Below are 72,089 nucleotides of genomic sequence, written 5' to 3' on the forward strand. Positions count from 1 at the left end.
AGCCCTGCAAGCAATTACATACATGGTTAACTTTAAGCACTTCAGCATTAATAGGACTACTCACATGCTTAAGTTAAGCACATGTGTTTGTGAACTGGAGCTTGAAGACCACATCCTGTGAGGTGTTGAGGATGTGTTTAATATAGAAGACAACAGGATTGCCCTGTTGCAGTAGAAGCTGTGGATATTGTGCACCAGGCTTCAGGACAGGGTAGCACAGGCTAATTGGGAAAAGGTTGCTCACAGGGGTTTCATGTTAAGTGTTCTAGGTAAATACTGGAGATCATTTCTTTTCAGAAACATTTTGAATCAAGCCTTCATTGATAAGCATTTACTTTTAATAAGCTCCCCAAGACTGATACCAAAATTAAGAACATTTTCTACTCTATTATCCAGCAATATAGAGTAAAAAAAAAAGCTGAATGGGATCCATTCCACTGGGGTGGGTTGGTATGAAGTATGGTGCCTGCAAAAAGCAGGTTGTGACAAAGTGAAGGTTTACTTCTCAAGCTTCATTTTAAGCAGCAGCATAAAGTGAGCTACCTCATTCACTCACCTGGGCCCTTGTCAAGGTCAGTCCAGCCCTACATAACCAAAACCTTGTGCCCAAAGGATATATAGGAAGCAAGTCTACATTTGATCCATTGTTCCCTGGATTAATGTCAGTTCCCCTTGTCTCTCCTGTAGTGATGATCTATTTTTTCAGAAAAGACACGAAATCATTGATACAATAAGATTTTTTCAGTTCACCAGATTAAATTTTAGAAGCAGAAGTATGTGTAACTTAAGCAAAGGAATCAAATGTAATTTGGTCACATCTTCTGATGCAACCAAATGATGATCTTAACTGCCCATGCCAGCTGGGAAAATATTTCTTGCACTATGTTTGGTTTGCTCTTTCCAAGAAGAAGAAATAGCTGTGAATATCTTTTCTTGCATTGGATTTTTTTTCTTCTCCTGGTGTGCCAAAAGAAAAGGGCTTGTTTGGCATCACACTCTGTGTCGTTTATGGTCTTCCTGTATCATTTCCAGAGAAAGAAATAGTTGTTGACACTGATTTGGAAATTAGAATTAAACTGTCAGCATCATAACTGCCAACCAGTTGAGCAGAGAGTAAAATGAGGAAAAGTGAGAACACAGCCTTATCTTAGGCAGAGTATAGCTCAGTGTCCTATAGTTTCCTTAGTTGTAATCCATTAAAATGTGTGATTTTTATATATTTGTTTGTTTTTCAGTTCAAAGGAGATGATATTTTTTAAACTAGTGCTGTAAAAACTTTAGTTACTGGTATTTTCTCAACTGCTGCCTTCACAAGTGAGACTCCATTAGTAGTGGCAATTGTTCACATTCAAAGGCAAGAAAAGGAAGGCATGGAGGAGAGGAGGAAAGGATTGATTAGGCATCAGAGAAAATGTCCTATGACATTTAACTTCATTCTCATGATTTGACTGTGAGGCAGTCTGAAGAGAGACTCAGAGGACTTACAGGGATGGTGCTTTCCTTCTCTTCTCCTGGTTGTTGTTCCACTTTGGGGTGCAAATTCTGGAGCAAACAAAGTGGGAGATTTTACATGCCAGTAGCAATATATGCCTGCTTGGCCTTAAATTCCTGCTCACTACAAAGATCTGACATTTCACAGAAGCACCATTCTCCTCACTATTATCAAGTTCTCTATACTCTGCAGGAGTAAATAGCTTCACCCTAAGAACTCCTCCTAAGAAGGTGGTGAAGTTGTCCTGCCCTCCTCCTCAGCTCTCACATTAGCCAGATAATGCTGGAAAATATTTCTCTTCTGCATTTTTTGAGAGAGAGTGCCCATTAGCAAGTCAGATTCTCCCCACTATGTTCTGTTGCCTCACTTAACATGCTCCCACATACATTTTGAAAATAAACAGGTTTTCTCAAAAGGTAAAAATCATATTTAACATTTTCAGCAGTACCTTTTATGCACTGGTAAGTCTTACACTGCTAGTGTGGATGGCCCTGTTAATATGAGAAGGGCCAGGTGACATCCCTCTTTCCTGCAGCCGTTTTGTCACGGCTCTTCTGCTACTGCTAGCATCATATCAACGTACTGCTTTTTGGCAACTTTCAGTTATGTTTGAATGCGTACTGCCACAGGTCTTGGTGCTGCAAACAGGAGAGGATTGTTTCCCTAGCCTGTGCAGAGGGCTGGCAGCACACCTATCCCTCTGTGTACCCATACTGCACACCTTTCCCTCAGCACTCACCCTTACCCTTGGCTCCCAACGGCATGGCCTGACACGCGGGCTGTGCACAGGGTTCGGCAGGAATATCCCAGAGCTGGTTTCTGTGTACCTGAGAGGCCACTGCTGGTTCCTTCACCTTTATGGTTCCCTTCATTTGGACCCCTCAGAGTGGGTGTCTCCTGGGAGCCATGAGCAGCTGCAGGGTGATGAATGCCAGGCTCACCTGGCCAGGCCTCTGCCAGAGCAACCTGCCAGCAGCGGCTCTGGCCTCTGGAGCAGAGAGGAAAACTTGGCCTTTGCTCTGCCCTGGAGCTGCCTCTTAGAATTTCCAATGACAGTATCTTCTAAAGGCCCTAATTCTTCTTAAACCTTGTGTAATCCAACATCAAAGATCATATCCAGCTGTGCTCACTATTGCTTTTTTCTCTCTTCAGATCCAAATCTGTCGCTAACTGCATTTTCAACTTTTTCAAGTTCCTGTGTCTTTTGAAGTGTCACTATGCCTGTGTTCCCCACAGCCTATTCCCCAACCTGCTTTGCACTGTTATCAAGGACTGAATGATCCTTTGTCCCAAATCCTCAAAGGAATATTTCAGTTCTTTCTTTTTCCGTTTCTGAGACAGCTCTGTCCCTTGGCCTGTGCACTTCTTAATTTACTCTTAACATTCAATGCATTTTTCTATGGGCACTTAAAATTCACTCTTAACTTTCCTCATTTCAATCAACATTCACAAGGGACACTTACATGTGTCTTGAATTGTCATTTTATTAAAACCCTTTGCTCCTTTACCATTTCAATTACCATTCTGTATAATATCATTTGCATTTGCATGGTACCTTCACCCATAAAAGACAAAAGTTTTTATTCTCCCTTAACAGATGAGTAAAATGGAATCAGAGAGATTAGAAAGATGTCTTTGCTGCTCAGTACAACTATATGGTCTCCAATTCGAGAGCTTAATTACATTAGAGGAAAATACTGTAAGCACAATGGATTGACATGTAAATCAAAGTGATATAAATTACAGATCCAAATCATGGAATCTTGATTTGAATAACTGCTTTTAATCTTGGTTTGCATTTGCACTTTCCCTTGTTATTCTAAAAGTTTTTGCTTTTAGTGAAGTGCATAATCATTCAAAATTGCAACTGCACATAGCCTTTACTCCAGGTGGAGATTTCATACTATATACTGTTCATACATGTTTATTTAAGCAGAAAATTTAACATGTATTTATTCAAATTCTATTGTAGAAGCCTTAAATTACATTAGTTCACTATGTCTTCAATTTTAGTAGACAAGCTGTTTTTTAATTTGTATCAAAATGAATGTACAATTAGAGCACACAAAATGTACAAACTGAGATTTTGAAAACATGATGTTACTAGCCCCTTTTTTTCTGTAAGTATCAATAGCAACATTTATTAAAATAGTTATTAGCATTACATTTGTATTGACTGCACTTAGTGAATGGGAAGCTTGTTTCTTGTCGCTCTAAGCAACATATTAGGACTCCAAATCTGCAGCAGAGGTGTAATGAGATTTTCAAAACTGCACTGACAATCAAGTTCCTGCTTCCAAAGGAATCGATGGATACAAGGTGACCTGTAGGTAGTCTTGAAAATTCCCAGAGGCATCTGTTTGCAAATGTTCTCGAAAATCTGTGCTGGGGACCTTCAGTTTTCTGAAATTAGTTGAGTTCATCCTCACTTGCTGTGTCTATTCATGGATTTTGAAATAACAAAATAGGCTGTTCTTTTCAACTCAAAATTGATCTCATTACTGTGTGTGACTTATTTGGAAAAGAAGCACATGTTCACTCCTGCAGAACTGCAGCACAAAGTCATTTGGCCAAAAGCTTTTCTGCAGTCCTGAAAATACTTACACCTACAAAAGTAAACAGAGCCTATCATCTGTGCTGTTACAAAGATAAATATAGAAGATATCAGTAGCACATTATGTATGTTGTTAATAAAGTGGTTAAGTAAAAATAAAATAGTGTTTTGGTGATAATGCATATAATTTGAAAAGCAACATTCTTCAACTAATTTTTGAGTTGAATCCTTATTAATGAAACAGGATTTTGTTTAGCAGTAAATTATATGAAGTCCAAGTCTTAACACTTGCTTGGTGGACACATAATTTCACATTAAATTTTAAGTACTTTTGAAATTATTTCATACATATTTATTTTTTTATATTATTTCAGTGAATAAATATTTTTGTCATTTGTTCTTCCCTTGAACTAGCAGTGGACTTCAGGGAACTTTTCAGATTTTCTCAGCCCTAAACCCTGGTCATCAAAACCCTCTTGAAGTCCATGAGAATGCAATCTTGCTGTGTGACTTCTCATCCCTTTTCCTGTGCAGGAGGTCTGCTATTGCTTATCTTCTGAGTGGCTTTTATTAGAAAATGATTGGCAAGTTTTTCAGAGTATTAGACCCTTCCCATTTTTCAGGGTATTAAATCTTTCCCCAACTAACACAATGAGAAGAAACAATCAGAAAGAAAAAAAAACCCAAACAACAAAACAAAGAGTAATTTTCTATGCAATCTGCATGCACAAAATGTGTCACAAGAGATGTGAGAGGAGACAGAAATGGCAAAGGGATGCCTGAAGGAGATGGGATGGGCTAGCCCGGGCACAAGGAGAAGATGGGTCTGTGGCATTAGAGAATCTGACCCCTTCACACCTCTGTGGCTGCCCATCCAGGAGCTTCAGTGCTGCAAAACTGGTGTGTGCCTTGGACTGGCTGTGCCGTGAGCAGGGCATCCCTGGGGCTGGCTGTGCCCTGAGCAGGGCATCCCTGGGACAGGCTGTGCCCTGAGCAGGGCATCCCTGGGGCTGGCTGTGCCCTGAGCAGGGCATCCCTGGGGCTGGCTGTGCCCTGAGTGAGTGGGACATCCCTGGGACAGGCTGTGCCCTGGGTGAGAGGGACATCCCTGGGACAGGCTGTGCCGTGAGCAGGGCATCCCTGGGACAGGCTGTGCCCTGAGTGAGTGGGACATCCCTGGGACAGGCTGTGCCCTGGGTGAGAGGGACATCCCTGGGGCTGGCTGTGCCCTGAGTGAGAGGGACATCCCTGGGACAGGCTGTGCCCTGAGTGAGTGGGATATCCCTGGGACAGGCTGTACCCTGAGTGAGTGGGATATCCCTGGGACAGGCTGTGTCCTGAGTAGGACACCCCTGGGACAATCAGCAGAGCAAGTGCAGCTGCCCCTGAAACCCCTCCGAACCGAGGGAGCACTCCCCCAACAGCCATGTGCTAAAAGCTCCACCTGACCAGCCCTAGCGCAGACACCACAAAACATTCCTCACCAAAAGACGTTTTTTACAATGTGACAATTGTCATGCTGTGTACAAAGAAAAGTATGTTTCAGTTTGACATACTGAGAATTACTATTTCATTTCTAACTGGTAATTTTAAATAATTTTGATTTTATTCTAAAGAATTACATTCTAAGAGCTTTAAGAAAGAAATGTTTCATATTTTAATCAAAGGAAATGTTTCATTATGTTTGGGGTTGTTTTTTTAATTTCTCCCTGCTTTCCTTTTCCTTGCAGCTTGCTGCAAATTTGAGCTCTCTTTAGTTTTATTTCAGGTTAATCCCATACAATTTTCATTTTGACAGATCTTTAGGCAAATCACAGTATCTGTTATTTATACAGCTCTGTTAAAGCAGTGATATTCACTGCTCATCACTTTCAGGACAAATTGAGGCCCTAATCCTGTAAAGACCTACCTATTTTTATGGGCAGAACTGCTTACTGAGCATAAAGTTAATCACATTAAGCTTGTAAAGCACTAGAGACCCTAGAATGGAAAACATTAAAGATGTGCAAAGTAGTATTTTGACTTTCAAACACTTCTCCCTTTCTCTGCCTTCTTCTGCAGAAGGATGGAGGACTCATTCAAATGGACTAAAAAAATTAGTTAAAATTTCAGTTTTGCATGTTTTAATTCATTTTTTGCAAAGAATATATTATTTATGCTAGTTATATGTCAGTTTAAAACAATGTCTGTCTACTCAATTCAACTTCAAATATTTTATTTCCATCATCAAAATTACCCTGTAAGCAGTGTGAATAAGAGATGTGCAGACATGTAGAAAATTATTGCTCACCTTAGTTGAGAAGGTGCTCTCAGTAAATCTTTATACAGCTGGGATAATGCCCTGTTTGCTCTCCTTTCTCTCCCCCCTGTTCTCTGCAGAACTCAGATCCCAGAGCTACTGACGAACCAAAAGACTTTGCACTCTTTGCTGAACCTTCTTTGCCTTCTCTCCCACCCAGAGAGCCTGGGAGCCTGCTCTGTGTGGACTTCCCCCAGTGTCACAGGTGACACTTGTCACTGTCCTTTTTTTAGTATGTGGGGGAAAACAATCCTCCGTCAGTCCGAGAATGCTTTACATTCAAACAGGTGAGACAAAATGAGGAATGGGCTTCATCTCAGGTTTTTACCTCAACCAGAATTTGAAGCAGAGTTTTCTTAGAATTCTCAAAATACATTCTAAAAGAGTATAGGAGATGTTGATTTTGGCGTTCCCTGGGCCATACTCCTCCTAATTTCTTTCTTTTGCTCTAATTATCATCCTCTTTCCTGTAACTTGGCTGCACTTTCTCATCACTCAAACAGAGACAGCCTCTGAGACCTACACACATGGTACCCAGTAGATAGAGGCTGGAAACAAAAGGTACTGCTCCCATGCTGGGCAAGACAGAAATAGAAGAGATAAAGCTTTTGCTGGGGCTGGGAAGTCTGAGAGCCACGGAAAGGCACACAGGTGTAAATCCACGAATTCACACCGTGAGAACGGCTGGACTTGGCGTGGGTGGCACCAGGCAGCTCCGCAGTGCTGACATGGCAGGGGAGCTGTGACAAACCTCAGGCCAGAATGCAGGTTTTATCCTCGAGGTTTGAGTGCAGGTTTAAACACACACGGAGCTGCTGGCGGTTGTTTGTCATGCTGGGGTTCAGAGGTTACCTGGGGCTCTGGCAGCACACACACCTGGCTCTGGGGGCTGCCCTTTCCCCAGCACTGCCAGGGCAGCCCTGCTGCCACGGCTCCAGCACACACTCAAACACACCGACAAGAGGGAATTTTTTGGCTGGTGGAGCTGCACCAGGTGCCTGACTGCCATAAGTGAAGATGGCACATTTTTGCTGACAAAGCTGAGCACACAGAAGAGGTCTGCCAGTGTAGCTGCAAGAACTAGAATCGTGAACTAATTTTTTAATTTAAAAAATAATTATCTGTCATGATTGTTCCAGAAATCTTAAAAATATGAGACCAAAAGACCCTAGAACTATTAAAATTATTTAAATCAAATATTATAATTTAATTTTTTTTAATTTAATCTCATTATTTGCAGTGATGGGGAAGCACAGGTCATGATTTATTTTTTTCTTACAACAAGAAACATTTGACAACATCTTTGACTCATGAGAGGCTTTCCCTTGTGCCCTGAAACCATTTCAGCCAGTGGAGTCATATGTTGACACAAGTCTCCATTACTTGGGCAGAGTCAGGGTGCAAACAGCGCATAACATTTGCTTAAGGGTTTAAACTTCTTTTTTTTTTTAGTCTTCCTGGTACTTTTCAGGAAATATGTGAGTATTGGTACCTCATTTCTTAAGTACCCTAAGTACTTAAGAACAAAGCAACAAAGATTTTTTTTTCATTAAAACCTGAATTTTCATAAAAATTGATATAGGAAATAGCCTGTCGTTGGTTGGAAAACATGGAAAAAAAAATCTACATGTAAATACTCATAACATGTCATTAGCAACAATCCTAATAAAAGTTATCTCAAGCCAGAAGATTAAGGGATTTTTAACATGTAAATACAGATGCAAAGAAGAAATCTAGACATTCAGGTCAGGCTTCCATATGAGTAAATATATTCTTTAATTTATTAATGAAGTTCAGAATCTTGTTAAATTGTTTATTAAACAGAGCTTCAGTATCTTTTATGTCTGTAGCTGAATGTATTTTAAAGAGTTAGAAAGTCAATACATGAAAGATTAAAATTGTGTGATTCACTAGTCTCTCACAGCAGGGTAGCCAAGTCTGCTCCCATTAAAGCTGTCATTGCCATGGTACCTAAAATAACAACATTCACAGACTGAGTGAAATGTACACACGGAGGTTTTTAACATTATCGACCAATGAATATAAAAGTAACAATTAATAGACAATCTTGCACATCAATGTTCTGCTGCAAACGCCCATCTTCTAATTTTGTGCACATTCCATACTTACTATTCTAGGATTTGAAGGAATTTGTATCAGTCAGGCTTGCCACTGATGCAAATACAAGGCACCTTCAAAAAAATTGTCACTGTAATTGTGTTGTGTGCCCACTTCTCTCGAATCCCAAAGTTCTTCTGCACAGCTTGAACAGCACACTCTCTTGCTGATAAGGCACTGAAAGACAACTATAGGTTAGAATACATGAAACTTTTTTAATACCAGCATTGTTCTCTTAGAATAGCAACTTTCTGGCTGAAGTTTTGCTAGGTTGTTTTTCCCTTTTTCTTTTGCATATTGTGTTTTGACGACAAGCATTTCAATCATTTTAAATCAGAAAGATTGAAATGTCATTTCTTTCAGAATAGATGATACAAAACATAAACAATTACAGCATTGAAGTGTAATTATACATAATTGGCACTCCAGCAGCTCAGCTTCTCTGATATAGTTTCATAACTTTATCTTACATCTCTTATAAAGAAACTGTGCAGATGGAAGACACTTTACAAGGAAGGCGTTGACATGACAGTGATTCCTTTATGGTACTTCATTTTAAGTAACAATGTCTGTGAGGGAGGTGTCAGGTGAATTCAGAGTTATTTAATAACTTTTATCTGTTTATTCTAGTTGGTAAATACGTGTGAGTGTGCATGCTTCCACACAATGTACCTATGTGATACACGGTGTATTTTAATACCTACGTATCAAATTACTACACCTTATGGGAGTGGAGTGTAGCAAATTTTGGCATTTAACCACATTAGGGTAAGTTTTAAGCAAGCAAGAAAAAAATGCTGTCAGCAAGTGTGTTGTAGCACAAGAGACCAAACCAATTAACGCTGAAGTTAAATGATGTGCTAAGGCCTTAGACACAATAGGGGAAATATCTACAGCCATACTTTTCAACAGAATAACCACCGTTTTTCAGATTTTTCACTGGCCACTGTGCCTCCATATCATCAATCTTTATAAGTACATAAGAGCAGTAAATAAATGAACACGTTTAAGCAATTCACACATAAATTTATGAACATGCTGCAGTTTGTGTTTTTGTACTTAGAGCGTCATCTAGTGGGAAGTTGGGCTTATGGAACATCCCCTTTCTTCAGCACCAAGTAGACTGGTTTGTAAAAAGAAAAATAATACAGCAAAGATAGGTATGAAGTGAAAAAGCTTTCTTTATAATTAAATTTTACATTGCTATAAAAATAAAGGGGAAACTAGAGTATTGGAGTAAAATTAAATTCTTGTAGACTTCTGAGAATTTATTATCAGATATCAATATATCATACAGGCAAGCTTGCATATCTCATAACAATTCTTTATGCATATGGTTTAAAATTATTTTATTCATATTACAATAGCCATAAAGTGGAAGAACAGTTGCTCCTCAAATTAAAATCAAAGCTTTATTCTTGAAATAATAACTCAAAAGTTAGGATGTAACAAATCTATTTTTAATATTTACAGGAAGAACATAGTTTTGCATGAGGAAACCTTCAAACAAAGAAATTGTTGAGAATTTCCTACAAAATCATGCCTGGACACTATTCTTTCTCTGACAGAGGGACTCAGGCAGGTCAGCTTCTTCCAAAGTCAGCTTTGCTTTAAGCCTTAGAAATAAATAGCTACCTGAAAGGAATAATGTTCCGTTTAAACAGTTAGAAAACAGCAGAGTTACAGAAATTCATCAGCCAGTACAGATTTCTGCTGTTTTCAGCTGTGATGGTACTTTGGATGTCTTGAAGCATAATTCATTGTGTCATTAATTTATAAGGGATACAATTGCTGAGTCTAAATAAAAATCTCTATGGGGTGCTACTTTATTATTTTTTTCATACTGAAAAGAAAATTGGAAGCCACCTGGACTATTGACTAAACTTTAAAAGGATTAAAATACCTGCACCAAAATTTTGAATTGATCCGAGTCTTGGTGGAGGGGTTTTTTTATGTTTTTACAAATTTCTTAACTGATTCTTTGAGAGATAATTATCAAAGTGCTATAAAAAAGGCAATCTTAGAGGAAGATTTGACCAGATGGAAATGGATTGGAGTTTGTGTGTGTGAGATAGCTGACCTAAAAATATGTTTTTTCAAGTTTGCATGTTGTTTGCAGATGCAAGTTCTGTGCAAACATCTTTCTTCTTTACCAAAGACCTCAAGGCTTTTTAAGACTGGAGATGGACTTTTTAATAGCAGGGCCTGTAGCAATTGACAAGTGGTAATGATTCTAGGCTGAGAGAAGTTAGATTTAGCCTGGACATAAGGAAGAAATCTTTTATGATGAGGGTGGTGGAACACTGGAACAGGCTGTCCAGAGAGGTGGCAGATTCCCCATCCCTGGAAACCCCATCAAGGCCAGGTTGAACAGGGCTCTAAGCAGCCTGATCTGCTTGGAGACATCCTTGCCCACAGTGGCTGGATGACAGGATCTGTAAAGGTCCCTTCCAAACCAAACCATTCTATGACTGTGATTCTGTGATTTGTCACCATTTTCTTAATGGGGATGGGAGAAGGTTCAGTTGAATTTGAGGCTGGACTGAAAGATCCAGGACTGCCTGTACAGCTTGGGACTAGAAATTGATGATTTCTCTCTCTGGAGGACCATCTTTAAAGGGAAGCTGTCTTACTGTAATGAAGAAGAGATACAGAAAGACATCAGCAAGAGAGAGAGGTAGAAAGAGAAACAGAAACATAAAGGAAAAGTCTGATAAATATAAAATGTCATGAAAATTAATAGACAGCAGGAGAAGAAAAGGAGACTGTACAATGGGAGAAAACAGGGACTGGGAAAAGTTCAAAGAAAATACTAGCTTAACCTCAGTAACCTGCTCATACTGTAAGGGCAGAGAATCTCATTTAACATTTCTTAGGTTTCAGAATTCATTCTACGCTGAAAGAATACTTGATAAATTATTTAGACAGTTTCAACCGAGATTGGAAAAATCCCAGCCTGTCAGAAGCTAGGTTAAAAAAGGTTGATGCTGTATAAATAATTTACTTCTTTGGGGAGGAAAAATAACATACAAATGCTGTGTCTAGAGTAGAGAAGTGCTAAACCTGCTGAAGCTCAGTAGCCATACAGCGAGTTTAAGCCAGCACTACAAACTGAGTGCTCCCATTTAAAAGCAGAGGCTATGCCAAAGCTAAGTTATCAAAAGAAGGTCAACATTAAAGATTCCACAATTCAGTTCTTTCATACATGCACACTTTTAGCACCATGACAATAGTCCAATTAAAAAAAAAATATATAAAAGCCTCTTTTTTCAGTGATTTGTTGTGGCAACTAATTTAAGTAATGTAAACTTATCAGAGTTGGGTTTTCTTCATTTATTCGTTTCATTTCTATAAAACAGACACCCTCCAGCTTCACCATAACAACCCATTGTCCTTAGCAGGTAGTTCCTATTCTAGTCAGAACTGCTTAACATTTCAAGGGAACCAGGTCATAGGGTTTGTTTTTTTTACCAAGAAGTAATTATTACTTAATTTTTTTATTATAGTATATTTTAAGACAAATCACCATGGTAACAGAGGAAAGAAATTTTTACATATGTATTCTATTATGGTTTTTATTTCAGTAAACAGAGGTACAGAATTTGACAGCAATGACCTTCTATTGCAACATACCAGCACTGTGCAATACTTGGAGTAAAGTAATTTCAGTAATATCAGATGCACAGTGAGCACACAAGCTGTCCCTACTGCCAGCTTAGCTTTGCTGGCTGTCACAAGTCAACAGTTCCCAGAGATACCATTCCACAAGGAGCTTTTTCCCCTGATCCTCACAGAGAAACTGAAGAGACTCAGCAGCCCAGGAAGGATAAGGTCCTAAATTCTGTCCTTAGTTCTGACCACTGCAATGCCCCTCACATAAATAAAAATCAGCCTATGACTTAATTGTGTGTATGGTCAATGCAGTCAGTGTATTGAATGACATCAAAAAATGGAAATACTGTTCTGGCTCACATGTATCAGGACCATCTCAGATTTGTGGCTAGCAATAGAAAATAAATACTATAGATCTGGAAGGTGATTGATGGATTAAAACTCTGCAAAGAGGAGTTAACTAAAACAAAATACCTCAAAACTCCTTCATGTGTGCCCATACATAAAACTGGAATTCCACTTGTCTGCCTCCTACACAGCCCTGCCAGCTCCCCAGGCTCAGCCAGGATATCTGCACGTCAAAGCTGCTGTGCAGAGTCTGCCTTGAGACTTTTCAGTAGAATTATTATGTGTTCCTCTCCCATGCTGAAGGAGATTCACTTAGATTTTCAAAGTATTGCCTGTGAGAGCACACCAGAGCAGCACACCCCATAGTCTGGCTGACCTGTAGGGGAGGCTGGGGGAAGCAAAGTCATGACTTTATTAATTCCTGAGAAACTTAAAAGCGTATGTCCTCCAGCATGACAACATCTACTGCAGGCATGGCCACGACCCAGCCACGTGCACCCTGTAAATAGAAATACACTTTCTGTCTCTCTTCAGTGTCCTCAGAATGCTTTTTTAACTAATTCATGTAATTTCCTTCTGCAATACTGATGTGAAGAAGATTCCTTTGTTTTGATCTATAAGCCTTGATCACCTTTCAGCTCTGAGAGGCTTTAACACCTTGTGTCTGGGGCTTTAGCCAAGGAGAGTGGCAAATCCCTGCCCTCCTCAACATTTGCCCAGGGGCTCCTGTGGATGTTTCATAGACTTTGGGATGGATCAGAGGCAATCATTACACCCTGATTCTTGTCAGCTCTGAGGTCTGTGTTCAGTAAAGATACATAACTATCATCACAATAGGATTTGCCTGAAACACAGGCTTTAATTTGGTATCTTGTTTTCCATATTAATTTTTTTTTTCCCACAAGAGCTTAATAAAGAGATAATAAGAGTTGGAAGCTTTCTCTTTTGCATTTACAATGGATATTTTTACACAGCCAGTGCTCAAAGCAGAGATACATGTTCCAGGTTGTCTAAAAGTGCTGTGGATGAAGAAAATGACCACCCTCAGGTTTAGTAGCAGAGTATTTATCTGTAGGTATGGCAACAGCTCATAAAGTCATATGGGCTTTGCAGTAGGGAGTAAAGTGGGGAGCAAGAGAGTTTCCCTTTTAGAGCTATTTTTCAAAATAAAGTGCCAAATCTGCTGTGTACAATGGAATTCTCCCATTTTCTAAGACTAAGCTCAGTTAGTTCATACTTACTGCAAAATCGAGTTAAAATTTTGTATTCCTGAATATTTTTTTTAAAAATTAACTTCAGAAAAGTAATTCCTTACTATTTAACCTTTTCAAATAAGGCTTTATCCCTTGCTTGTCATAGATCAAGGGGTTTATCAAGGTTTTTATTTATTTTTTTACTATTTTCCCCAGACTTGTCAATTTGAGCATAACAAATGGATAAAGGTAAACAGCACTAAATAACAATAATAAAAACTGAAAAAAAATAAATGGAAAATTAATGTCCTTGTTAAATTTGATATCATCCTTTGCTTCCAGAATTAGCTGCCTATTCCATATTTATTTTCTTCACATTTATTTACATGTGCTACCAGAGGGGGAACAAATCACTAGTGGGTAAATATGAGACAGGATTAAAGAAGTCTGTTGCAGTGTTATTTTTTCTTATATAGACCTCTTGTCACTATATGAGAAATACTGGCATGGCAAAAGAAACAAAACTCTTAATCCCCTCTGCCTTTTATTAATGACAATTCGAGCTGGAGAGCAGGCTGCCTTGGGAAGGGGTTTCAAGAGTGCAGATCCCTACCCCAAAACATCCCACTGTACTACTGGGGTTCCTCTGGGAGAACAACTGAGACTCAGCCGCTGATGGGAGGTATGTTCCGATTTGTTTATATTCTCTGTGAAGAAAAAAAAAAAAAGTAATAATCAGGTGGGAAGCGTAATTTTTAAACTGATACGATATATTAGTTGTTGTAAGATGTAAGACACAGGAAGGAGGTGGAAAGAGACTTTGTAGTGTGTGTGTGTGTGTGTGTGTGTGTGTGTGAGTGTGTGTGTGTTTGTGTGTGTGTGTGTTGTGTTTGTGTGTGTGTGTGTTTGAGTGTGTTTGCAGCCTGTCCCTACAGGGTGGCTCTCACAGGGAGGGTGTCAGGAAGCATCATTTTGTCTAAAGTGATGTAGCCCATCACTGACCTGGCACAGCGCCGCCTTCCAGGCATCCCCTTGGGCTCTGCTTCAGTGCCAGTGCCCGCAGATGCCAGGGACCGAAATGTTAATACAGACACCACAGCTACCACTGCTGTCATTGGAAGCATAATCGCGGGGGCTGGCTTGGGGGAGGAGTATTTAAGCCGCATTTTGTTTCAGTTCTTGCATGGCTGCATAACAATTAGGCGCTCGCATGGAGCCTGTCCCCGCTGCCCGCCGGCCGTGTCGCTCCCCGGGCCGGGCCGGCCGGGCACGCCCCGCTTTGTTCCGCTCCCGGCCTGCACGAGCCCGCCGTGCCCGCCAGCGCTCCCTCTGCCCCGCCGCTCCATTTGCATCTCAATGCCACAACTGCGCCGGGGAGCCGGGCTCCATCTCACTCACACCACAGCAATAATTGATTTCAGGCCTGAGTAAGTCTATTGAGCTCAGCCGAGTTTCTCCGGATTTACACCGAAGTAAGCAAGATCAGTTTGTGACCTCTCTGTAAGATGGAACACTATTACAAAGTATTTGTCCCTGTGCATTCATGAAGAGCCAAGGACGCACTGCTGTGTCATATGCTAATAAGACAAGGGAGCAAAAGCAAACATAGAAGGAAGAAATAGTTTTGAACGTAAATCTTCTATGGTTCTGAGGCAAAGTTAAGCGCTATTTAGGTAGAGCTGGGTCTCACAAACATAGTATATACAGATCAAAGCTTGCTTTCTTCTGATTTCAAAATGTTTCTTTTCCAAAAAGTATAAAAAAGAAAAAAAGTTATCCAAATACTCGCTTTTCTCTTTCTTTCATTGAACTCTGTGCTTTCATGCTTTCATGTGAATGTTCTTATCTTATTTCACAGTAATGCTTTGCTTTTTCATTCTAAAAAATAATTATTTGAATATTGTATTATAACCTTGACAATTAAATACAGTGCTTTGGTAATTATTCATTCAGCTGTAGTTATATTTCCCATTGAAAAAAAAAAACAACAAAAAAACAAAAAAAACAAACCAACTTAAATTTCCTGTAGTTTGGATAAACCCAAAACACTGTAGTTCCTGCATGAAAGGAGGATGTGGTCCCATCTGCTGACACAGGTATATCATTTCTGTGGCAATAGCTAGGTCCATCCTGTCCAGAATTTTTCCTGTGTTGCACTGCCTTCAACCACAATGGCACAAAGATTCCTGAGTCTTCCTGAGAATGGTACAGCACATCCCCCTGAAACTCCACAGCTTGCTAGGTTAGTACTTGCCTACATAGAAACAGAATAATATCAAGAATATCAGAAAACCTATTTGTTTTGGAAAGACTGACTGTAGTAGTCCAGTTGAGCACCAATAAAAGTAAGCTTCAATGCCTTTAGCCTTCCACCAGGGAAAAGAGGCAGTCCTGCATCAGATCATTGAATCCCAGCTGTTGAGAAAGCCTGAAACAGGAGATGGGTGGATGAAGCATGTGGAATTGCGCCTTGTCTGCTGGCCAACACAGGCTGCCCTCCCCTTTGCAGGTTGTCAGCTTTTCTCCTTTCTGTTTCCATCCTAGCATGAGTCACTTCTGTGACCTCTTCTACAGATACTGGCAAATGACAAACATGGCAAGGAAATACAATGGCAAATACTTATACATTATATATGCATAGCTGCATGAAGAAGAAAACAAATTTCTTGGCAGAGTGGAATTAAAGAAACACCCACAAAGTTAAAGCCAGTTCTACAAAGTTCTGTCTTTCTGCTGCCTTTCACTCACTTTCTTCCTGTATTATTTTACTATTTTACTTCCTCATAGAGCAGTAAGGTCAAGATAGTGAGCCCAGCTGCTGGCAACTAGCTGAGATGGAGCTTTTGAGGTGGAGAGTGGGATCTGACATTATTGTATCTTTCACTGGAGACTTTTTAAGGTAACAAGTTGGTTTTTTTACCTAGAAAATAAAAAGAGATGATTCATGCTTTTCAAGGATGGATATTTTCCACACTCACAGAGGTTCTTGCAAGCTGACTAAAGTATAATTCAGATGGCACTCGAGAAGAATTGTTTTCCTAAAGTCCTCACCATCCCTGCAGAGGTGCTTTGGTCCAATTTTAAATAGATATTTTGTTCCCTGTTTTTGTTCAGCTTTTAGATGCTACTCATTTCAGTACATCTTCCTTTGCAAATCCCAGAATAAAGAGAAATGTTGCAACTGCACAAGTCAAAGCTGTTTGAAGAGAATGTATTGTAAAATTATCTCTGCGTTCCTTTTATACTATAAAAGTGCTGACAGCACTTTGATGTGGAAAGGATGAGATACAGTAATCTGAGGGGCTGCTATGAAAGGAAAGACATGCTTTAAGCTGGAATTGTACAGAGAAACACACAGTAATGACAGCTTCTCACAACACCTAATTTGATTCCTCCTTTGCAGCACAGTGAATCTTTAAACCACATCCACCTGCTAATGAGCAGGGAGGCTTCTGAGCAGAGGTCACCTTTCTCCCACTTTTGTAAAATTCACTCCACCCCACTTATAAAACCGTCCATTATCACCTTCTCTTCCACAACATTTTGTCTTTGGTGAGTTTGCTGCCACATAGAAATCAAATCAAGAAAGGGAAAAATTAGTGCCTCTTTTTATAACTGAAATTACTTCTAATTTTTAAGCAAGAATTACTTCTATAGATAGGGAAATTATTTACAAATATTCATTAAAAAAAGGGGACCTCTTCCTCTCTGCCCTCTGCCCCAAACCCACATAGTTAACAAATGCAAAGCTGCCTGGAGTTTCAAGCAGGAGTAATATTACATACATGTTTGCAGATAATTGCAGAACCAGCAATGACTTTGAACACGTTTTGGTGTTGCCAGCTCAGGTTGGGAAAGGTTGACTAAAATTGGTGAGAGCAAGAAATTTCAAGGGCAGAATTCTTTTCTGTACAGAGAAATGTCATACTCATTCATACACCTATTCAATGTTCATATTTGTCTGGCTTAAAGTTAAAAAGAAAAAACTTCCAGATTTAAGGCAAACGTTGAATTCTGAATGCTAGAAAATAAATGCCTCAAGTTATTTTTATATTTAAAAGTATTAGATAGTGAAATATTCCTAAAGCTCAGAAATTTATCTGATTATTAACCAGAACAAAATAAATCCACTGCATTGCAAATAATGCCCTGAATGCCTAGTGAAAGGCCATGCTGATTAGCTGTACCACAACTTCCCTGTGTTTATATTAAGCACCAAACACAAGGGACTCACCCCAAAGTGTCTGAAACTACAACAAGGCACCTAAAAACTATTTTTTCTAATTTTCTCAGAGGGTGGTTTATTCTCCCACCCGTAAAGTACATGCTGTGATGCTAACAGACTGGAAATACCAGATACATTGTGTCAAAGCTATGAAGATCCATAAAAAAGTTATTAAGAGAGTAGATCTTTATCTATATTTATTTGAGAGGCCAGTATAGCCTTTGAAATATTAGTACATGGATGCATTTGACAGATAAATTACAGTACATTTATTTTGTTCTTAGTAATTAGTTCCTTATTAGTTGTAATTCTCATATAAGGAGGAATAATTAAGTTTCTTAACTCAGTGAGCTAAAGAATGGACACACTCTGTGACCCAAAAGGAGCTTATAATTTCCATTATAAAAATATTTAGTGAATATGTAATGAAGCTGTGGAAAGCTCCAGGATCTGGGCATCTCCTATGGAGAGAACAAAGCCTCGTGTCCCAGAGTTAAAGTTCATTCTGGTCCTCTCTGACAACCGAGAGCACACTTTTATTCTTTGGAACTTGGGAGTACCCAGGAATGCTATGATTTATTTCTTCTGTGTGTGTTTTATAGCACTTCCTTTTCCTCATACTCATCTTCATTCAGGCAAATCTGTGCACCTCAGAAGTAACTACATTTGAGCAGCTGCACGCTTGATCTGAACATCACCTTGTAACTGCTCTGGTACAGATCTTAACACAAGGCTCTCAGACTCTCCTACCAGTCTGACAAGCTCTGCATATTGTCCAGGTAGCGTTTAAAGTGATTACTTCCACCCCCAAATCTCTCAGGGGCCTAAGGCCTGGCTGAAAAGGGCCTGTAGAGACCCACCTGAGAAAATGAGATCTCTCTGCTAAAGAGAGATATTAGCAGGCTGTTTGGGGAGACCATGCCTACCATTTAAACTTCTGTTGTAGATGAAGTCCTGAGGTGTTCCTGTGACAGGTTACTGAAAGTTATTTAAAGCAATTATTTGCTCATACATGGGGTATTTACTTCATTTATGAGTTTCAACTTTTGGCAAACCCTTGCAGTGGGATGGAGAGAAAGGCAACAATATACCCAAAATTCTCTTTGTAGTAGGTGTTTTTCAGGGTCAGAAAAAAGTAGTGATGACTCATGACAAATGTTTAAAAATTTTATCACTTCAGGTTGTCATAAAGATCTGTCTCTCTGCGTTTTAGAGGCTATTCATGATTATTTTTGCATATATTTCATGTATTTTAGCAAAATTCCTAATAGGCTTGTTGTTTGCATTTTTATGACTCTGCTGTAACAAAAGCTGTTCCGTGTTTATTTTCTCTTTGTTTTTGTGCACTTCATGCTATCTTTCTTCTCTGTTTAACCATGCACACAAACAAACAAACACAAACAGTGCTTCCTGCTGCCTCCTGGAACACTGCCAGCTGTCCTGATGTAAACCAGCAAAGACCAAAAGCAGCCCTGCCATAAAGACCTTTGCTGAGAAGTGATCTCTGCAGCCTCCTCCTTTTCTTTGCAGTGCCAGCAAAGATAGCACAGCTCTCCAAACTGGAACCATTAGAGGAATTCATTCATTTAATTAACATTCTATTATTGAGCATAAAATAAGAGAACCCAAATAAACTCTCTTTCAACCATTCTTCAAACCAACACCTCCAGCTGCAATGCTGGGCAGAATTTTTAGTTTCAGGATTAATATACTGAGGAATGGTTGACTGAATTTTCTTAAATTGTCCCTTCCTGAAAAAAAAAGCTCTTGGGGGCACTGTTTCATTACAAAAAGGAGGGAAAAAAACCAGGAGAAGAGTAATATGCTTCTTTTCTCAGAGCTGAATTTCCCACAATGATACACAGTGATACTACTGAGAATGGCACATAAGTGACAGAACAACTGTTGGTAAATTTTAGTACTATGAAAATGCATCAATGTCAAAATTAATCAAGGTATCAAAATAAATCAAGACAATCAATAACTGGAGCAGAGAAGCAGCATAACAATATATTAGGGAACTTACAAAAGGACTTTCAAAAGTAGCAGTTCATTAAAGCTATAGGTAGGAGGAAGGTAAAAAATCTATATTGTTGCTAAAATCTCATATGGTGGAAAACAACAAAAGCTATTGGATTACGTAGGGAAAAAAATTAGGAAACATTTTAATTCCTAGAGAATCTGGGTCTGAAAGAAGAAATTCTAAAAATAATTAGCAAAACACTATTTTTCCTAATAATTCTCATACAGGCAACTTACCTATGGTCCTATGCTTGAAAAAAAACCACAACAAAATCCCAAACCCTCTAGTCCTTACTAAAATATACTGGCAGGAATACACACAGAGAAAAAAAAAAAAAAAATCAGGTTTTCAGGCAGCATTCATATGCAAAAAAAAAAAATCAGATAACCAGATTATTTTCAAAGATTAAGATAATATCAAATGAGATTTCTTAATTTGCTTCTATAGAGTAAACCCAGTTTAAAGCTAAATCATCCAAGTACCAGTTAGGGAACATCTTCTGTAAGTTTCAATCACTTGATGCTTCTTGACCTGTGGTCATTTTTGGACTACTGAGTCTTAAATGTACTGGATCAGGTGGGTATTTATGCTTATTTTCAGCTCAGTCGATTGAGGAGGCTGCCTGTCCTTGCTTTAACCTACTTTCCCTGCTCAAGTCATTTTGCCTCATAAGCCCCATGGAGATTTGAGAGGCAAAGCCAGTTTATTCCTACAGGGGTCCCACTTTGTTCAGAAATATTGCCAAAGGCTCATTTGGAAACCCCTCTCACAGGAAATAGAACATTTGGTACTTTGTAAAAACCATAAGGACTCAGCTCAAAATAGAAAGGTACAGTTAGCAACCACATGAGGAGCGTACTGCTTCTCTTCTCTTCAAATACAACAACTGAGGAGAAAGCCCATTAAAAACAAACAAACATATATTAATTATTCATCACATATTCAAATATCAGGTGATTCTAAGCATTAGCTATTGGCTAATTGTTCGACAGGTATTATTTCTAATATAACATATTCTATTTCTGATGTGGAGTTTACCACATATTCTGTAGCAGAGTTAAAGAGAAATAAAGTTTTGTGTGCACTTTGCACATTGAACTTTATGTCTTAAAATGTAGAAGTCTTTTCATTATGATGAAAAAGGATGGAACAGTCCCAATTACATGTTTTGGGGGAAAAAAAAATCTGCTTTTTTTTTTTTTAATTGGTAAAAACTCCAAGTGTGTGTTGCTATGCCAGAATACCTCCTGTGCAGCAGGACACAGAGGTGACAGATGGAGAGTGCCACCTGTATCCAGACAGGGTTTTTATGAGCATTCCTCACAATCACTTTGTACCTTCACAAGGGAACACTGTCATTGTTTTATGTGATCCCCCGCAGTGAAAGTAAAACCTCTTAGTCCAGAAGGACTCCTGAGAAGAAGACCATTTTTTGACAGTATTCAACTGCACTCATGGTGTCCCTAGAAGTTTTGAGAAGTAAATACTCCACCACAATTAGGAGAACAAAGACATAACCATTCCAGGCTGAATTTTCTACCCTGGGAATCTGAGAGGAACCATGCATGGCCATGGTGGTGCAGGGAGGAAATAGTGCTTGGGATTTACCCTTAAAATAAAAATAAGAAATCACTTCCTTGAGTGCAGTCTTCAGCTCTCCCATCATACAGTCTGTTTCTATTTAGATCATACAGCAAATCTGTTCTAGTATTTATATTAATAGTTTATTTATTTCTTTATATAGAAGTTCTTCATCAAAACAATAGTGCAATCAATTTGTCTTTGCTCCATTAATTGTGCTTTGGTGTTTGCAGATCTTCTGATTTGCAGACCATAATGATAACTAAATCATCAAATAACAACTTGCTCCTCAAGTTGCAGTGTCCTAGCCCTTTGGAGAAATACAGCCAAATGCCATAAGAAAAACAGTGCCCATTTTTTGCACAAACAACACCAAGATACAAATCACATCACAGGCAGACAGAGTTAATTAAGTCAGGCACCTACTGTTTGTCTATAGTTTGCAATGGCTGTTAATTTGAAGGTCTGCTGCAGTGCTAAGATGAGATAATTAACTAATGCATTGTGTGACATGATGAACACATTCCTTGTTATGGTGACTTTTTTGGGATAACACAGTAAAATTTTAGATAATATACCACAGCAGTTGAAAGGGGGAAAAGATGCAAATAGGTCTCCCTTAGACAAAGTGAAAAAGGTCAAGAGCTCTTACCACTGATTATACAGTGCACAGAGCCCCACAGCTGCTAAAACTATCAAAGGAGCATCAACACTTTAACATCTATTTTTGTTAGTTTGAACCAGTAATTTTGGCAATTGCTGTGAATTTTTTTTTTATTTGTAGTATAAAGGTACTCAGGAAGTCTATATTTTGTTTACAATTATATTGAATTGCATACATGGTGTCACTATCACTCCAAAGGAATTGCTTTTGTCTATTTCATGCACCTGTCTTATTGACTGAAATATCTTCTTTTCTTGATTGACCTGCTCACTCTTCCATTTTGCACCAATAGAAGACTCTTCAGGTTAAAAAAAAAAAAAAAAAAAAAAAAAAAAAAAAAAAAAGAGAGAGACATTCTGGGTAGGCTAAATAGGCTAAAGAATAATTCCTATGATATGAAATAGGATTGAAAAGATTAAAATGAGACAGAGACAGCCTGCTCTGCCAGGATTTAGACCAACTACATTTACAAATCAGGTAAGATCCTTCAATCACTTTCACCTTGAACACAAGCTGACCTTACACAGTGAAGAGCTGCTCTTTAATAGAATTAAAATGCATCACTTCCAAGAAAATAAAAGTGGCACCAGGTTTTGCACAATACCTAAGGTTACTGCAACACTAGTTGGCTTTCACAGAAGAATGATGTATTTTACCATAAATATGCTTCAGTTTATAACTTGTTACTTTTCTTGTTACTATACTCTCTTGCTTTTATTGTTTCAAATATGTTACTGTTCTGTATATAGTAAAGATCCCTGTTAAATACTCCAGGAGGTCTTTACAGTGTTGTTATTCTGTTTCAATGCTGAAAATTGTTTTCCACCAACCTTCTGCATTTTTAAATCTGTTGCAATTAACTCACTAAGTGGACATGCTGCAAGATCCAGGAACTCCAAAGGGTGCTTAATATCCTGCCAACATCAAGATATTCTGTCATGACATCAGGACCATAAGAATTATCAAGAAACCAAACAAATCCAGAAGAATTAATGAATCCACTGCTTTTGTCCTTTCCATGCATTATGACATATCATCTACCCACTGTGTGCTGGTGCTTTAATCTCACCTGAAATTCATTGGGAGCAGCCAACAGCTCTGGTCAGAGAGCACCTTTCCCTCTGCATTGTTGAAGAGATGAAAGATGAGCACAACATCCAAATGTCAGTTCAGCAGTGAGAAGTGAGCTAAACTAACCTGTCCTTCAGTTCAAGGCATGAGTGGCTGCTTTCTGCTCAATGATATCTGCATAAAAATGCAGGAGGAAGCTGACAGAAGAAACAGAACACTGTATTTTTTTCCCTTTTACCTACTGTATAACGCACTATTGTGATACAATCACCAGGTTAGTGCAGGAAGGAAAAGTGCATTCATTAGCCTGGTTTCTGGTCACAAACAACCTTCTAGCACTCAGCATCATGACCCCACCATGGGGTTCTACTGTCCTAGCTCTGTAGAGCAGCAGAGATATTTTTTTCTTTAAAGGTCAGGAGCTATAAAAATACTTCAGAGAGGATAAAAAAAAATCAGCGCAAAGGAGCAAAAACAAAATTGAAAGGGGTTTAGTTGCTAAAAAAAGGATTTTAGTTGCTAAAAAAGGATTTTAGCTGCTAAATAAGCTACAGCTGCCAAATGATGACACAGCTCAATTTATGGTATAACCCTGAAATTTTAGGCAGATATTCTAACTTCAGGGTGCTGGCTGTAGAGTGGCACCTTGGTTTGATGAACTCTTGCAACTGTGGAAAAGAACCAACATTCTTCTGCAGTGTTTAATGACAAAGTGAAACTAAGGGCATGAAAACACCAGTTCTCAGCCCAGAGTGACCTGAACCTGCAGCACTATGTCTGGTTCCGCTCCATACCACTAAGCAGGAAAGACTTCAAACAAATAACTATTAATAACATTAACAAGCAAAAACTCACTATAAAAAAAAAAAAAAAAAATTACTTTTTTATGCCAATCTGCATTCACTATGTTTTCCTCTTGCAAATGATTGCTTAGACTGTATAAAAATTTAACGTTAGAAGATGCCTGAAGGGACAAGAATTGTTTTCAGTCCCAGAAGCTGGCTGGAGAAGAGCATTGCCACAAAACTGAAAGAAGGGAGATTTTAGCATACAGACTAGGAAGTGCTTTAAACAGTAGCTGGGTTGGTCTTTTTACTACTATGAGAAGCAGCTGAAAGACTATCATTAAAAATAATATCAAACATATGTGATGTGTTCTCACAAAGAGGAAATTGTGTGGAAGTTCCACATATGATCATCCCTGCCACTCAGCTTCCTGCCACTCAGCTTCACTTTGACAAGGTTTCAAAACACACTAGGAGTCTGCTGGTGTTTCCCTGGGAAAAACAAATTTTGTGATGGAATGTGATGAGTGTCATGCATTCAAGCTATGAAAAAAAAGATGTATTTCTTAGTATTGTAAACCCATGATCTTTCAGCAGTTACTAAATTGTAACAGTGAGGGCACTGCAGAACACAGATATTAGATCCCTTTGAAACAATGGTATTTATGTGATCCAAGGGCTTTCTTCTTTCTCTCTCTCTCCCACATGTTGGTTCTTAACACTCTGTATCAGAGATAACCCCTGCCACACAAAAGGAATCAGCAGGGATTGCACATGCCTGACCCACTCTGTTACTGAACAAGTTCAGCTGTGGTGTCTCCAGCCTCCTTTGCTGGCTCATTTATGTGACCTTAAATTGAAACAGCAGAGGATGAGATTTCTCATCTCAGCTGATGTGTGGAGTAATATCCTGTATTGCGACAACAGCCACTGCAACAGCGATGCTGCAAAATTTGGAAACAAATTTGGAGCCTTGCACAAGATTTTAATTCTACAGCATACTAAAGGTCACACTGATAAACTTGGATGAGAATTAGCTGTGTATAAATTCCTTACTCCTAATAAAGCCAGCAAGGAAACCAGTCTCCAAACATCGTTCTGATATAAATTAATAAAGCAATACTAATTGCAAAGGCTCAGTTCCCAGAATAAGCTATTGGAGTAGCTATCACCATTCTTCCTGAAGTATTAGGTACTTTCAGTGACCTTCTATAGGCAAGCCTGTATTGCTCACTTATGGCAGACTGGGAGTTGATGGAGCTACAGCTGCCTATGCCAGGAGAGGTGCCAGCCCAGGGAGTGCCCTGTGGATGATTTTTAACTCATATCATTTCAAGCACAATGACAAAAACTGCCATGGGAAAACAATACAACTAGAATCATGTTTCCTGGGGCTTACTAATGGACTACTCATGCAGAACAGTAAGCTGATGAATGTTTGTTGGATGCATTACCCTTTTTCCCTTTGAGCAGGTTTCAAAGATTATAATTATGTTTGACTTAATTACTATTAGTCTCAATTGAATTGTCAGATCTTTCAGCATCTTCAGTGTGTAAAAATTTATACTTAAAATTTGCCTTATCTGAAGGCAAACTTCTCATGTTAGTTCAACTTTGTATGAATTAGGTGTTACTGTATTTCAAGGCCTGATCATCATGGTTACTTAAGAAGCATTCTTTGTTGATTATTGCTGTTCTAAATACACATAAAGCCACTCAACATGAGTTAATTCTTGTGTGGTTTTGTCTTTGGATTTTTTTTCCAGACTCCATAATCATGCTCTATTTGAATTGTAATTTGCTTCAGAATGAGATGAAGATAAGAGATCCTCACCATCTCTTACACCTACAGAGTAAGCTGCATGTCTCCTGCAGGGTGATCTGGATTGCTTCAGTTGGATGCTTCACCTGAGTACACCTCCCAGGCAATTAAGGAGTCCCACATGGTGAGCAAGAAGCTGTGGAAGACATACCAAGCAAGAGAATGTGCCTGAATCCCTCTCACTCTCTAGAAGTCAGAACACACAGCCATGGCTCTACTTCAGACTCTGTACATTTGGGATCTTGAGTGCAGCAGATTCCAAACAGTTTATCTGGGGTATTCAATCTGCTCTGCAACCTACCCCCTTAAAGCATTCACTTGGGAAGTGCAGGCTTTGTCTTTTCACCCCCACAGAAATAAAACTTGCATCTCTTAAAGCATTTTGCCAAGCAACAAGACTAGACCCACTATAAAATTGAAGCATTCTACCTTCAACCTGATGAGAAATAAAATCTAAGTGTGACCCACTGCAGAAAAGAGACTGTAAGATGAGCAGAGCAGGGAAGAAAGGAGCAGAAGGGAGCTTCACTGCATAATCCAATAGAAAAAGCATTGATTTAGGAGAGGAGAAAAGGGAAACCTCACGTCTATTCAGCATTGAATACCCTTTCCCTTCTTCAGTGAATGCCATTGCTCCAGCCCTTTCTTAGCTTTCTACATCCAAGAGGACAACTGAAGAATTGAAACCACCCCCATGTTATTCAGCCACTCTTAAATCACAACATGTTTCTCAGAGGTTATCAGTAGTCTCTGGGTGGAGGCACCTCAAAAACAACCTTTATATTTCCCATCCCTGTCCTCAGTCCCCTCTGAGGGAAAGCTCAGCTGTCCATGTTCTCTCTCTCCCAGGGCACTTGGAAGGACAGGCTGGAGGATGGCATGTGCGCCATCAGCCACAGGATGTCCCTCTCAGGAGATGCTGCTGCCACACTGATGCCATATGCCTTTTTATTTCATGACACCTGTTTACACAGCATGAGGCAGGAAAAAGATTACTTTCACAGCAAAATGGGAAATCATAGAGTGTTCACAGGCAGACAGTGGGTCAGGGAATATCTTGTGAAAGCATTTAACAATTCACATTGTCAGAACGTGTACAACTGTCCAAATACACGCTGTTTCCAGTCTCCTGTGTAAGGGCCACATTTGCAAATCATTAAGCCAAAGATACCAAACCCTGGAGCTAAAAGTTGTAAGCAGGAAAAAAACATGCACTTGTTCTGATTATTGTTTCTTAACATATCCTATATCCGTGTTGGTTTTGAGCAAGGTGTGTTTTGCTTCATTGATTGTTCTGCTTAGTATTGCAACATAAATGAAAAAGCTGACTGCTACGAATTTGTAAATAAAAGTAACTGTTTTCTCCGGAGTGCAGGACATTTGTATTTGTTACAATACCCAACGTTACCATGATATTGCTGGCCTTTGGAAAAGTGTGAGAACAGGTTTGTTTCCATTTTTGTGAATGCTTCAAGTGCTGGGGAGCATGAACACTAGTTTAAACCAAAGTGGTTCTGAGTTAAAGTGCTGCATAGCACAATCTCAGGCATGGCCTGATGCTTCTTTCCTTTTACTCTTCCGAGATCATAGTGACAGAAGAGCAAGACAGTAATTTTATATCTTGAAGACTAAGTCTTCAACTGCTGTACCACATTGACCAGATCTGTCCAATCATGAATGTCCTCTCCTCACCATGCTGTGATAATTTCTTTTTTGGACACTGAGCATTTGAGCCTGTACTAATTGTTGCAATGAAAATAGTGCTGCAGGTGTGTTACACGATGTGACAAAAAGTAAGTACTCTAATGCTCAGTACAGAATAAATAAATTGATTTAACAACCTCCAAAAAGAAAGAAAAAAATTGTAGCATTTTCCAGCTTTGAGAAGTTTCATTGCCACCTTCTTCCTTTCAAGAAATAGCACGTCCCAGTGTCTGTGTAGGCACAGGACCCGCACAGCTCCATTACACCTGGCCCTGCAGGAGCCATCTGCCTCTCCGCTGAGTTACTGCCTTCAGATACTGACCCTCATCTGCCGTGTCCTAGAAGAGTTCATTTTCATTCATCTCACAAGAACTGAAGATTAACCATTAGCATTTTAAACCCTTATGTAGCATTTTCCTCATTATTATCCCCTTCCTGTGCATTTAATTACTTTCCAATACCCAAACACGTTCGTGCCTAGAACAGGCCAGAGGCTCTCGCTTAGCCTGGTTCCACAGTGCTAAATTACTTCAATCTTCCAGAGGTGAAAAAGACCCCTGTACCACACAGGAGTTCCCATAGCATCGACGCCGTGCAGTGCTGCCGTCTCCTGCACACATCTCCACCTGTTTAACTCCCGGTGTAAGCGACACAAGGGTGTGCTCAGCTGCTTTCAAGGGGCAGGAGTATTGAATTCCCTGCATTTTCCGGCGGCGCTTTGGGCAGCTCTCCACCCCTCAGGCAGGCGGGCTGACTGCTGCCTGCAGCTACACGTGCTTCTGACGGGAAATATGTGCGCTTCATAGCAGCGGGGTGTTTTTCCCTTCGGCTGCCCGGCCCGAAAAGCAGCAGACCCCAGCCGAGCTGATCTTTTATCTTTTTTCACTCCGGTTGAACGCGCTCGTTTTAAGCAGAGACACGAAGCACCAAGCGCGCGCTCCCGCCCCCAACATGGCGGCGGAAGGGGGCGGGGCCGGCCGCGCGCTTTCCCCGCGCCGCCGGAAGTGACGCAGTCAGGGCCGTGCACGGCGGCGGCGGCGGGAGGTGCGGGCCTGGGCCTGGGCGTGTGCGGGGCTCAGCGGGCGCCCCTTTGCACCATCCCCCGGGGTCCGGGGGAGCCCCCGAGCGCTGCCCGGCCGGGTGAGCCCCCGGGGCGGGTGTTGGCGGCCTCTCCCGCCGTGCCGGCGCTCAGCAGCGGGCGGCAGGCCGCGGGCCTGGCCCTGACGCGGCCCCGCCGGGAGCGCGGCGGGCGGGCCCGGGCCGGGAGCCGTGCGGCGGGGTCGGTGGGAAAGGCCCTGCGGCCCGGCCGCTCGCTGGGGACCAGCTGTGCCCGTGAGCTCCCGGCTGCTGCTGTGCAGCCGCTGTATGAGCGCAGGAAATCGGAGTAGAGCAGGGGAGCTTTTTGGTTTAAGGACTTGTGTAAGCATAGCCTTAAAGGACAAAAGAAAGGTGCCTGTTCCGGCACCGTGTGCGGTTGAAAGTTTTTAATTGTATTCTGTGTGTTACAGGTGAAATGGTTTTCATGTGCTGAACTCCTTGGATTGCTTCACTGCTGCACGTTGAGAACTTTGTAAAAAGCAGGAAGTCAAGATGAAGAGCAGGGTGACACAAGTAAATGTAAGTGTTCTTAAACCTAAATTGTATGGTTTGATTCATCCCATGGTACTGCTAATTAGGTTTGTAGTTGATATTATATTACATAAAAGTTCCTGAATGAAAAGCAAGCAATACCTGTTACTGACAGCAGCTGTTTACAATATAAATACCAGGAGTCAGTAAATTACAGCTGTTTCTAGCTGCTGTTGTCCTTGCAGTTAAAGTCTTGAATATTATTAGTGTATAATGTTACAATAATTGGTCAAAACTGACTGAATGATGATGGCTCAACAGTAGATGTAAGCATGTAGAGGAATGGAGAAAGATTTTTGAAAATTTAACAATGATCTTAAAAGATATAGAGACAATAAGTAGCAGTTAATTTGACAAGTGTGTGTCATACTATGCCTGTTAAAGCTTTTCCTTTTAATAGCTGTACGGCCCATTTCTGAGTGGATGGGAGTGATTTTTTGGGAATGCAAGAAGAAAAGATTTAGCAATGCTGTGTTTGTAAAGTACGCTGGGTTTGGAACATGTTAGCAGAACAATATTGTTAGGATGTGCATCCTCAAATCTGTAGTCTTACTCTGCCTGTTTTTCCAGAGTCGGAACCTGCATAGGCTTCTTCAGTCTTTTAGATCCAACTTTTCTGACTTGAGTAACTTTTAATAGGGATGCTTGGAGGGGTAGTTTAATACCCTCTCCTGTTTTCTCAGTCTGGTGGTGCTGCCTCATCTGTCAAAATAAGCCAGTTAGGAAAAACTTTTTGGACACTTGCAGTTAACCATTTTGATGAAAATGGACAAGGAAGAGGACTAACTTTTGGCAGAAAACCTGGTCACAAAGAGCTGAGGGTGACAAGTTCTTCAGCAAGCATAGCTGCTTTTTCAAGGAGGCGTGATAAATGGCGAACACAGAAACAGCCATAACATTGTTGTATTTCTGTGAACACTTGTCTTTTTGGTTCTTCTTGGGCAGAGACAGATTGTAAGGAACCCGTGAGAATGGGTCATCCTAAAAAGATCCACTGCCTTCTCTCCATATGCTGGATAAGATTTAAATACAACAGCTGTTCTGTGTTAATCAAAGATTTTTATTGCTACTTCCTTGAAAGCTTGGGATATAGACTGGCATTGTATTACTGGCCTGTGGAAAAAAAAATCCAACTTAAAGACTTCTCTTACACTTGAATGAATTCAATGGTCTGCTCTGTGGTGTAATGAGCATTGAAAGGGGTAGAAAACCTAGGTGAATATGTGAATTTCTTGTACTGTCTCTGCTGTCAAAGATAATGTGCCTCTAAAATTAAACAGCTGGACATAACTTTAATAGGGATGCATGTTCCCAGTGGACAGTGTGATGCCCTTGTTTCGTGTCATTGCCTTGATGCAAGCAAGAGAACTCTGGGTGTAATTTAGGAGTGTTTGAAGTGCATCCTAGGAAAGGCAACATTCTAGGATATGTTATAGTGGCCTTAAAAATACAATTATTGGTTTGCATATATACACACCCTTCCAGTTAAACTTTTGGAGATAACAGCTGCCCTGCTTTCTATGGAAGAGGTGTCATTGTATTCTGATCTGCCAGAGTTTTAACTGGTTCTTTGGTGGGGCAAGAGGTGGTGTGCTGCTTCAACAAACGAGCTGAGTGTTGCTGCAGGGAGTTCCATCTAGGTGCATAAGGAAATGCTTGTGTTGAGTTTCTGCATCAAGTGAGGTATTTCCTGTTTTGTAGTTAATCGCTCTGTGACATCATGAGATTGTGGTTCTAAAAAATCATAAATAATATTTTAAAAGAAGAGATGACCCTTGTATGAGAGTACTCAGGTTACAAATGCTGCTGCTTGATTCTACCAAGGTTTTTTAGAAGCACCTTAATGAATCTTTCTATGTTTGCTGTAGATGCTGTCACATTCTGATTGTTGTATGACTCCATACTTTTAAATGTCACAGTTCAGCCCATGGAATTTGCTGTAAACTGTTTAAGTATGTATCACTTAAACAATCCTGCAAATTTTCCAAGTAGACCAGTGCAACTCAGATGTTTGTAATGTATGAAACTAAGCGTGGCTCAAGAGAAAATAAATTGTGATTTGTAAAAAGGGGGAACATAAGGAAAAACTACTCAGTAAAGGGGATTTTTAGGAGAGAGGAACTCTAAACAAATGGTGGAATTCTGTTATGATATTGCATGTGATACAACAAATTAAAATGGCATCTGAAAGAGGAAAGCAGGAAAGGCAGAGCTGTTCTAGTCTCTGCATCTACTCTAGTCTCCAGCAGTAATTAACAGTAGATGCCTTAAAGAGTTTAGGAATAGAGCAGCTATAAAAGTACTTGCCCACGTACATTCCCACTCTCTACCTGTTTGCAGCTTCCTGAGCCAGATAAAGTTTTTTGGTAACCCTTGTGGATTTTTCTTCAGTGCCTTGAACCCATGGAAATGTTGGCATCTGCAGCATCCTGTTGCAGGGTGTCCAACTGCTTAACTGCTTGCTCCTAGAACCAGGAAGCTCTCCTTGTCATACCTGACTGCCATCAGCTTTATTTGGTGGCCCTCCTTATAAAGGAGTGGGAACTGAAGGCATGGCATGCTTTGATCTGAAGATAGCTGCTCACAGTCATGGTGGGGCTTGATTTTTTTTTGTTTGTTTCTTTCTTTCTCTTTCCTTAAAGCATGGTTCCAGTCATGAAAGGAAGGAAAACTACAGTTCCCGACATGAAAGTTTGTCTCCAGACGACAGGTAGAATGACTGATCTTTGTATCCTTCAATTCTGTATACCTCACATAGTGAGTCAGGAAAGTAAAAAGAAAACCATCAGGTTATGCTTCTTTTTATTTATTATCATAAATAAAAGCAAAAAAAGCAAGTGTAGATTTAATAAGATACTTTAATGTCAATATAACAGTAATTAAATGGATTTGTTACTAAAACTTAGCATTTAGTTAAATTATCCTGAGACTTGAAGGTGGAAATTACATGCCAGTTTTTTGCTTGAAGTCACATTACCATTTTTGGGCAAGATTGCTTCATGCTGTACAGGCAAAAATAAGTAGAAACAAGTGAATACTTGTGTTCCAAGGAATGCAAGGTGCTGAATTTACCATTGGTATTTGATGTTATTGCTGTTACACATCTAATTTCAAATCTTATGACCTTTTCTTTCTTGGTCTGCTTTGATTTTTGATAATTTTTTCCTGACAATAAATTATTGTTAAAGCAGACCCTTTCCTTGGGAGTAGCACATACTTTGAAACTCGCCTTGCAGAATTGGAACACTTCTGCGTTGTTACATTATATTGCAAGTAAATACTAGTAGCATTGCTTTTCTCAGTCTCTTACTAAAAATTTTTGTGTCTTGGGTTGTGAGTAGAGATATGGAGCGTGATAGGTCTCGGTCTCCATCTCCCAGGAAGAGGAGATACTCTGATGACAGCAGATATGATGAGGAATATTCAAGACGAGACTACTATGATGACAGAACTTCAGATGGAAGGTATGGAGCCCTTTGTTAATCAGTAATAAAATACTTACTTTTAAAGAATAAAAATGAGACAGCTTTTAATATACACTTGGGTGTTTAGTGGGTGTTTATTTTGTTCTTTAGAAGGATGGAAAGGGGGAGAGATAGACACTATGAGAGATGGGAGGACAGAGAATATGATCGGAGGAAGCAGAGAAGATACTCATCACCTGACCGTAGGAGTCCAGAGAGGTCGACAGGCCAGAGCTCACTTGCTCATGAAGAGACCACCTCAAAGAAGAAGAAAGAAGAAGTGGATCCAATCCTCACACGCACAGGTGGTGCATATATTCCACCTGCCAAGCTCAGGATGATGCAAGAGCAAATCACTGATAAAAATAGGTGAGCTCAAAGTTACATAGTACATTTTTCTCTGCAAGCCAAACAGTTAAGGTGTTTAGGGAATGTTGGGAAAAATGGGATCCATTAAGGGTTGTGATCATTGTTTTGAAGGTATGTTTGTATTAGAGGAGAGATAAGAAAATTGGATTAAAAGTATACTTGCTTCTGCTGTGAAGTGTAAATGATAAAGCAGGATACTGAATGTAGCTAGGAAGTTTTTGGAACATCTTACGAAACAACATACTGGGTTATACCGTATCTGCAGAGAATTACACTTTGGTTTATCATTTTGGTTCAATGATTTTCTAGTGGTTGAAGCTATAATTGTGAACAAGTCTTCACATTTATGCAGTGCATATTTTTAAATTCATTTTACTAATTAAATAAAAATGAATGTTATATATATATAAGTTTACTCAGTGCAACTTCAAATGTATACATTATTTGTGATACTTTGTAATAGCTTGGCGTACCAGAGGATGAGTTGGGAAGCCTTGAAGAAGTCAATCAATGGTCTTGTCAATAAAGTGAATGTTTCCAATATAGAAAACATCATTCATGAGCTCCTTCAAGAGAATATTGTTCGGGGAAGGTAAGCCTTAGTATTTTAAAATAATTCTGCTACTTTTCTGGAACTCATACATTAGTCATTGTGTGTGCTATGAGTGTGTTAGTCAGATTTTAGTATTAACCTTAGGCCATATTGTCCTATTCAGAATAGTCCCTTATTTGGGAAAGGATTGCAGTGCAACAGATGGTGTATATTTCCTTTTCATAAGGCTTTCACAATGTATTTTACTTGAATGGCTTGTAATTTACAGTTGTCACTGTCTAATTTTGTAGTGCTTGATTTTTCTTTTTCTGGGACAAATAATATTTGTAGCCACTATTTAGCAAAACAAGTTTTACTACAATTACCTGTTGATGTTGTTTATTGATGTAATGTAAAGAAAAGACCATTATGCTGTTGGAGCTTGGTAGATTCAAAAATAATTCTGTTACATTTCAAACAGATACCAACACTTTATCACAGATTTATTTGAGGAGGAATGCATTACTTTTCGTTATGTGTTTTAAGACTTATGTCTTTATTTGATGGGAAGATCAGAGTCATTCAACTAGCATAAAAAGAGGAGAATTAAGTAATAGCAATAAAATCTGGAGAGTGGGAAAATAGTTCCCAAATGTGATTTCTGTTAAAAGTAATAATGAAGTTTCAGGCTTCTGTAGGGCTGCTTTTTACTTGCCTGTATTTCATGTCCCCAAAGTTCAATTTTCATACTAGCAATATTATTTTAGTTTAAAAATGAGCTTATTGAATATCTTCAGAATGCACTTGTATTTGGAAGTTTTTGTGTGTGGTTTATAAATGTCAAAATAATGTGTATGGATAACAGCACCATTTCCCTCCTTAGTTCTGTACTTCCAAACTTACACAAAGGTGCATTAAAAGTAATGACAAACTTTTACCTGGCTGTCACGTCCTTTTCTGAGGTCTTAAGTAGATGATGAATAAGAACTGAAACAGAACACTTTTAGTTTGTAAGCAAGAAGTAACTAATTTCTAAATGGAAATACTGTTTCTGTGCACTAGTATGAAATGAGTTTTATTCCATTTGTCAGTGCCAAAGTAAGTAGAAATAAGGTCCCTATGTATTTTTTATTTAGTACTCTGTAGGAGGGTTTTTTTTTAGGATTTCAATAGACCACAAGGAAGACAGATTTGGATATCAGTGTGTGCTTTGAAGATTCACATTTGGAGGTTTCTTTTGTTTTTATCCTCACCCACATGTAGTCAAGTAATACAGCAAAAGTCAAATTCTGTGTGTTCCTAAGCATTACAATTAACAAAACTGAGAGGAGGGGAAGCAGGTCACAGATTCTTATCAAACTTTCTTGATAATAAATGTAAAAGAGGTAATTTGAATACTAAAAGAAATATTAGCTCATGAGTCCTTTGTTTACATTCATTTAGGCTCTAAGTAGTATTTTATAATCAGACAAAGTTCAGATTAAAAAAGGCATAATTGCAAGATACAAGATGTCTTTTTGCATGCCTAGCATTTTTAAATGTTGATCTAATATGAACAATATTTAGCGAAAGATTAGGTAACAGTTTAAGATCTTTTCAGTTCAGACAGATTTGTGCAACACATTTTGCAAAATTCCACTTGTGGCATGATAAACCATGGTTTGAAAATGATCATTTGGTTTCTTCCAGCTATTCCAACTGCACAACACTATTTCATGTGGGAAGTACTGAATAAAAACATTACACACTTTATTACCAGAAAATTTTTTAAAACTTATTTATTTTTACAGGGGATTGCTGTCCAGATCCATTTTGCAAGCTCAGAGCGCCTCTCCAATTTTTACTCACGTTTATGCAGCTCTTGTGGCAATTATCAATTCAAAGTTTCCAAATATTGGTGAATTGATCCTCAAGAGGCTGATACTGAATTTTCGTAAAGGGTATCGCAGAAATGACAAGGTATGTAACATGTAAAGGAGCAACGTGCTGAAATGTGGAATTCTGCAGTATAACTGTGTCAAGTGTGTTCAAAGGAGCACAGCCAAGACATGGATTGAGATCAGTCTATGGGACATTTAGTAGTATTAGAGTATCATGAAAGTTTGACAACCTGTTCTGGATTGATACTGTGATAGTTTGGGGTCTTCTGATTTGGGCAGGCATGTTTAATTCTAAATTTTTACTGTTGTCTGTACAGTCCTGACTGTGAACAGCTACCAGAATACTTAAATACACTCTATTTTTTTTGTGAGATGCATTAATCTATAGTATGTCTGGGTTAGGAATTTTTTCTTCCATATGTTAAAATTTTCTGGTTTATTTCTTTTGCAGCAACTCTGCCTAACATCTTCAAAATTTGTTGCACATTTGATGAATCAGAATGTGGTAGGTTTCTTCATTTCTACTCAATTCAAACCCTATGTAGCTAATTTTTAGTTTAAGACAGCAGTAGCCTAAGTGAAGATTCTCTGTCTGTTCTGAAAGTTGCTGAAAGCCTGAGTGTGGTGCCTGCTTTAAGTTAAGATGTATTTTGAAAAGATAATGGTAATTGCTTCCACAGTTATCACCACTTATTATTACACTTATGCTCCAGAGCTTCCCCAAATTTCATGTGTGTGTTTGGGCTAATACTCAGCCACGTCTTAATGCAAAGCAAGGATCATTTGAGCCTCTGTCCCATAGATGTTGAACAGAGTTTTGTGCAACATGTGTCTTAGCAGAAGTAGACTCAGTTGCATCTAAATCAAATTTATATGCAGCCCTATTCCACTTGTTTATATGTCAGAAATCAGGATGCTCTGATTTAAATAGTGTCAAGAAGCAGTGTCTCACAAATATGTTGGGAATGTGCAGCGTTTTGGTAAAGTGGAAATTAATCTGAGATGTGCTGTTTGCTTATATGCCTGATCCTGGCAGATCTCATTTAATCATAGAGACAATGCACTTTGAACTGGGTTCTGTAATGCAAGTGCTGGTTTATTTGCTTTTTGGAAGTACAGTCTATTATTTTTTTGATGGCAAAATATTTTTCATTTCTTGCTTGTTCATTCCAATGAAACAGTCACATTCGCTAGAAAACTGATGTAAATATTAATGGTAAAACTGGATTTGAAATTTTGACTTCATCTTAATCAGCTCTGCCCCACTACTGCTGCCTTGTATGTGTGACTAAACTGCTGTGTTGTGGCATCCTCAAAGGCTGGACAGGTCTGTCCAGTAAATGACTGTGGTGATGGTGTAACATTGTGCATTTTAATTCTTTACTGATACTCTTTCCACAGGCTCATGAGGTTTTATGTTTGGAAATGCTCACTTTGCTTCTTGAAAGGCCAACTGATGACAGTATTGAAGTAGCAATTGGATTTATTAAAGAGAGTGGGCTCAAATTAACAGAAGTTTCTCCTAGAGGTATTAATGGTAAGTACAGTTAGCCAAAACCTATCTTGGCATTTGAACTAGTAAATGCCTTTCATATTTACATTTGTCTCTTTTTCCAAAGCAATCTTTGATCGCCTTCGACACATTCTGCATGAATCTAAAATCGATATGCGTGTTCAGTACATGATAGAAGTCATGTTTGCTGTACGGAAAGATGGCTTCAAGGATCATCCAATCATTCCAGAGGGACTAGATCTAGTGGAAGAGGAGGATCAGTTTACTCATATGTTGCCACTGGAAGATGACTACAACCCAGAGGATGTTCTTAGTAAGTTAGAAATGAAAGAGAATTCCTTAACTGCATTCCCCAAGAAAATAAATTCAAGCTTAAATATTAATAGCTTTTTCAGTTTGTGTTTTAAATAAAGATTCTCTTTTATTCTAAAGATGTTTTCAAGATGGATCCAAACTTCATGGAAAATGAGGAGAAATACAAAATGCTTAAGAAAGGTAGGGATACTTGTGTGTATACACAACCATTACCTATGGGATTTGGTTATTCAGCTGTTGCTGCCAACATTTATTTAACAGTGGGTGATATTTCTGTGATATTTCTCTCTTGTATAACACATTCAGTTCATAGACCTTTCCTTTGTGTTCTTCCTACTCAGTGTTGTTTCTGCATCTATGTTTTAATTCAATTATGGTATATCTGCTTTTTGGCCTCTTCCACATTCTGCACGTGAGACACCCTTTCACTCTTCAGGGGTTGGACCAAGGGGGTTTTTGTAATGGGGGTACTGTGGTCTATGTTCCATTAATCTGGGATACTGCTCTTTCAGAAATTCTTGATGAAGGTGACACTGAATCCGAAGGAAATCAAGAAGCTGGAAGTAGTGAAGAAGATGAAGATGATGATGAAGAGGAGGATGAAGATGGTAAGTGTATGACTGCCACCTTACGAGCAATTGATTGAATGTAGATGAAACGGGAAAGAAAAGCTGAACTTCTTAGATGTTTTGCAAAACTGAAATGTTCAAATGTTAATCAGTGTTTCTTGTTCAGTTATTCTCAGATGTTTTGCTCTTTACAAACCCAAGTTTTTGTTTTCCAGGTCAGAAAGTTACTGTCCATGACAAAACTGAAATTAACCTGGTCTCCTTCCGTCGTACAATTTATCTGGCTATTCAGTCAAGGTAAATAAAAATTATGCACCTAGGAGTGTAGCCCTTTTCAAGTCAGTGAAGTGTAATTCTCTTTCTTTTAAAATTCTGTCTTAATGTGCAGTTGAAAAGATTAAAAAAAAAAAAGTAGGGAAGTGGTGGAAGTGGTCCTTATGGAGTATGACCTGACTGTGTAAAGTAGTCAAATTCTCATTCTAAGATGAATCTTGTTTGGGTAGTGGACTGGGACTATTGCTCTAATGAGAACTTTCTGAATGAACAGAAGTCAGTGATCTTCTGAGTTGTACAGTATCTTGAGATTTTATGAAAAAATTTGAGACACACTTAGAAATTCTAATTAGTTTGTCTCCACTTTTGAGATGAAGGAGTTCTTTTGCCATCTGCATAGTTTGGAAAATAAATATGCAGTTCCCAACCCTGAGCTATAGTCTGTTTGTGGTCATCTTGAGAATGAACTCCCACATCAGTATTTGTGGCACAAATACTCCAAACCTACTAGATGTAGCTTCCATGTCACCAAGCTGAGAGGAGGGATTGATCCCTTGCAGCTTCTATTCAGGTCTGATGCTGCATGAGGAGTGCAATGATGTACCTGTGGTGGTGATCATTAGCCATGTGAATTAATACCATACTGAGGGTATCAAAGGCTCTCACATTTCTCAAAGCTACTGTTAAATACTTTCTTGCCATACTCAAACTTGTTAATCTTTTACATTGAGGGAGGACTTATCCAGTGGTAGCTAAAGGCTTTCAGAACAGGAGTGCAAAGAGGAGTCTGTGGTACATACTGCTTCTGGAGCTTGTCTGAATTGCTTGCATTTCAGTGTTTCAAAATGTGCAAAACAAGCTCCCACTTTTCTCTTTCATTAAGTTTTGTAAGATGATGTGATATGATAGTAATAATGTCTTGGATGATCTTGTTTTCAGATTGCCTGCAAATGTAATCACTTTGGATTAATTTTCAGATAGAAACTCATGCAATACAAATGTTTATTAAAAAGCCCACAACAACAGTAAAGTCTCAGCAGATCAAATAGCTGAGGTACTTTACTGCAAAACAGTTGAGGTTTTAGCATCAATGATCAATCTTAATGTAGTTTTGGAATGTTTCATATATAGCATAGCATATATTGCACAGATAATTGTTTTTTCTCTTCAGCTTAGACTTTGAAGAATGTGCTCACAAACTGCTGAAGATGGACTTCCCTGAAAGTCAGACTGTAAGCCTTTATTCTTACTCTTCTTGTTACTAACATTATTAAGATACAGTACTATGATAGTATCTAAAAACCTTGCTCATATTACACAACCTAGTTTGTATATCAGGCAGATGAATGAGAGTCATTCCTTACAGCTGTTGTTCCTCAAAATTAATTTCACAACCTTTAGAGCAATGGACTGACACACATTTCACAAGCAATTTGTCTTATGCATGTGCTCCTTTCTGTCAAGCAGCACAAATGTTTGCTCACAGCCTGTTAAAAAGGTCTGTTGTTCAGACTGGTGAAACTTTTGTCCTATGGTGAGAATACAGCAGCATGACAGAGTTCTGTCTCTGAAAGGACTCTGGGCTGAAGATAATATTTGCAGGCAGCTGTAGACATTTTATCAGTGGGGCTTGAAATTTAGTGCAGTGCTATGAGTGTGATTTTTTGGTGCTTTCACAGTCAGTCTTTGAATAAACAGGGTATTGAATTAAAGCAGTTTTGTGTGATTGTTTGCTGTAATTTTGGAGATCATAAGACTAAAGGTGTTTTGTCCTCAGACTCTGTAAGATCAAAGTAATTGCTGTGTTTTCAAGTAATGGAAACTGTTCTTCATCCAGTACTTCTGTTCAATACTGGTAGAATGTAAATGCACATCTAATTTTCCAAGCAGCTTTTCAGTCAGCTGTAAGCTGTCATCATAGGAAATGTGAGATCTGGGCTACACTTAGGTGCTCTTTAAGAACTTATATTTACCTATTCTTGTACTGTTGCTTGTTTCTAAGCAATTTACATGGAAGTAAACTAAGAACTGAGATTGTGTATCTTTATTTTAATCTGGTTCTCTAATTCTGTGTATGAAATGCAGTATTAAGTATGCATAAGATTATAATTCTCAGTGAAGTATACATAACATGAAGAATACTAAAGAGAAAAAAAAAAGACCTGTTTCCAAGCAAATCAATTCAGCCATAAAGAACAGAGCAAACAATCTAGAATATATGTACTAGACCGTACAACAGAGTTATTATGCAAAACACTACTTGTTTAACTACTGCTACTTAATTCTTAGGATTTAATACCATAGCAGTCTCTGTCAGCTCCTAACTTCTGTGGGCAAAAGCTGCTCAGAAAAACTAAGGGAAGGAAAAAGAAAAACCCAGCAATTAGTATCAACCTGTGATTCGGTACTAGTTGTAGGAATTGTTACAATTCAAGATTCAAAACAGTTGTAAAACTGCTTCCTCTTATCACATGAGACTTCTTTGTACTGATTTTTTTTCCTTAAGAATCATAACTACTCTTTACCTCATTTAATCAAAGATATGAGAGTTCTGACTTTCTCATTTTATAGAATTAAGCTCCTTTATGGGGACAAAAATCTTTAAAAAAAAAAATGCTTTCTGGTCATTGTGAGAGCAGAAGGAATAAGCAGATGTAGGCAATAAAATTCTTCTGGGCTTTCTAGGGTGGATAAAGAAACTCAATACATTCAGCAGGAAATTTGTTTGAATTAACTGACAGTTTTTAAGCTAGAAAAATCATCTTTTATTTGTTCAAGTTACTGTCTTCAGATTGAAGCCTTTATTGAATTAATTCCCTCTGCCTTCATTAAAAAGCAAGCCTATATTGAGTTTGCAGATGACACCAAGTTGAGCAGGAGTGCTGATCTGCAGGAGAGGAGGAAGGCAGAGGGATCTGGGCAGGCTGGGTCAGTGGGCTGAGGCCTGCAGTGTGATGTTCAATGAGGCAAAGTGCTGAGTCCTGCCCTTGGCTCTCAACAGCCCCAGGCAGAGCTACAGGCTGGGGCAGAGTGGCTGGAAAACTGCCCAGCAGCAGGAAAGCACCGGGAGGGGCTGGTTGGCAGCACCTGAACATGATCCAGCAGTGGCCAGGTGACCAAGGAGGCCAGTGGCATCCTGGCCTGGATCAGGAATAGTGTGGCCAGCAGGACAGAGGCACTGACCGGCCCTCTGTACTCGGGACCGTGCGGCCACACCTGCAGTGCTGTGTGTGCCTTGTTCAGTCTGGAGAGGAGGTGGCTTAAAGGGGAATTTATCGCTCTGCAAGTACCCAAAAGGAGGGTATAGCCACTGGGGGTTGGTCTTTTCTCACAGATAACAAGTGACAGGACCAGAGGAAATGGCCTCAGGTTGCACCAGGTGAGGTTTAAATGAAATACTAGGAACAGTTTCTTGACGGAAAGGGTGGTCAGTTGTTGAAACAGGTTGCCCAGGGAAGTGGTGGAATCAGCATCCCTGGAAGTGTTCAAAAGATGAGTGGATATGGTTTAATGGTGAACAAGATGGCATTGGGTTTTTGGTTGGACTTGATCTTGGAGGTATTTTCAACCTTTATAATTTTCTACCACTGTTATTTTAGCCATAAAGCACTTCTTTCTTTTTCAGTCTGTTTTACTTAAAGCTTCAACAATCTGTATTGCAGGATGTTGTGTGTCTTATTTCTTCACACTTTCTGATTCAAAGCTTTAAACAGTCTTGAGAAATTCCTGAAATGCTTGCTGAACTCTTGGGTGAACCTGCAAATTTTGTTTATGCTCATTCTCTATTCCAACTCCTACTGTGAATGGCAGTCATCATGAGAAGCAGGAACTAGAGCATTTAGCTGAAGCGTTCCTTAAAAATAAGATGAAACTTAAGATTCTTGTTGCAAAATTTTTTCAAATCAAGTCTGATTTTACAGTAGCTTTCTGCTTTTCTTCTGAAAGGATTTACTTAATAAAATAGTATTTATTTAATTTTGACATTAAGACTGTTTTCCACAAGCTTTGAGTAGTACATTACCAATTAAATACAAGCAAAAATCTAATCGGGATATTTGAAACCTAAAGACAGCAAAAACATGTTTGAGACTAACACAGTCCTAATGACCATCTTTGGAATAACTCTTCCAGAAATCTTCATGTATAGAAACTTTTGGTGTGATATATCAGGGCTAAGTTCAGAAATACATTAGCAGTTTTTACCAGTGGTTGAATTATCAGATCATTGTGTCACATTAACTACTGTGCAACACAAGTTGTTTGTCTGGTTAATACCAGTAATGGATCTATCACACAGCTCTGACTTGCAGAAAGAGGATTAAGGTTCAGATGGATAATCTGTGGACTGGAACAACATAATACTGCTTTTTGGCATTGCAGTTTAGGACCAGCTGCTGAGAAGGGATGTCAGCGCTTCTCAGATTTTTTTTTATTTTATTTTATTTTTTTTTTCAGAAAAACACTTAAAGTGTTGAAATGTTTTCATTTCTAACTAAGTTTACTAGGAGTGGGTTTGCTTTTATTCATATTTAGACCCAATTGAAGCCTACAGATCAAAAGTGAAATAGCTTTGCTGTCTCTACAACAGTCTGTGCAGAGCTGTTCTAAACAAGCCTTCCAATTGCTTCTTTGGGCATATGTTCAGTCTTGGCAGAGCTCACTATTTGACTTTTTTTGAAAAGTACTGTTATTATCTCTGTTAAAGCTGTATTAATCCCCTGTATTACCAAAGAAGAAAATTTAAATGAATTAAAACTGTAGTTAGACGAGTGTGGTATTACCAGTTGTTCTGGCTTCTGAACTGTGGGGAAGGCAAGCAAACAAGCCTGGCTAAAATGCAGACAACTAAAAAAATTAAACCAACCGTACATTGTTCTTGCTCTTTAAAAATGTGCCTAAAATGGATTGACTTTTAGGCTTTTCTTCTTTCTTGGATTGTGATAAGAACTAAACTTGTATACAGAAATGTTGCTAAATTAAATTAGAGTATCTTCTGACACTGTGCATATTCCAGATAAAGGCAATGCATCACCAGATTTTTTATTTATTTTTTTTTTTACTTGAAATGAGAAAAATTCTTGCAGGCACAGCCTTCTTGAAAGAATTATGCATGCATCTGACGCATCTTCATTTTTATGGGGTGGTGTCACTTCTCAAAGCAGTCCTAGTTGGTGGTGTGGGAGTGGAGTGTCTCGTGTTATTTATGCCTTAAGTCTTGAAGATAACACAAGTACTTATGTTGACTAGACTATTTTCACTTTCAGTGAAAATATAGTTCAGGAAACCGATGCAGAGCGGGATGGTCTAAGGCTGATAATTAATTACCTGCTGGTCAAATTGATGAATTCTTAGATACATGAGTTTCTTTTCTAATTGGAGGGCATTGCTGCTGGTAAGTTTAGCAACCACACCGTGGTTCGTTCACAGCCTTACTACTGGCCATAAAAGACAATCCTGCTTAAGTAGCTTTTCTGTCCTTTGAAGCAGGAGGTTTTTGTGGGCCTGAGGTGCAGAATAATTCTGAATTTCCATGATTCATCAATTTTAAAAAAAGTACTTTGCATGCACATACCGTGTTGTGGTGTTTGTTGATGTCTGCAAAATGAAGGTACAGAATCCATACAGAATTAGGCTGTTGTGTTACTGATCACAGGCATTAGCTAGAATTCTGATTAGATCTTCCATAGATGTGTGTATGCATTTGACCTAAGGAGGTGGAATTGCTCAGAGTGAAGTCACTTAAAGTGAAGTTTTGCATGTGCAGCCTTCAGGTAGAAGGAAAGGGATACTGTGGGACTTCGATGTATTATTTCATTTTTGCGTGTGTTTGTGTGTTGGAGACTCGTAGCAGCATCATTAAAAATATATCTATCCTTATATCCAGTTAATGATTCCTGTGTAAAATATTAAGTCTGATTTATGCAAGATTTGTGATAACCATATTCAGCTTTAAGCATATATTTCTCTAAAGAGAAGGGAGTTGAGCAAAAAAAAGGGATAAAAGTTGCGGAAGACCATTAGCTAAGCACAGGACAGACTTGTGGAGACTTTGTAGTAGCTGCTAAAAGCACTGCACATAGTTTGACCAGGGGCTGCCTGCTGCTGAAACGCCATCCATGGCTTTGCCAGCTTTGGCTCTAAGTGGTAACTTAACAAATGAGGAAGAGAAAGCAGAGATGCTGTGAAAAGTAGGCTGTGTGATGGTTGCACCCATTAAAATGTGCAGCAGTAAGGAAAGCTTTGAGGTAGTCAGTGGGAGTAAAATACGCTTCAGTGAATTAAGAGAGAAAAAAGGAAAAGCGTGGCATCTGAAGCAGTAAAAATACATAAAATGCGAGGTGCTCGTTTCACATAATTCCAATTCCACATTGATTTAAATGAACCTAAGGCCTGCACTATGTTTGCTTCTGGCACACCAATTCTTCTAGTTCCGTGAAGAAACTTACAGAAATTAAGTGTTGGCATTGAAAATTTTATGTTTTAAGAACAGCTTACACAGGGTGGGGATGGGTTCAGCTTATGTAAGCAATGGATAGAATGGAGCTGTGGGGCTGGCAGTGGAAGGGAGGTGGAAATGGCATCACTTCCAGTCAAGGAGGGCAGAAGTGACCTCCACATGGAGATAGCCTGGGGGGCAGCTCTGAAACTGCAGTCATGGCTGAGTGTTTATCTTAAAGAAATTGAAAAAATGAGGAGAGAAGGGGCAGGGGATAAGTACTAGCTGTGAAAAGGAACCTGTGATCAGAAAGGGATAAGTTACTTTAGCTCCTCTGCCTGCCACGAACACAGCCTTTGTGTGAAGCTGAGAGAAGATATACTGGGCAGGGTGTGCTTGTGTTTTGAAATAGTAAAACTGGGAATAAAAAACAAAACAAGTCTGATTTTTCTGTCTTTTCCTTTAGCATCTTTAAATGTATGATGATACTTGCCATGTTAGGTTGAGTCATGGTTCATCTAAGCCATTTTTCTGTTTGGGTAAGAGCAAATAGACTGGTTAGGGAGAACAGTGAGAAATGCAGTACATTTGGAGAGAGCTTTCTCCTTATCTTCTGTCTTAGCAGTTTTGGGAAGTGCTATTGTTCTCTATGATACAAAAATCAATTCAAGATTTTCACAAAAGATGGTTCTCCATCTGTATGAGATGTCAGATATTTTGAAGTGTTTTACTTCATGATTGGGATAGCTATGTATACTTTCTTAACTAAGCTGAGTAATTACTTGTTGAGCATTGCAGGAAAACACTTAAACAACACAATATGGAAATTGCCTGTAAAACTGGGGAACAAATTCTTTGTGGCCTTCAAAACAAGTGATAGGCTAAGTAACAGACTCTTCATGCCATAAACGTCATTGGGAGTACAGAAATTAGTTCACTGACTTTTGAAGCTGTAAATTAGGCTAGAATTGCCATCTGAGCTTGTTGCATCACTCAGAAAGTAATTAAATAATTTTAAAGTTTGTTAATTTTAGATCTGGAAGACAGTTACTCTAGACCTAACCTCAAATTGTTTAGATAACACCAGCAAGAATGTCTTTATGGGCAAACCTATTTTCATGCATGTGGTATTCAAGATACCCTCCTAGAGATCATTGTAATATTTAATTAAAATGTTAAAATATTTAATTACTGTAAACCACAGGGGGATACCAAAGCTATAATTGCATTTAAGATGAGGAAGAAAAGTAATTTGTTTTTCAAGTCTTCCTGACATTATTAACAGTGGCATCAATGCTTTACCCTTTTTATTGTTAAAAACTGATTAACTGCAGCATTAGTGTAAAATGGGATAATATAAAAAGTTAATATGCATTTTAATACATCACATTAACACAGTGTGACAGTGTTAAAAGGAAAGTCTTTAAACACATCTGTAAGTTTATTTGGTACATTACTGTCTTGTTATTTGGATGAGTGGTTTCTTTTCTTGTTCAGCATGGTTGGCTTTTATTTGTTTTGAGCTTTTATGGTGGGCAAAAATGTTTCTTCTGGATACTTATTTGGAAGAATGACACAAGTGGGAGAATATGAAATCCAATGTATGATACAGTAAATTGGTGAAAGATAGAGAACAAAATGCTTGAAATCATTCAGTAGTTTTTATAGCAATGTTACTTTTTTTTTGTTAAAAGAGAAATTAAACTAACAATGAAAGATACATGGCTTGACAGCCAGAAACCTATTTGGGAGTGTCATAAATTGGATTACACTATGGAATTTGTCTTAGGAGAAAACAGTAATAAAAAAGGTGAATGGGTAAAAACTGCAGGGCTATTTTAAGCATTGTGTAATTTCATGGCTTTTAATTTATATAAAAACATTTGCTCACTTGTCTTAATTAATGTTGCCAAATGTACCCTAAATCAATTCACAGTTGCGTTACAAGCTGTATCTCAGGCAGGTCAGGGGAATAAGTTTGGTTTTAAACCTGCATGGTCTCACTTGGCAGGACCTCTGCTCTCAGCCTCAGGTGAAGGGCTCTGGCCCAACAGGTGAGGTACAAAGTGTTTACCTCTGGTTCCTGTTTGCTGTGTGTGAAAGGAGAGGAAGAGGCAGCTACCAGAAGTTGATCTGATAATAATCATGGGGTGATGGTGTTGGAAGACAAGGAGGAAGGGTGCCAGAGAGAGCCTGTATTCCAGAAAGACTGACCTACCTGTCCAACATACTTGGCATTATGGAACAGGAGAGCATCTTCTGTTCTTCCATCCGTGTTCACCAAGGAGGCAGGAAAGTGGAAGGCAGGCTGTCAATGATGAGGGATGCACAAGTGTTTTGGGACACTAATCTAGCCAGGCTTCCTCTGTTCATTCCTAGCCAAGAAAGAGAGATGCTCTTCTGTAAAGGGTGATTCAGAATTCAGCCTAAAACAGCTGATTTAGAAAAGCTTCTCTTGGTTAAAGAGGAAGTCCAGGCATATTGGCTTCTCAAAGGTGAGTTTAGTCTTTCTAAGCATCTCCCTTCAGGCTGAAGCCATTGCAGTGAAACCCTAAACAGAATATCACAAAAAAGAAGTGACTGACAAATTAAAACTACGAAAAAAAGCCCTCAAAACCTTCATTTTTTATCTTATAACTTCTTTTTTTGTTGTTGTAATGAGTTCTGACTTTTTTTGGTTAGATGTACATTGTGTTAACACGTTAATCTTAGTTTAGGCAGAAGAGGAAATTTGAAGGGCAAAAGTTCATATTGATATCCAGGAGAAATTAAGAAAACTACTGGTGTTGCCAGTGAAGTTTGATATAAATACTCATTTCAAAGCTCACATCCGTCCAAGTTACTTCAGTTACTTGGTATGTACTATGGGTTTTTTACTGCTACAGTGAATTTAACTAGAGAAATCCTCTTATTTTATAACCCAGAAAGAACTCTGCAATATGATACTTGACTGCTGTGCTCAGCAAAGAACATATGAGAAATTCTTTGGGTTACTGGCTGGGGTGAGTTCTGTTTCACTTTTTGTACTATATGATAGAAAATTTCATTGTTTTACTCTCTTTTTTGTGTGTCAAACTTAAGTTTAATGGATAAATAAAACTAATAGTCTTTTTATCATTCTGAAAATGCTTATGTTAATTAATTGTTTTAGTGGAATGAATTAGCACTTAGATTGTAAAAAGCATAGTGAATGCAGAATGAGAGAACTCACTTTCCCTTTATATTGTTGCTTATTTTGCCTTAATTTTTTTCTCAATATGGTAGAGCAATAAATCAGTGGCAAAGAAATGGTACTAAAAAGACATAATAGTATTATGAGCTACCAGAAAATAGCCTTTTTACAGTGCTGAAGATTAATCTTGGAGACTCTTGTCATTTACCACCTTGTCCAAAGCCGCTTAGTAGGTTTAATTTAGAGCACAAGATTGAATACTTACTGTCCTGGGCTTGTGGGTGTTTTGTTTGCTCTTCAATAAACAGCCAAGTCTCTGATTTTGTCTAACTATCTGCTAATTTAGCTATAGTTACTTCTTACTTAGGGTTTCCCTATCGATAATACTGACATATCTGAAGAGTCAAAGCGAAATACTTATCTTCTGAAGGGAGCAAGCTTTACTGAAAGGGAATGCTTCTTCTCAATTGTATTTTTCATCCATTATTTTCAGGGAAATCCTTTTGCTGACAGTCAGTTACAAAGCACTAACCATATGAAGCTGCATGTTCAGACGAATGTAAATGTTGATTTCCATATTCTCTGAAATGTTTATGTCCAAAATGTCTTATTTCTGTTTCCTACTGCCTCTCTCAATTGAAGTAGCGGTTCAGTGATGTCTTGAAAAAACACAGGGTGGTGTCAGGTGAAAATATTTGATGTACAGAAGTCAAGCAAAATGCTGGATAATTTGCTGTAGTTCAGAATTGATAATTACTGCTTTGCAATGCAAATGAGTTTCTTGTCCTAAAAAACTGCTCAAAGCTATAAAATATATCAATATATTGATATATATCAACATACTGAGTGTTTGCTCTTCCTTCAAGTGTTATTTAAAAATGAAATCTTGCAGTAAATATTGACACCATTAGGTCACCTAATTGTAGGTCATTTGTATGTTTAGTGTTCATTTAAAGTGATTGTCTAAATTGTATCATATTGTCTCAGCGTTTCTGCATGTTAAAGAAAGAATATATGGAATCCTTTGAAGCCATTTTCAAGGAACAGTACGATACCATTCATCGTTTGGAAACGAACAAACTGAGGAATGTGGCCAAGATGTTTGCTCATCTCCTGTACACAGATTCTATTCCTTGGAGTGTAAGTTAAAACAAAAAGCCGTTGTCCTCGATCTCTTGTTCAGCAGTTAATCTCCAGTACTCCACAGTAACTAACATATAATATTAAAACATAACTCCATAGTAATATATAATACATTCATTCTAGTATTATTCTACACTTTGTAATGACTTGTGGCAAACTGGATTATCTTGAGTAAATTCTCAGGTTGAAAAATTATGTTTTGTCCCATCTTCTTTCTCCCTCTTGTGTATCATCATCCTCTCTCCCCATTTTTCAGTAGTTGATTTAAACTATTATTTTAGGGAGTTCAGCTGGAATTGGTTGATTAAAAAGTACTTCTTTTGGAAAAGTTTTGAGCTTCTAAATTTTGCTAAATTAGTAGTATTGAACTATGAGGCAATTAGAAATACTGCCATTTTATGATTTAAATACCTAGTAAATAAAAGCAGTCTCACAGTATGAGATGTTATTATATAACACTAAAAATTAAGAAATAAATATCAAGTTAACTTCTTTTCATATTGTTTTATTCTTGTTTCATAGCCTAGTCTGTAATTCTTTAAACACACCTGAGTCAGTCCAAATATTTTACCTCTCCTGTATTTAAGTCCCAAATCTTTTAACTTGCCAGAAGTTCACGCATCTGATTTTGTCTTGTGGAGCTTTCCTAGATAAAAAGAACCCTTAAAGAATTACTAGCATAAATACGATCAGCAGCTGCTCCCAGGTGGTAGAAAAGAATTTTTGAGAAAGATGGTCTTGACTAGAATTTATGAAATTAGGGGGAAAAAAAAAAAACAGTCTTTATTCATTATTTCAGGAGGACAGAAGTTTTTAAGATAGGAAAAGAATGTATGTTTAAACTTAAAGGTTAATGCTTTTCTGAATATTTTCAGGTCCTTGAATGTATTATACTGAGTGAAGAAACTACCACATCCTCCAGTAGAATTTTTGTCAAAATATTCTTTCAGGAACTCAGTGAATATATGGGACTTCCTAATTTAAATGCAAGATTAAAAGATGAGTAAGTTGAAACTTTATTTTCAAAACTGTAAATTTAATTAGGTTCTTCGTCTGAAAATGTACAGATAAGAACTCTGTGTTCAGGTTCAAGTGAGACTGCCCTTCTGTAGCTGCAGTACTTCAAGAATAAGTTCATGTATAGATTTAGTCATTGCAAGGAGTCACTTCTGAAGCTGAGTGCACTGCTGTCATTTTGGGTTCAAAATTTTGGTACATGCATGACTCTTTGCAAGATGTATCTGTTCCCCCTCCACCCCGCAGTGGCACTCAGCTACCGTAACAATTTCCAAGTGTGAGTTTATTTTTATATATTGTCAGCTATATGGCTGCATAATAAATGTTACTGGGGCTTCTCTTTCTGACAAAACTTAGAAAAAACACACAGCTATTAGTAACAGTTTCTCTAGGATTACTTACTAATCCTTAAATGTAGTATAAATAAAATTCTTTTAAATCTGCATGGGATTTAATGCATTGCATTCTGACAATGTTATTTGCAGTTGCTTCAGCTATTTCTTCTGAGTTGGGATTTCTTTTGTGTACGATCAAGAATTTGGTAGATGCTTTAGCTCACGTAAATTTCAATTTGAAACTATCCCTAAGGCCCTGTATGAGGGGATTTCAGCATTGATCTCTAATCTCTGAACTTCTTGGTCAGCAGCTGTTATCCTTTGCTACCCCAGGCTGCTGCAGTTCCACGAGTCACTTCAGGGTTTCACAGAGCTGGGGTTTCTGTTGTCATTGTCTGTCAGTATGTGTGCAGCTCTCCTGTGTATGAGGTTCATGTTGTCATAAAAGAGCAAGTTTTTAAATAGCATTTCATTAGATGCATCACAGGTACAAACAATGAAAGTGCTGAAAAATGCATGAAGAGATGCATTTGCTTTCTTGTGGAGATCCATACAGTTTCTTTTTTGGTTTGTTTATGTAAGTGAGAGTGCTGAGCTGGCATGGTATTTAATACAGATACTTGTTTCCATCAGGACACTGCAGCCTTTCTTTGAGGGATTATTGCCTCGGGATAACCCAAGAAACACTCGCTTTGCCATCAATTTCTTCACTTCTATTGGCCTTGGAGGACTAACGTGAGGAACCCTTTTCTCATTTGATATTTACTTCCTTCATTTTCCCTATCCTGATGAACAAAAAAATAAAATTAAAGATTTTTTATTATTATTTTTTTTTGGCTAATTAGGGATGAATTACGGGAACATCTTAAAAATGCACCAAAGTTGATTATGACCCAGAAGCAAAATGTTGAGTCATCAGATTCCTCTTCATCTTCAGACACAGACTCTTCCTCAGATTCTGATTCTGACAGCAGCAGTAGTAGTTCAGAGTCATCCAGCAGCAGTGACTCCTCATCCAGCAGTGACAGCAGCAGCGACTCAGGTATTTAAATATTCACTTCTCTTTTATTTCTTTCTCCAGATATGTTTATTGCTGTTTCTGTCTATACTTGTTTTTAGGAAAATCTGGCCATAGACAGTGGTCATTTCTCTGTTTTAAAAACTAATATTTTTTTTTAATTTAAAGTTTTAAAATATTAAATATTTCTCATGAAAATTTATTTTTTAATTTGAAATAAAAAAAAATAAGTTCAATTTTTAGAGACTTAAATATCTGAGAAATGTTGGTTTGTAGATTATTTTTTTCACACAATTGATACCTGTTTCACTCTACTATGACTTCAGTTTATTGGAGGATTGAGGGGTTAGAGTCATTCCCAATTATTTTCTGTGTTTACTGTAGACACTCATGTCTACAACTCCTCTTTTTTTCTTCTTTGCTTAGTTGAGTGAGCTTGGTGCTCCTTGTGTCTTTCCCTGGAAATACGTGCTTCTCCTTGAGTCAGAAATCAGTTCTTCTAATTCCTCTGCTTCAGGAAAAGCTGTGTGGTGATACAGTGAAGGTTCTTGTCTGTAGAGGAATTTCCAAGGAAGAATTAGCTTTTGCTGATAACTTATTTTGTATTTTTATGCATTATAATTAGTGTTTAGTATCATACTGTTGTGCTGATGTAGAAACTTCTATTATACATGAACTGTCATAAGCATTGTTTAAAGTAGTTGCTATTATGAGTTAGTGTGTGCAGTCTCCCCCAGTATATATAGCAGGAGCAGATGATAGCACAGCATGACTTCCTGTATCACGGAAGTGTGCTGATTCAAAGTTAATTTGATTTATTACATGTCTTTGAAATGAAAATTATTAATAAAATAAAAGCAGTGTGAACTGCTCCTGCTTTGGAAATGCAGTTCTGTTCTCCACCACAATCTCCTGTCCAAGGTGGGAGCTGTGTGTCATGGCTGATAGCATTAGTGACGACAGCACGAGAGGAGGGCATGGCCAAACGGGGTCAGAGGAGGCAGTGCTTCAGCACAGAGCCAGATGGTCCTGCAGGGACAGCTGCAGCTCTGCTGAGCTGCTTGATAGGAACCAGAGGGGTCAGTCCTTAGTGATAAAACAAGTCTGCAGTCTGCAAGTAGAAGCAGGGTTTTTTCAAAGTTTAGGACTTTCTCTTTTACTGCTTGCCTTTTCTCCACTGAGGAACACATTCATTAAAAATTGTATCTTGGTACCTTTGCAGCCTGGTTTCACTTTTCAGTTTCTTGTGTACTTTAATATAGTGGTCAAAAACACTAATTGGAGATAACAGTAGGCTTTAATGGCAAACTGGGTTGAGGTTCCATTACTAGTTACAATTCTAAAGTCTTCCTCTGTTTGCAGCTTTTAAAATCTATAAAATTACTTGGAAGAGTTAAGAGGCATTTTTCAGAGGAATGTGCTGCAGTATTTCAGTGTTGATGCAGTGTATAAAAGAAAAATAGAAAACCTGCTTATTAGAAATTGAGCTAAGTTAGAGATTCCTGTTGTACTACCTGTTAATGCTTGGAACTTCATCAGCTTCCTCAGCTCAGCACTGCCCTGGGGAGGTAGCTCTTAAACAAGTCCAGCAGAGGATAAAATATATCTGCCATCAAAGCAGCTGGTTCTTTTCTGTTTGCTCTCTCAGGTCTTTTCCTGCATACTGGTGGATGTAAAATAGTATGGAAAGCACTGCTTAAAAAACTTAATGGATTAAAATGTATCTGAATTGATCCATCATTGCATTTTAACAGAATGTCAGCAAGCCTTAGTTCAGAGAGTAGACAATTCAGATAATGCATATTAATAAATATGCGTCTAATAAATCAGTTCATGGCAGTGATATTTTCAAAAGGTGATGAGAAGCAGCTGATGTGATTCTATAGTTCATAGAGTAAGGTGAATGAATGGTTATTGTAAATGGCTGTTAGTGCCAAATACTGTCGAGTGGGATGTAAAGGTCCCTGATTAAGAGCGAACAGGAAGGGCAAGACCTGTTCCGCTGAGATGAGACTACTGTGTATTTAGAAATACAGAAGTTAGTTTTAATCTTGTTGACAAAGCTGTCACTATTTCTCCTGAAAAATGAGACCGAAAGCCATTGTTATATTGCTGCAATACCATTATCTCAAGCCATTTCATCCTACCTCTTTTTCCTCATGGGATAGTGTTGAAGTTCTTTTTCTCATCTGCTGTTTTTCATCTCCATTGACTGATAAGCTTTTCCAGGAAAAGTAAATTATTTTGAGATTGGATAGTCTGGGAAAGGTCATCTTCCTAGGAAGAAGATTATTTGTGAGAGTGTTTTGGTGTATGACTTCACAGCCTAGTCCTTGGGTACAAGTCAGCAAGAGGGTGATGACAGGTAGAGGTTTTCAAAAGACAGGCATCACTTGCAGATAACAAAGGGATAAAAATCAGGAGTTCATTATTTTGGAACCTTGGTCCTGATACATGTGCACTAATGTTTTCTGGCAAAAACCAGTTTTTAGAACTCTTTCTGTAGTTCATTAAGTTTAATATACTGAATTAAAATGCAATCTTAGTTCCATAATTTGTTATCATTTCAGATGTTTCTAAAGCCAAAAGAAAGAGAACGCAAAAGAAAAATAGAGAATCTGATAAAGTTTCCAGGAAAAAACAAGAAAGGAGAAGGAAATCGCTTGAAAAGAAAATTGGAAGGAGACAGCAAGAGGAAAGAAGCGATACCGAGAGCAAATCAGAAAGAAATCACCGACATTTGAGAGACTCACACAGGAGAGATGATGTTTCAAAATACCACCACAGAGATGAGTCCAACGGCAGAGATGGTTACCACAGCGGAAAGGACAGGAACCATGAAAGAAGTAAGGATCCAGAAAATAAACACAGTAATTCAAAACTGAAGAAAGCAGAAAGAAGAGCTTCTGTGTCTGATGATGAAAATTACAGACACTGGAGCAAAGACGACGGACACCGTAGCAGGAAAAGAGAGAGATCAAAATCCCGAGAGCGGGAGCGTGGCCACTGCAGCCCGAGGCAGGAGGAGCAGGAGCAGCGCTCCCGGAACGGTTCAGAGAGGCAGCGGGACAAGCACAGCCGTTACCCCGAGCAGCAGCGGGAGTCCCGCAGGAACGACGACAGGCGCAGGGACAGCTCCCCGCACCGGCGGAAATAGAGCCCAAGCCACCATTTGCAACCAAGGTGCATTTCTGACCTGTTAGAACTGGATTGTAGAATCTATTACTGAAGTTTCTTTCAAAAAAAAAAAGAGATTTTGTACAAAGCGGTCGTTTGCGTTTGTAAATTTTACCAGACTTTTTCAAATTTTCAGTACCTCTTTTTTATAACTGTTTCTCATGGAGTCTTTCTGTTATGTTCTTTGTTTGGAAAGACAAAGCTCTTTATTTTGTGAATAAAACAGTAAGATACCAGCAAATTGGGTGTTCTGTCACTTAGTTTCAAGTATTTTTAATTGTAACTTTGCAATCTAAAAAACTGGTTTTTAACTCCACTTGTAAATTGAAAGCCAGATGCTGAGGCTGGGATGGTATTGTACAAATTTCAGACTACAAATGTGTATGTTACATGAGAAAACGATAAAATTTTCAAACAGGCATCCTATATCTGCATGTTCTTTCAACCTCACAAGCATGAAAGCCTTTTGACCAAAATTTTCAGGAAATCCTCAGTTGATTTTTTTCTTCAAGACTTAAAAATTGAAAACACAATGTTGCTGTTTTAAATGTCACATGTGAAAGTGTGTCAGCTTGTTCTGTTACTTTTCACAATGTTTTTTAATATTGTGACATCCTGAGCTAGTTACACTTGTGATGTTTTTGGAACAAAGGGTTGGTTTGGTTTTTATTTTTCAGTTGTGACTTTGATTTCCAAGTCTCAGTCTTCAGCTCTATCCCTACAGCAGGAACATTTAAGGAAGCTCTTTTCCAGTATATAAAAAACAAGAAAGCAAAATGGGATATTTCAAATCTTTTTACATGTTTTGAAGTGCTCAAGTTTTTTGAAAGCAGAGTTCAAAAAAACCACCCCTCAGTTGCTGCAGCACTTCATGATATAAAACTGTTCTGTCTGGAGTCATGGTGTACAACTTGCTCAATCTTGATTTCATGAGAAATGAATCAAAATCATCTGGGTAAGATGAATTCTCAACAGTAAGTTACAGAAAAATTTACAAAGTCTTCAGGATTGAAATAGCAAATAGTGTGGGGACATGGTCAGTAGGAAAGAGGTGGTAGTTGCAGATGATGCAGTTGTTGCTCTATGACAACATTTCTTTTTTATTTGGGTGGGAAATGAACACAAATATTGGACAAAAGAGAACTTTCACATTTCATGTGTAAATCATATTTCTTGTATAAAGCATAAGAAATACATTTGAGCTGTTTTATAACAGAAAGTAGAATCATTCCTAAGGAAATAGATCAGTTTTGCATAAATCTTCTCACAGCATTTTTCTAAGAAAAATGTCTATTTTATTTTTTTCTGTATTTGACAGAATTTATTTCTGCAATCTTTCATGTAATAAAATGTTTTCAGTCAAAAACATTTTCATAGAAAATAAATTTATATTGCAGAAAAAATAAGATTTCTGTCTTGTTAAGGCACAGCTAAAAATACTTTGGTAGCATCATGTGTTATATGTTTAAACTGTTGGGTTTTTGCCCAACGCACGTCTCATTTTCAAAATGATGTGTGCATTTTGGCAGTGTGTTAAATCCACAAAAGCTTAATTTGAAAGAATGTTTTCTAAAGAGAATTCTGCTAATTCTTACGCTTCTTTGATAACTCCCTATGTATATTATTGAAAGGAATCTATACTCCATTATGGTTTATTTGTACAAGCTTATTTCATATATCTACAGTAATACTTCTCTTAATATGTTATGGGTTTAATAGCACATATTTTATTAACCCATAATGTTTGAGACTTTCTGGTCTAGTTAAAAAGTTTGTTAATTACACCTTTAATAAATGGAAATAAATTAAAACAATACATGGAAAAACATGTAACATTTATTCTGCAGCATCCTGTGCCAGCAGTCCAGTGTTTTACTATAGAGTATCTGTAAAAGCATGTTTCTTTTATAGCCTCTGCCTGATCACTTGAACTTGCTACTTTGTGATGTGTTTTCCTTGCCATCTTGTGTGTGATTTTAGAGACCTCAACCTGTATATGTGCCCTTTTGCTTTTCTAGTAGTTAAAATTCACCTGCAAGCTCACATTATGCCAGTCTGCTCTATAGGCTTGTCCTCCTGCCCCTTATTTATTTATTTTGCCTCATTTTTTACCAGGGAAAGAAGTCAAAATACTCTGTAATGTTCAAAATGAGGGTACTCCAGGAGATGCATGGAGCCATAAGTTTTGGGGGTGGTCAGCTCTCAGTTGCTGTAGAGCTGAGTGACACTGGGTGATTTGGACTTGTTTTCCTTGTTCCTTGCAGTAACAGCTGATTGTAGACAACACACAGTAAAGAAGTGGCTTGTGCCTCTTGTCTGTAATTAATAGTGGAGAGCTAGATTGTGATTGGAACAGCAGTTTTGACTGAAAGACTTCAAGAAGCAGAGGTCCTTTTGTTCAGTTCTTAATCTTTGATACTTAAAATCATAGTTGAAACACCTTGGCCTTGGCTTAGGGGATGAGTGATAGAGGAATCTTGCAGACTTGGCTGTGCATCAGAGATCTGTGGGAAGGAATTTGTGCTGACCTACTCTGATGCTGCATGCTTAAAATTTAGCTTTCATACGTGGTTGTAACATCCACATCCATAGATACAGCAAGGGAGGCTGTATCCCTTTTCTAGGAGTGCCTGGCCAAGTTCCTGAATTTCCTCACAGTGGTGGTGTGAGGTGTTGGAGAGATGAGCTGCTGACGCACCCAGCAAATTCCTGTTGGTGTAGGAATAAATCTTGACTGAAGCATTTGTGGTATTGGTAAGAACTGTAATTCTGCTCTCTGACTATATTTGGAGCAAGGTCTCCAAGTGTGCTTGTTCATATGCTCAAATCTAAAGAGGTTTCTTTGGGGGGGGGAGAAAAAAATGATTACCACTATTTAGGCCACATTGTTACATAAATCATCAAAATACAACCTCACAGTACAAAAGCAGATAAATCTTGGGAAAAATAAATTGTTTACATTTAAATTACCTTTAACAGATGATGCTTTCTAAAGCAATTTTAGTTGCTGTTGAAGCAACATTGCATTCTTCAGATAGCAGATAGTTCATCTCCAGTTCTGCATAGGAATGGAGGCGTGACTACAATAATGTTTTTCTGCTTGTGTTATGTTAAATAAATTTTCTAGTCAGATCACGTACATACTGAAAATCAAATTCAGTCTTTGCATATTACTGGTAGTACTAACTAGATGTTGATGGTAGATTATTTTAACCTAGGAGCATGGTGTTCTCTAATTTACTTGAGGCTCTAGTAACATAACTCTTAACTTTTAAATGCAGGGTGTACTCTAAAATAGCTTAGTACATGTCAGATTCCTAAAAAATACATGAGCTGGGGTGGGTGCTTTAAGCTCCAGTGGCAATTTAAATGCCTGCCTGCTATTCCATTGGTACAGTTTTATGAATAGAAAAGAAAACCATAGTTTGTCCTCATTCGTTCTTAAACTACTTTGAATTGTCTTCCACTGCTGAGGAAAGCATAAGGCAAATTTTCCCAGACAATTTAAAAGAGCAGAAATCTATCAATTACATCAGGAGAGAATTTACTCCAGTTACTTGAATAACATACAGAGAGTAGGGAGAATTGTCCTTCAGTTCTTTTTCAGTAACCCTAACCCAATATGTTTACTCATATCCATAATATTTTGATGAACTTCTGATTGCCTACAATGACAGCAGCCCAACCCATTCCGCTTCCAGTGTTAGGGTACCCTAGCCCTAACCCTAACCAGACTTAGTGTATTTTTAAAGCTGTTTTAAATGTGTCAAAATACTTTTTTAAGAAACAGTGGAATGAAAATGCAGACTATAAGGGGGTATTTTTATTAGAACTACACAAAAAAATAAATGGTAGGTTAAAAGAGACAGGAGCAAAATAGAACTTTATAAACTGGAAAGACTTCAGTTCAGTTCATAGTTGTTCAGCTCCTGTTTAGGTTTTCCTCAAGTCTGTAATTTGGCTGAGACTAGTTAGGGATTTTCTTTTCTTGTCTAGTCATGAATGTCATCAAGCATTTTCCTTTAACTTAAAAGAAAAACGGGAGAGGGTGCAGCTTAAAATCCTTAGTATTGTTGACCCATAAATTGCTTTTTTATTCCATCAAACAGACAAGGCCATTAAGAAAATGAACTGCCACATTTTGACTCTTCAAGCTATGTCCATTTTGAGTATTTTTCCCATTAATTTGTGAAATGAAGGGGGCACCAAAATCATTCTTGTGGGGGAAAATAAGGTGCATCATTCCTTAAGATGGTAAAGAGCAAGGATGTGTAAGAGGATGTGAAGCTCCATGAGAGAATTTGTTTCCAGTGTCAGGATGGCCGTGACAGGTAAGAAGTGAAGTCAGAGCTGTTCTTGCTGGGGCTGCTGGTGGAGGTGTCTGGGCACAGTGCTAATTGGTTTTGGTGACTGGTATTACTCCTTAATTACTTACCCAAAATCTTAACCAAATTGTTCTTGACCAAATCACTCTGCTTTTAAAATTGGTAGTCCCTTTACTGTTTTTCAATGGCTTACCTATTACTTTTGAGGCACTTAATGCTCCTTTCACAAATCTCTTATGAAATTTCACATTCTGAGGGTTTTTTTTCATAAAAAGCTGTGTAAGAATTCCTTTGTTACTACCTTACCTAGAATTTGGTATAACTTGGAGAAGATTCCTTGTATTTTCAGGACCCCATGAATTAGCTCATGCCATTCCATAAAGACTGAAAATTTTCAGCACCTTTTTTTTACCCTGGAATAATATTCATTGATTTTAAAGGGAGGGGAGTATGATGTTTGATGCAGTTACAGATGCTGCTACTGTATTGCTTGTATTTATTTTGCTTAGTACTCACATTAGGCTTTTCTTCATTTTCTCCTGCTTAGGGCTTTTTCTATTTTTTCCCTGTCCCTTTTGAACTTCATTCTTTATCACATGTAGTGTTAGCCATTTAGAAAAGTATAATGCCACAAATACATCAAAAATTTACTATATATGACCTGCATAATGCATCAGAAATAATCTTTAAAGGACAACTTGGCTGAGGGAACAGTGTGAGTCCACACCTACAGTAAAGAACAAGTGCACAGCGTGCTCCTTGCCTTCTCCTTACCTCAGAATAATGAGTTACAGGACAATTGCAAATTTAATGAGGTTAATCTGTCTTCCATTTGTTAACATTTCTTTCTGGTTGCCTTCATTTTGCACTGCCTTTGTTAGGAAGTAGCATCGGTAAGAGATTTGCAGGTTTCTGAATTTAGATAAAGAGGTTTTGTATCTGCCAATGTGCTCTCAGAGGAGCCCCAGTGCTGTTAAGTAACAGCAGAAAAAGTAAAGAGGGATCAACATCCAGCCCAGACTAGGATCTCATAGTCCTCTGTGTGCCTGTAGGGAATGCCAGGAGTTGGTATTTTTCTACTACATCATCAGTCCGAGTCTTTTGACCATAAAGGCTCGTGCAGCTGTTCATGGAGAGAGGTGTGCATTGCTCAGCAGGTTGATCCATCAATTCCACAGGCAGGGCTGTTACAAGAGAGGTGCATCCTACTGTGCCCTGCCTTTCCCCAGTGCTGTGAAGTGCAGAGCTGGGTGTGTTATGCTGCTGTGCATTTTGCTGTTGCTCTGCTAACATTTCAAGCAAGACAAGCAGGAGGTCTGGTCAGCTGTTCTTGCACACTGAGGATTCACAATGGCTTCTTGAGCCCCATGTCTCATCTGCCATGGCTGCTGTAGGGGTCATAAGCAAAGAGAACCCCTCAGCATACAATGAACTGAAAGAGCCTCTCTTGGCTTTAGAGAGAGCCCAGAGGGAAAAACCTCATTACACCGAAGTTAGCTTTCGCAAATACTTTCCTCTGGCACCTTCTTCCTGGTTTTCAGTTACAAGTGAATGTCTTTATGGGAAATTGCGGTGTAACCCAGTTTTTCATTTGATAAATCAGAAAAACTGGAAAAAAATAGTGTTGTCCAGCAGTGTTGAAGGAAGCAAGATTCCACTGACAGGTGGCTGACAGCAATCTTGTATTTTGCTCTTTCAGTCCTAGTGAGAATGCCCCCCTCCCTCTCACAGCACCACTCCTGACTGCTAGGAGCTTTAAACACACTTCTTCACAGAAATGCATGCCAATGCATCTCTTTTAAACTGTCCTCCCCTTCCCATCTCCCAGGTGCCCCTCCTAAAAGAAAAGATGGTTACGTCTTTCTATTCCCTTTTAAAAATGGCATTTCATGCCCTGATTCTGGTGTCTGTATATACACCTTGAGTAGGAGACTTTAGTAAGTCATAGCGTTCAGGTGGCCTTCTCATGGTCCTGTCTGTATGTTAACCTGTGCTCACAGACTCCAGTCTCAGGGCACTTTTATGGTAGACAGAAAGTCCTGTTAATTTTTGGGTTAAAATAGGCAATTGAAAGGTGGTTTATTAGATTGTATCGTGCTGGGGATGCAGACAGCCTTTGTGGCTTCCCATGAGGGAGGAAGACTTAAGTGATGAGTACCTGGAATGGAATGCACTCTTTTAATGAACGTGTTTCCTTTGTTCAGGCCCTGAGGTTGGATTTCTGTTCCACAGGCTCTGGTTCTTTGATTAGATTCACAAGGTCCCTTCTGCCACACACTTCATTATGAGTCAGCAGAAATGGGACACAAAAGTGCTTAAGAAAAAATGGAAGCCAAATGACTTATTCAATCAGTGATTGAAATGAGAAACTGAAAATACACATTTGGGGAAAAAATGTCCCTTTGCAACTGTGTTCCTTCCTGTCCTCCCTTGTCTGCATAGAAGAAAACCTTGTTATACCTCTCTGTAAAAGAGAGACAGTGCATCAGACTGTTTTGATCACTGTACTTGTTTGAACTTGTTTGAGATGTCATCCACAAGTGCTTTGCAGCCTGTCATTTTCTGCAGATTGTGTGCATTTTGTGATTATGGCTGAGGAGAAACTGTGAGGATGGGCTCCTTGCTACGGCCATGGCAGGGAAGGACATGTCCTTTGAGGAAGGAATCTCAGGCTAAGTTCATCCCCATGCATGCAGAGTTGGTTGTTTTATTTTGCAAAGACATTCTTTCCTCCCACTTCATTTTTAGCTCTCTATTTACAGGGGTGCAGATGTGCTGGAGAAGTGTATTTCAGTTCTCCACATATGTATAAATACCCACACTTGCATGCAGTCTTCCATTTTCATTATCTAGTTCTGCAAGGGTTTAAAATTAGTTGTATTTATGAATTAGTATAGTTCACTGGAATAAATTTCAGCTATTTTTATTCTGTAATGAGCTTTATCACCATGCTATCTGAATATCTCATAAACACTGTTTTTCCTCCATACCCTGTTAACAGTGTAAAATATTCCTAGTCTTGATGATGTGAAATCTGTCTGGGAGAAAAGATGGTGTGTGGCAAATTAACCAAGGTTCTCTGCTGATACATGGTGTGATATAGTGTCACCAAAGAGGAAAGATATCTGGATTTTGATAGTATCTCTTGACAGGCACTTCAAAAGGTGGGACTGCAAAACCCAGCATTGCTAGTATTGTATTTTGGTGTCACATTCTGAGGTTTTATGCACATTTATATACACATTTATACACATTATTCACATTTCAGTGAAGCTAAAGCTTCACTAGGACACTGCGTGTCGAGATGAGGCTCTGCCTCGGGATGCCAGGAAGATGGGTGGAGCATCCTGTGGTCTGTGTGTCTCTGATTACCACTGTGCTAAAGAGCAAAGCTGGATTTAGTGCACAGGATTTCTACCCAAGGCTCGAGGTCTGCCTCATTTTGGTTGCATATATAATCAAAAACTTTGTTTTCCAGTATTTATAGGAAGACTTCATTTCCTTAATTGCAGCTTCACTGTAGTTTATAAGGAAAATACAGCATGAAGAGCCATTGTTTTTATGATCTGTATATCATGCATTAGTTGAGGGAGAGTGAGCTTCAAGGTTAGTTGTATGGCTGTTGTCATCAATCTATGAAACTCATTTTGAATGACAGCTTTAATTTGCAGTTTACCCCTATTGTTGGCTTTCACTTAATCTTACTCCTTGTTCCTAAAAAAGTCCTGTCTCTTCTTTTTCATGGAAGACCATTAAAATCTCTTTTCATAATAATAATTTAAAGGGGGAGTAGGGAAACTCATATCTCTGGAGGTCCCCTCTTATTTTCTTAATAAGCTTTCTGCTCCTCCATTTGTTCAGAATTACATATGAAATACTCAGTTTCTTATCAATCAGTGTTTCAGAAGATTCCACAAACCTTGTAGACTATTCTTGTGGAATTGTCAGAAAGAAAAAAAGGTTGTAATATGTTTTAAATGTACTGTTTTCATTTTCATTGAATGTTTCTCCTGTTAAAAGATAGAAGTGCTCATTTTCTCTTCCATATAATATTCATTATTGCCCATATGCAGGGCTAAGTGTCTATTCATCTCTTCTGTAAACATTCTTTAGCATTTCACTGCAGAAGAAAAGCCTTCACAGCCTATAATCATATTTATTGCCTCTCCTTTGTCTCTCACACTTTTCCCTGTGATTGTAAACTGTTCTCTGGGGCCATCAAACACAGAATTCCTGTTGATGGGACCCTACCACTAATTTTCAAGATGTCGTCGTATTTTGTGTTTAGTTTTGTGTTTGTTGGATTGTTTTTTGCTTTTCCTTATGCCTTGTAACAGTCTGTATGTTTGCTTCTTGACAGCCACTGAGCTGTCCACAGCAATGCTCTGGTCTTTCTACTACAACTTGTACACCAAACTTGTACAAACAATTCAAAAGATTTCTTCCAGTGTCCATTACTCTGTTCTTGTCAACAAAGACTTTCAGCTGTCAATGTTTTGTACTTTCAATTAATTCAAGTTCTTTAGTCTTCTGTTCACTTTTGTTTCAAGTAAGCTGAGTGACAGCTCTCTGCACTATCCAATGCTAGAACATGGGTTTGGGACTGTTTCAGTGTTAACCTTTTGCCACAGAGAATATCGACCATGTTTGTGTAAGCTGTCTAGCATCACGTCCCAAATCACTGATCTCTTACCTCGCAACTGGCTGCTTTTTTAAAAGCCTCTTGTGCAGGACTTATTAGAGGCTTTCTGAAAGTCCAGACAAATCAGATTATTCCAAGTAGATTCCCATAATTTTAATTGCATTTAAGTTAATACTTTTACTTTTCACTGAATATCTATCACATATAAAAATTGGGTCAATCATTTCCCTAAAGACCTTTGATATACAACTGACTACTTGAATTAAAGGATTAAATTGCCAAAGAAAAGATGAAAATCTTTCCAAGAGGATAATTCAAGGACTTCAGTTCAAATATATTTAAAAATGTATATTTAATTTTAAAGGGAGAGGAAATGAGTAAGATAAAGAAACTGGGTGTGAAAAATGTTTTGAGTCCAGGTGGTTGAGCAGCTTCATTTGAAATTACTTGAGGAACAGCTTGAGTTCAATTTTTTTCATGCCAAGGACCAAAAAAACACCTAGTGAAATAAAATATTTTACTTATTGAAAATTATCGTAATCCCTTGAACTGCTTAGTTCAATCACAAATAGACACTACAGAGCTGCTGTGTCCCCGGTTTGCTGCAGCAGGTGACAAAAGCAGGAGGAAGTGTGAAGACAGCATCACTCCCTGTGGATTTGTCTATCCATGTGTTACCCTGGACACCAAGACACAGGGCCTGGTACACGGGCAGGGGGGATGTCACACACAAAGGCTTGAGAACAAGGCCAAGGATAGCCTGCCACATCTCCTTCACCTGCTCTCTGCCTTCTGCCAGAGAGCTTGAGCCCTCCCTGTGCCCTTCGGTTTGATGGAAGCGATGGCAGGGCCAGGGGACCGAACTGCAGCCAGGGCAGCTGCTGCTGGGGAGAACTCTGGGCCATGTCCCAGAAACAGCCTGGTGCTGGAGCTGAGCATCCTCCTCAGGTCCTACCTGGTGCAGCCCTGTGGAGAGCACACAGGGATCCCCGGGGAGGCTGCCACAAACTCAGTACAGGCACAGGAAAATCTCCTTGTTGACTTCCTTATTGGAGACAGAACTGCATAGAACATGCTCTCTTTGGGGTACACACACGCTTTTTGAGCACAAAGTCTGCACCAGAGGAGTTTAGAGCTGGACAGCTGGGGTTGGCTTCATCTCCCCAGTCTGTTCTGCAGAGCCTTAGCTCCCTTCTCCACTCAGAACTGAAAGCAGTGAATGACAAAGCTGCAGAGTTCTGGTGAAAACTTTTTTCTTGCCCGTTTATAGTCCCTCATTCTACTGCAAAGAAAGAATGAATGCAGGTTCTTTGGGAGAGCCCATCTCCCCACTGCAGTTGCTGTCTTGAAGGTTTCAAGCTCCAAAAGGAATTGGTGTTTTGTAGAATGTTTTGTAGAATGATGGCTGGCAGACGAGACAATCTTGTCATACATCATTTCCTTTGCAGAGACACAGCAACCTGTCTCTGCCATGCAGTTGCCAGATTCCCACATATTTTCAAAAGAGGTGATTTCCTGTGCATCTACTGGGGGGATAAAAATGAAAATTTGTCCCTAATGAGCTAAAAATTGTGAGAGATAGGGACTTAGTGTAGGTGGAGATCTGAGCAGTGCATCACTTAGTCTTCCTTTCATTCTGATTGCAGAATTAATTCATTTGTTTCTGTGGCTCTTTCCAGCAGCGATTTTTTGTTATAAAAATGTGAGACTACCCATTGTCTTGATTCTTTCATATTTGCCCATGCTCTGCAAATGTAAAAAAATAAATTTAAAAATCTTACTGCTTTAATATACCTGCATAGTTTAGTGTAAGAAAGGTTGTTTTTCATTCCTGCTGAATGCTGCAATAGCCATGACTGCTGATGTCCTGATCAACTTAGTCTTTCATTTCACCTTTACAATGAAGTTGGAGGGAAGAGAGAAAGATTGAATGCACACGAATTGTTGGTAAAAGATCCTCTAGTTTAATAGCTCATAACATTAACTCATTCAAATTCCATCCAATTCATTTCTCAACATAATTACAGAGCAGACCAACTTGGATAAAACCTCTCTAATATATAAAGTGCATTTGTTGTTGTGTAGATAAATGTGCATCTGCACACTGAAGCATCTTATCTACATAAGTGCAGAGTAATCATTAGTGTTCCCCTTGGAGCTTCCACCAAACAGACATGGCAGGACCTCAGGGGGAATTTCTTTCCTCCTTTTGGCACAGGCAGCAAATCTGCTACCAAAATCTGCACATCCTCCAAAACCTATACAGACCTTGAACAGCCCCCAGAGATCCCTCTGCCTTCTTGTTATCTGTGGAGCTGCTGCTGTATTTCCTTACAGCCTGTCATTGGTACTCACAACACCCAGGAGACAAACTTGTTCTGCAGCCAACAGAGGCTTCATGAAGAAGAGACCTCCCGATGTATTTTTCGCTAGTTCTGAGGAAGCACAGAGCCTGGCACTGTCATACAGCAGTGCCTCAGGCCTGCCTGCCCTGCAGAGATCCTGACCACAAGGGAGGCTCAGCCCCATCTCCCATGGCCTTGGGAAAAGTTTCACAGAGCCACTTTCCCTTTGCTCTGAAGAAGCTGTTGCTCTCTGAGGAGCTCAGTGTGGTAACAAACCCACTGGTATAAGACTGGGTGCAGATTCTTTTCTGCAACCGTAGCCTAAGCAATTCTCTTCTGAGATCTGAGAGCTTCCTGTTCTGCTCTTTCTTTTATCAGTGCTGAAGCTACTCTTTTTCTGTATATGCTAAGCCTCCTCAGAGGGAGAAGGCAGATCTCATGGTAGTGCACTTTTTACATTGCACATGAGGTTTGATTTGCTTCTCTGTGGTTACACCAGATGCAATTTTGTTTGCAGGATACTATTTTAGTGACTGTTCTTTTCTGGGACTGTGTAATCATATGGAGGCAGCTTTTGATCCGTTTAGTATATAATTAAGCTCTAGCTATTGCTGTCTTTTTTTGACAGAATGGCGAGTAAACTAATGAATGAAAATGTGCTGGGGGAAAAAACCAGCTTTTTTTTTTTAGGAAAAAACCTAAGAAAATCAGATGTAGAAATTAAGTTTTGATATAATTTCTATTATTCTTCTCCTAAAATCTTAATGTAACCATCCATGGAATCTAAGGAAAGAATAAATATTTAAAAACAGTTGTGGGTCTCAGTGACAAATATGGTAATTCTAGGGTTGTAATTTTTTAAGGCTGTGGAGTTGTATATTTAATAAGCAGCTATTTAATTATACATTGTGCTGGGTCTTTAAAGTATATCAAATATATAAAATATATAAAGAGCTGCATATTAAAATTAATCTTTAAAATGAGTAAGTGGTTAAGTTGGGAAACTTAAATTTCCCAAAGCTACTTTACTGTGTTACCTGCCAACTACAATTTAGTAATCACAATATTACTTTTTTACCAATAGAACAAGTCAATCTCAACACTGTGCATGAAATCCCTCTGTATTCAAAAAGTGGTATATCCACAAAATATATCCATCTTTCCTACTAGTCATGCAGACGTAACTTCTTGCAGTTTAAATTAATATGTGTATGCAGGCATAAAACTGATGAAAGTAAAAAATCAGAATGATCTAAATCTTGTGTACTGTTTGTTTCTCTTCCTGTTCCAATGTTCTTTTATGTTCCAATGGCACAAGCCTGCTCTAGAAGGTTTCCAATTACTGTGCCTGTAGACTGATTCCTGTGACTCATCCAGTGTGTCAAGAGGCATCCACCCTATTGATGCAATTTCTCACATTCCTGCTGAAATTAAACAAGCACAGCTGCAACTTGTCCTTTAAATATTCTTACAACTGGTCTCCATTCATGTTTTGTAACTATTTCAGTTACTTTGCATTTTGTCCTGTATTTTTTTTCTGAGTAATCATGAAAAAGCGAAAAAAGTTTTAGGATGGAAAAGGAAATGTTTCCATATGAGAGGGAAGTTTTGATATGCTGTCTCTCTGTTGGTGGAGGGAAAAAATCAAACCAGTAAACCTGCAGTCAAACACTTAAAAATTTCCAGAACTGATAGTATGGCTCACACTGTCCAATAACACAGGTACTGCTAGTACAAGCTTTTAGTATAGAGCTGATGTATATACATTTATCCTTTTCTGCAAATGCTCTTGTGCTGCCCTCCTACACTGAAATATGCTGCAAACCAGCATACAGCACTTAACAGAAGTGTCTGCTTTCAGACTGGTTTCACAGCATGCTGCACCACCTCAGTGAAGCAGCTCACTCCTGTCACCTGGCTTGCCATACTTGCTCTGGTCCTGTTTAAGACAGAGCTGCATTTGGAGCCAAATCCTCTCCTTGCTGTCACTAGGGTAATTCCCCTTGGGGATTAATTAGAAAGGCTATTATTTATTTTATAATTCTGGATGATGCATTGAGATTTCATACTGAATAGCATTAATTTAAGTACTTGCAATCAAGGACAGAATGCATTTTTTATAATGCTTTGTTTTATTCTCGTTGTTCAGAGAGGGTCTTGAAGCTGTTGTAAATTGCCTTCCACAACTACCCTTTTTATTTGACTCCACACTAACTTTTACAAGGTATGCTTTGGCTATGTAAAGAATAAAAGATTATAGTTATCACTGGTACCTTTTTCAATCCACAGCCCAAGATAGAAGATGACTAGTTTCCCATGTGATCTAAATCACTAGCACTTATATTGGATTTTGTATTTCATGGTTTTCCATCAGGGAAAAAGTGCCAAAATTATGCTGCATATGTTTGGCTTCTTTTCTGTCCTTGAAGTGGCAAATCTCTGGGAGAAGAGACTACCCTTAGCCAAAAAATGATCTTTTCAAATCCAATTTTTTGGAATTGTAGTTTGTTGCATCATTTTTATATAAATATAAAAAAATTCAATATATAAGCATTCTTGCTTTTTATTTGGTGACACCAAAGTAACAAATGCATTAGTTCAAATGCCTTATACTACCCTTCTCACAGTTCCTCATCTCCTATGCTGTGCAGGATATTTTATATATATATATACACTACTGCTGTGCAGTATTATTTTATAAAACAGATGGGAACTCAGGAGGTGACTCTGATCTTTCACCTGTATTTTAAAGAGATACTGCATAGTTCTTATCTGGAAACCCCTGGTGATTTTAATGGACTCAGGTTTAGGAACACTGAGGAAAGGAAATATTCTAATTGGTTTTGTTTTTCAGCTGAAGAACAGTTTGTTTCTATGTTAAATGAAGTAGTGAAAACAAATAGCATGCCATCTGGCTAGCCTACCAGGGTACTTTACCAGGAGGTGTTCAGATGTTCTCTCTGCCAGTTTTCAACTTCTTAAGTCCTGTGTTACTGACGTACTCTCTTTACACAGTTGTTCTTTCCTGTTTAGGAATTATCTTGTTCCTTGAACTCAATTAGAATTTTAAAAATAATACACTCTTTTGCAAAGATTTCCCCTGTCTGTTGTTTGAATTATTTATTCTCTAAATTAAAAAAAAAAAATAAATCTCTAGTGTTTCCAGCATTCTCAGTAAATTGGTTATACAGAGAAATAGTCCTCCATGTTATCTGTGAAGCTGATATTCTCAGGGGGCAGGATAGCATTGATGTACCAGTGAGCTCTCATCCTTGGAACAGATTGTGACTGAAAGGAAGGGTTTAGCAGCTTTTCTAGTGCTTGGAAAGATGTCATATGTTTTTCTTTAGATCACTTTTTTTCTGCTTCAGTTTCTCAAAGCGAGAACATCCTGCAAAAAATAAAAACATTTAACATAGCTGAGAAAGGAATGAAGTAAAAACAAAAGTAATTTCATAAAACAAAAATATTTATTGCTGACTGCAACTTTTAATATTGTTTTTTCTTTGCATGAAACAAACATATGTTCACAAATATATTTGAAAATAGCTGTGAGTATATAAATGACAACAAATTCGTGAAGAAGCATTCATATGCGTTTCTGGTTCATCTGTTTGCTGTTTATGATGAAGGTGCACATACAACTCTAATCACAACTTAGAAATGTGGTTCTCTGAGCATGACGTAGATAATAAAGAGAATTCCTAGTGCCAAACAGCTTACAATCTAAATCCAAGTAATTTTTCTCAACATGCAATCAGGAAATAGAAATGCTGTCACAGGAATTAACTGATCTGTCACACAGTACAAATAGCATAGTTATGTAAGATTGAATGGTTGGTAGATATTCATGTGAATATACTTTATGAACTAACTTATCAAATAATTTGGAATCATGCAGATAATTTGTATGCACCCTTCCCATGATACAGAGTATTCTAAATATAGCTAGCTAGACACAAGTTTTGAAAAAGGGATAAATTTGAGTCATTAATAAGTCAAGTGGGACTCTTAAACACACTTTAAAAACCTGAGAAAATTGGACAAAAGTAAATCACTGTCCTCCTTAAAAAATACAGATAGACTGGTTAGGAAGTAGCAGGTTGGCTAAGTAGTTGCTTTGTCTGTTTATACAGGGGAGGCAGATGGAGATCTGCTAAATCTGGGATTGTTTCCCCAGAGGCAGTAGCGGGGAAGCTGGAAAATGTACAGACATATAAGATATCTGGTTATAAAATGTCAGATTTCCTTAGAGGAACCAAAACTCAAGACATGCATATAGATATGAATTTTAAATTGAGTAAGGGAGTCTATGAAGTTTCAAAAGTCTTAACAAATACCTGATCCAGAAACAACTCCTTATTGTAAAAAAATAAACCAAAATCCCAAACAAAATGAAAAGCAGGTGACAAACAAGGAATTTCATGCCAGTGAGAAAAACTCTGACAAAGTCTATTGAAGAAAGGTTATGAGCAAATTCCAAAATCTCAGTTGTAAGGGACTGGGATATGGATTCAGGCACAGAAGATCTTAATCCAGTCATCATTTTTTCACCATATTTTTTCCATGCTTAAAAGTAAGTGGTTAGATTTTCAGCTGTGTTTTATTAAAATGCTGCTTATCAGGCCTTAATTTTGAAGACTGTGGAAATGAGTGGATATCTTCAGGAAAAAAAACCAAAAAAAACAAACCACAAAACCAAACACATCTCAAGTTCCTACTTTTCATGAACATGGTGACAATGCTATTACTGTCTTAGAATGGGTAGAGTGCAAAGCAAACACAGAAGGCTGCCCATATTCACTTAAAGCCAATATGACTTCAGAGAATCTGGGGCGACTACTCTGGGAAAGAAGATGTGTTGAGGTAATCACTTAGAAACATCTCCCATTATAAAAAGCATTGGTACTTAATGGAGGGGAAATATTGAAATTACTGTACCTGTAGTTTCTGTGTCTACATCTGGTCTCCCAATTTCTGAAGTGTCTTTTACTGAAACACTTCTCAGCAAAGCTAACATTTAATAGGTTACCACTGGAGAAGCCAGTAGAAAAGAAGTCCTGGAAACACTTGGTTTATTTCCACAGAGGGATACTTGTGTAACACGCCTTGAAAGTATTTATTGTTGTTGTTGTTATTCCTTGCTTTATTTGCCATATGGGATCACCAAAAAGGCAAATCAACATTTGGAGCATTAGGATACTATTTTCATATTTGGCATAGATAACAAACAAACAAACAAACAAACAAGAAGTCTGTAGTCATACCTCAAATGCCCTGTGGTGCTTAGAGACAGCTTATTTTTGAAATGGATGGTAGAAAAACATTATTGAACCTTAATTCTCAAAAAGCAAAAAAAAAAAAAAAAAAGGAAGACTTCCTCAAAATAAGTGCTAGGCCTTTTATATATATGTGTATATATATAGCTTAGTGTGGAGAACACTGCAGTTTCCTAGTTTGCTGGGGACAGAGAAAAATTTACTTTAATTTCTGGCACTCTGTCTCTTACAGGGTGAGTCATGAATGTGAGGGTTGCTTGAGGCCTGCCAGTGGTGACTTCTCCTCATAAAATGATATTGAATGTCACCCAGATGTAATATTACTGTTGTCTTTTGTAGAAAATGTTTCCCAGCTCTTGGGACATCCTGAATAGATGTTGGGTTACAGGCATTCCTAAGAAGTTTGTTTACATGCACCATTCTGCATAGATCTACTACTTTCAGTGACAAACTTGTGTCACATTAAACCTATGTTCAGTGACAGATATTTTAGAAAAGCCATCCAAGTTTGTTTTGGTAGAGCCAAATATAAAGTTCTGGAAAAAACAAAGTAATAAAATGCAATTCTAATTCATACTCAGCATGTCTTCTTCATACTCTGCATATTCTTAGGATAAGATCCCACCTCTGTCTGGTTTTATGTGCTGGTTTATGCAGATTTCCAGTAGAAATGCATCCAATAGCAGCCTCTCCTTTCCAATAGGTTCCTCTGAATTTACAGACCTGTTATCTCTTTATAAGATCTCCCAGGCTAAATGGTCTTACTGTTACTCACATCATTTTTGAAGTTGCTTTGATATTCTACAACTATTCTGTAATTTTATAACTTTTAGTGTGCTTTCAGCATTTATAGAGATGAAATATGACACGTTGATAATACAGATCACAGGACATTTAAAATTTTCCACCCCTCACATTTACACAGTCTTATAGACCACAGGATTTGATAGGGAACTGGAGTCAAGAATGGTGAGTTTCGCAGTGGAAGACAGCTGTGAATTGCATCAAAAACATGTGTCCAATTGTGAGTTAAATTTTGCTGTTTCTCATGAGAATAGGCCTTTCAAAGACAGACCCAAGACATGCTTTTGCATCAAGTGTTTGAAACCAAATTATCACCCCCCATTACATCTCTCTGTAGGAAGCTGATGGTTAGAATTCACTG

The 72,089-nt window shown here is 38.4% G+C and overlaps 1 protein-coding gene across 3 annotated transcripts; it reads left to right on the forward strand.

Moving 5' to 3' along the window:
• Positions 1-28,489: 28,489 nt before the first annotated feature.
• Positions 28,490-56,149, forward strand: CWC22 (CWC22 spliceosome associated protein homolog). 3 transcript variants are annotated; one of them, XM_015635208.1, is made up of 20 exons: positions 28,490-28,535; positions 29,000-29,108; positions 31,763-31,830; positions 32,462-32,584; positions 32,696-32,953; positions 33,417-33,545; positions 35,276-35,444; positions 35,817-35,870; positions 36,767-36,902; positions 36,985-37,191; positions 37,311-37,373; positions 37,706-37,801; positions 37,978-38,059; positions 39,207-39,267; positions 47,396-47,473; positions 48,631-48,783; positions 49,662-49,789; positions 50,772-50,873; positions 50,984-51,180; positions 53,727-54,313. In XM_015635208.1, exons 2-20 carry the CDS (start codon positions 29,082-29,084, stop codon positions 54,311-54,313), a joined length of 2,718 nt encoding a protein of 905 aa, XP_015490694.1. In that variant the 5' UTR covers positions 28,490-28,535; positions 29,000-29,081. The 3 variants fall into 3 exon arrangements, with proteins under 3 accessions (XP_015490694.1, XP_015490693.1, XP_015490696.1); XM_015635207.3 differs by having other exon boundaries at positions 28,525-28,631; positions 53,727-56,149; XM_015635210.3 differs by lacking the exon at positions 28,490-28,535 and adding an exon at positions 28,816-28,910.
• Positions 56,150-72,089: the final 15,940 nt, after the last annotated feature.

Source organism: Parus major, chromosome 7 (genome assembly GCF_001522545.3).
Source record: "Parus major isolate Abel chromosome 7, Parus_major1.1, whole genome shotgun sequence".
Lineage (NCBI taxonomy): Eukaryota > Metazoa > Chordata > Aves > Passeriformes > Paridae > Parus > Parus major.

Excerpts from the sequence above, each read along its gene's own strand:
- CWC22 (XM_015635208.1), top strand. The coding sequence starts at position 29,082 with ATGAAGAGCAGGGTGACACAAGTAAAT. Across the intron at positions 29,109-31,762 it reads GCAGGGTGACACAAGTAAAT|CATGGTTCCAGTCATGAAAG; the intron begins GTAAGTGTTCTT and ends CTTTCCTTAAAG. Across the intron at positions 50,874-50,983 it reads ATTGGCCTTGGAGGACTAAC|GGATGAATTACGGGAACATC; the intron begins GTGAGGAACCCT and ends TTGGCTAATTAG.